This window comes from Capricornis sumatraensis, chromosome 6 (assembly GCF_032405125.1).
Source record: "Capricornis sumatraensis isolate serow.1 chromosome 6, serow.2, whole genome shotgun sequence".
NCBI classification, from domain to species: Eukaryota; Metazoa; Chordata; class Mammalia; order Artiodactyla; family Bovidae; genus Capricornis; species Capricornis sumatraensis.
In genome coordinates, this window is record NC_091074.1 from 31,374,115 (window position 1) to 31,445,888 (window position 71,774).

A 71,774-nucleotide genomic window follows, 5' to 3' on the forward strand; every position below is an offset into this window, starting at 1 on the left:
CACCCATTCCTATTTAATAATACCACATACAAAGTACCCCGAAGACACCCCGCTGGCCCACCCAGCACAGCTCTGCCGGACCCAAACCCCGCCTGCTCGAGGAACGGCCTACATCCTCCCATCCCCCACAAGCCCGCCTACTGGCGAGGTCGGGCGGCTGCGCAGCCGCAGTAGCTGCCACGGCCGCTCCTAGCCCGGGGGATCCTGGGACTAGGCCTTTCCGGAAGGACCGGCTCGGCGTTGGGAGCTCTGCCCGTGTTCCAGGCCCACGCTCGTGTTCCAGGTCCTTGCTCCAGGACGGGCCGGTAGCCGCGGCGACGCTCAAAAGGCGGCGGAGGGCGCGGCGGGCCGCTCTCTGAGGTGTCGGCCCTCGCCGTCGAGCGAGACGCCGGGCCGCAGGACGTGGCGGCACCTCCCCCTTAGCCCGGAGCAGAACTGCGGGAAGAGCGGCGCAGGCCGGACCAGGTGAACCGGGTCACTTAACTGCCTCAGGTGATGAATCATCTACATAGTAGTCAGATTTGAGGTCCACAGCCCTCTGTGGGCCAGCTGCAGAACAATTTTCAATGTGGGACTATTGTGTTCTGAGGCGTGCTGCAGTGACAGTTTGCCCTTGATAAGGAAAGCGAGCTCTCTTGCTCTTGGGACATCCTCGTTTCCTTTAAAGCTTTCCGGTCGTAACCTCTTTGTCCGGCATACATCTTTGTGCAAGAGGAAGGCGTTCACATGAAAGTGTCTCTTGGTAACGGTGAAATGGGCGTCTCCGCCCATTTACAGCCTTGCAAGGCAGGAACCACACGTTTTTTTACCAGCAATACTCACAGTTCGGTGGTATTGCAAGGTTTTGATCAACTTAGAATAGAAGGATTGCTTTGTGATGTGACTCTGGTGCCAGGTGATGGAGATGAAATCTTCCCTGTTCATAGAGCTATGATGGCGTCCGCTAGTGATTACTTCAAGGCTATGTTCACAGGTGGAATGAAAGAACAGGATTTAATGTGCATTAAGCTTCACGGAGTGAACAAAGTTGGTCTGAAGAAAATTATTGATTTTATTTATACTGCAAAGCTTTCTCTTAATATGGACAATCTTCAGGACACTCTTGAAGCTGCCAGCTTTTTGCAAATCTTGCCTGTTTTAGACTTCTGTAAAGTGTTTCTTATTTCAGGAGTCTCTTTAGATAACTGTGTTGAAGTTGGACGAATTGCTAACACCTACAATCTTATAGAAGTAGATAAATATGTCAGTAATTTCATTCTGAAGAATTTTCCTGCCTTACTGAGTACTGGAGAGTTTCTAAAACTCCCTTTTGAACGGCTTGCCTTTGTGCTTTCTAGCAATAGCCTTAAGCACTGTACTGAACTTGAGCTCTTTAAGGCTGCCTGTCGCTGGCTAAGGTTGGAAGATCCTCGGATGGATTATGCTGCAAAATTAATGAAGAATATTCGATTTCCACTGATGACACCACAGGATCTCATCAATTATGTGCAGACAGTAGATTTTATGAGAACAGACAATACGTGTGTGAATTTGCTTTTGGAAGCTAGCAATTACCAAATGATGCCATATATGCAGCCAGTGATGCAGTCAGATAGAACCGCCATTCGATCTGATTCGACACACTTGGTTACATTAGGAGGAGTTTTGAGGCAGCAGCTGGTTGTCAGTAAAGAATTGCGGATGTATGATGAGAGGGCTCAAGAGTGGAGATCTTTAGCCCCCATGGATGCTCCTCGTTACCAGCATGGCATTGCTGTCATTGGAAACTTTCTTTATGTAGTTGGTGGTCAAAGTAATTATGATACAAAAGGAAAAACTGCTGTTGATACAGTTTTCAGATTTGATCCTCGATATAATAAATGGATGCAGGTTGCATCATTAAATGAAAAGCGCACATTTTTCCACTTGAGCGCCCTCAAAGGACATTTGTATGCTGTTGGTGGGCGAAGTGCAGCTGGTGAGCTGGCCACTGTAGAATGTTACAATCCAAGAATGAATGAGTGGAGCTATGTTGCGAAAATGAGTGAACCCCACTATGGCCATGCTGGAACAGTGTATGGAGGCTTAATGTATATTTCAGGAGGAATTACTCATGACACTTTCCAAAATGAGCTCATGTGTTTTGACCCTGATACAGACAAATGGACACAGAAGGCTCCAATGACAACAGTCAGAGGTCTGCATTGCATGTGTACAGTTGGAGACAAGCTCTATGTCATTGGTGGCAATCACTTCAGAGGAACAAGTGATTATGATGATGTTCTAAGCTGTGAATACTATTCGCCAACTCTTGACCAGTGGACACCAATTGCTGCCATGTTAAGAGGTCAAAGTGATGTTGGAGTTGCTGTCTTTGAAAATAAAATCTATGTCGTAGGTGGATATTCTTGGAATAATCGTTGTATGGTAGAAATTGTCCAGAAATATGACCCAGAAAAGGATGAGTGGCATAAAGTTTTTGACCTTCCAGAGTCACTTGGTGGCATTCGAGCTTGTACTCTCACAGTTTTTCCACCTGAAGAAAATCCTGGGTCACCTTCCAGAGAATCACCTCTTTCAGCACCTTCAGATCATTCTTAGGACCAAGGTGTAAAACCTTTGCAGTGCATCAAGGATGATCCCATAATTCCCCTTCAGTTGTATCTTCTTACAATGATTGGTACAGTTATTAGATTAAAAAGGTAATTGATGTTATTTGTATTGTTTGGCTTAGTATGTTTATCAAATGGTTAACAACTGTATTCTGCAAATGTATGTGGTCAACATAGCTATTTTAACAAATGTAAAAAGCAGAAAAATTGTTAGATATCTTTTTGTGGTGTTGTGTAAGGCAGAGTGTAGGTGATTGAAGTAAATGTATAATTATGTTCATTATGCTTCAAAGTTGAAAGTTTTCATCTTTGACTATAAGACATCAAAGGGAGGATGCCTACTATAACCTAAAATAATAAACAAAAAAGGTCGTCAAGCCTTATTAGCTGCTTCCCTTTTTTCATGGTTTGTGACATAGCTGCTGACTCACCAAATTGTGTGGGTACATTCAGAATATGTGACAATTCTTCAGCTAACTGGAGGAATATTAACTCAAAAACTAGTATAACCCCAAGTCAGTGTTTCATATCTCTTTCTGGGGAGAGGAAGAGAGAAAATACATTACCACACACATACATATGTATATACATGCATCTACATATATAATTTTTAAATTGATTGGCACTTCAGCTATAGTAAAATTGTAAATTTAAACTCTTCTACATAGCAGCTATTTCTATTCAAATGGGAATTCACTACTAGAGAATAAATGTCTATGTAGTCTTACTGCAGTGATGTAGATAAGGACTTGAACATTAAATTATTAATAACCACATATGTCATTTGACTGAATCATTACTATAGATGAAACTTAACTTTTCCTGCTTGTATATTGTTTTCTGTAGAGTTGCCTTTATACAGATTATTTAACAGAGTTCAAGTCTCAGAGAATTGCTTTTGCTCAGTAAATTTAGGCTCTGCTACTTTCCACATTTGTGTTCAGTAAAACTTAAGAAAAAGACAAAAGCATGCTCAACAAAGCTGTAGGTTTTTAAGTTCGGTCTCTCAACTTAGTCATTCTGACATAACTATTTGATTTGAGGTGGTTGCTGTGGTGCTGCTCCAGCTTTGTGTGATCCATCTTGAGGCTGTGATCTGAGCAAGTGGAAGATGTACTTTTGGCATCACATTAGAAAATGTCCTTTTGGCTATGTCTGAAGGACAGGACCAACTTCAGATTCCCTAAGAAGCCAGCTATAGAAAGCCTAGGACACTGTTGTCTTGCAGGCAGTACTAAAGTATATCTTCAGCCTCTTCAATACCAGAGGTGTCCCTACCGGTTGAGAACCACAAGGGGAGACCTTAATGGGACCTTATCAGCAAATGGAATCATATGCGTCCTCTGAAGTGAGTGATTCTGAAGAATCTGAAGAGGTACTTCCCTGGAATAATTGCCTGCCTGAAGAAAAAATTTATATATATACATTTACATGTATATTAATGTTTATATCCCTGTAGTTGGGAGATTGTCATAGTGTAAATCAGAAACAACCTTGTTATTGACAGTCTCAGGAACCAAAACGAAAGGAATTGGCTTCAAGGGATCTGAGCCTCACTGCCCTTTTCATTTTAATGATTTCTGCATTGGCAGAAAATTTCATACTTCCTATTTTTTTAAATGACTCAATTTTTTATTACTAAATATAGCACATGTGAGTACATTTAGAAAATAGAAAAAGTAGAAATTGTAATAACTTCATGCATCAAATAAGCAAGAAAGAACATCTCAGTTATTTCCTTAATTATTAATTAGGTTAAATATTTGCATTTTTTCAGTAGCTGTGTTCCTCTTTAACCAAATGTTAATATCCTTTGCTCTTGTAATACCTATTGGAGTTGCTTTCTTTTTCATATCAAGTTATAGCATCTTTATATAATAAATATAATTTAACTGGCATTTGCTTGCATTGACTTTTTTTCTCAGTCTGTTAGAAGTTTACAAGACAGGGCATTCAGGTAATTTTTGAGATCAAATTTGTCCATCTTTTGCATTTTGACCTTTTGGGTATAAATTTGCTAAGTTTCCTTAATTTTTTAATGTCATTTTTGATGCTAATTCTGACATGCTGAAATGGTACTGTTCTGCATAAGCTTTTTTCTTTTCCTTGTTGAGAAAAGGTTTCTGCCTTCTATTACATTTGACCCTGTTGTTTTGTAATTAAATATTATTTATCCAGGTAAGTTAACTGCTCCACCTATACCCCCTGCCTCCAGCCTCACACATCCCACCTCTCATCCTTTTACGTTATAATTTTCTGCAGTTTACAAGTCTCTTGATAATCATAAAACAACTCACTGGTGCTTTGCTAATTAAATATATTAAATCTGGCATTCCTTCCTTACAGATATGGAAATTTTAGGTGACTGAAATGATTGGGATGATACCTGTTTTAACAAGCTGATAGTTTTGGTTTTTTTTTTTTTACAGAAAATTTAGACTGTAGAAAAATATTTAAAAGAGGATAAAAACTGTAAGCATATAAAACATTTTGTTAAATTTTAATTTCTTGTTTTAGTTTTTCTGATAGGGTCAAAAGTTGACTTTTGTTAAGTCTTCTGATTATAAAAATAATTTGTCTGTTACGTAAGTTATTGTTTAGTCGCTAAGTTGTGTTCGATTCTTTGCGACCCTATGGACTGTAGCCCACCAGGCTCCTCTACCCATGGGATTTCCCAGGCAAGAATACTGGGATGGATGGCCGTTTTCTTCTCCAGAGGATCTTCCTAATCCAGGGATCAAACCCGCATGTACTGCTCTGGTAGGTGGATTCTTTACCGCTGAGCCACCAGGGAAGCCCTGTGGTAAGTACAGGAAAATAAAAATGAACAGAAGGAATAAATTATCAATGATTCCACATTCAAAGGTAAAATGTTAATACAAGGTATACTGTATTTACCTACGTACAAAGTGAAAGTCTCTCAGTTGTGTCTGACTCTTTGCAACCCCATGGACTGTACAGTCCATGGACTTCTCCAGGCCAGAATACTGGAATGTGTAGCCGTTCCCTTTTCCAGGCGATCTTCCCAACCCAAGGGTCAAATCCAGGTCTCCCGCATTGTGGGTAGATTCCTTACCAGCTGAGCCACCAGGTAAGCCCAGGAATACCGGAGTGAGTAGCCTATCCCTTCTCCAGCAGATTTCCCCGATCCAGGAATCGAATCAGGGTCTCCTGCCTGCATTGCAGAGACTCTACAGACATTTGTCAGATATATTGCAAATACACCAAACCTTAAGCTAAAATCTGGATGATGAAGTAAGTTCAACTTCCAGAGACACACACTGCTATTATTATGGCTTTCTCCAAGTTTTCTAAAATCTATATGTATTAGAAAGTAGTATATGGGATGTTTCTTCCTTAATTATCAAATGCATGTGCATTAAGAAAAACATTACATTTATAAACCAGATTAATATCCATACTTAATTTTTTACCATTTGCCTAGAGTAGTATTTCTGTGCTTTACCTGCAAAGTAAACATATTTAATCATGTTGCAATTTTTCTGGTTTCTAATTAAAATTATCTTGTTCTGATTATAAAGACAAAATATACACCTTCAGAAAATTTCACTCAAAACTACCAAAACATACTATTGAGAATTCAAAGCAACATTCTGTCCGCAGCTCAACTGAAAGAACTTAGGGTAAGTTAACCTCTCCAAGGTTCATTTTCCAGTTTGTCCGTGGGGTGGATGGGTGTTCATAAATGTATCTATATTAGAATTATAAGGAGATAATATAAAGTGATCAGCATAAAACATATACAGAGAAGCGTTAGGATAGTTGTTACTAATTGGCCTTGTACTACATCATGTTTTACTTTAATTTTGTCTTAATGATTTTCAGATTCTTTTCTTTGAAAGTGTTAAATATACCATATTTTATCCATGAATATGCTCCATATTTTTTCCATTTCCTTATGGGTTATATTTAAATATCTAACCCTAATTTTTTATCATAAATTAAGCAAGATTTAAAGCTCTTTCATAAAACTTTTTCCATCTGTATTGCCCTGTGATAAATTCTAAGTAAAATCTGAGTGAAATAGTGTAAGTTCTTTTATGCTTTTGAAAAATATTTCCAGGAGTATGTGAATATGTGTTTTCGCCAGAATGTGTTTAGTGACTATTTCAAAGGAAATTTTTGCCGTTCTGATTATTTACTGTTTGTACTTGTATTTAATTATTGAAAACTGTGAATTTTTTGGTTTTTGAGCCTGTGCATTTTTTTCATATGTAAATTATTTATTCCTTTGTATTGTTTTAAATGTTCTATTAGCTACAAATACTTTTTTCCTCAGTGTCATTTTTATGGGGACAGGGCTGTTCAGTTTTTTAAAATTCAGTTATAACTGGCATTTTATTATATTAGTTTCAGGAATGCAACATAATGATTCGATGGAAGTGAAAGTGTTAGTCTCTTAGCCGTTTCGTACTCTTTACAACCCCTTGGACTTTGGCCCTATCCATGGAATTCTCCAGGCAAGAACACTGGAGCCATTTCCTTCTCTAGGGGATCTTCTGGACCCAGGGATTGAACCCAGGTCTCCTGCATTGCAGGCAGATTCTTTACCATCTGAGCCATGAGGGAAGCCCAAAACACCGCAGCTAGCAGAGGATGGTTTTATATAGTATATATTATGAAATGATCACAAGCCTAATTAACTTCCATTACCACACATGCTGCTGCTGCTGCTAAGTCGCTTCAGTCGTGTCTGACTCTGTGCGACCACATAGACAGCAGCCCACTAGGCTCCCCCGTCCCTGGGATTCTCCAGGCAAGAACACTGGAGTGGGATGCCATTTCCTTCTCCAATGCATGAAAGTGAAAAGTCAAGTGAAGTCGCTCAGCCGTGTCCAACTCTTAGCGACCCCATGGACTGCAGCCTGCCGGGCTCCTCCATCTGTGGGATTTGCCAGGCAAGAGTAAGTTACACACTTTTTTCTTGTAATGAGAACTTTTAACATCTGTGCTCTTAGCAACTTTGAAATATTCAGTACAGTATTACTAATAGCCACCATGCTGAACATTATACCCCTGGGACTTATTTGTACCTTTTGATCGCCATCTTCAATTTAATAGTCAAATATGTCTGTCTTTTTTGCATTTTGACCTTTTAGTGATAATATTGTAGTTTTTGTCCATAGTTCTCATGTCACATTCCTTGTCCTTTATTTTATTGCTTTGTCAGTGCTTATTTTTAATGTGCTCAGGTAGCATTTACTGCTTGTCACTTGTTCAGATAGCTTTTCTTTTTTCTGGTTGAAATGAAGATGAATTTTGAAAATTCCTTTTATATTAAGAATATTATCTTATTCCCATCTTTTTTCTCTGAGTATATGTCTTACACAAGGTATTTCTTATACTGTAGTGAAATTAGTTTTTCCTCTGTCATTTTTTAATGCCTTCTTTGCATAATTTTCCTCATCATGTGATGATATAATTACCCTGGTATTTGATGTAGTTGTTATGGATATGGCTTTTCAGCTTTTCACTAGTTTTCTGTTTCCAAGTTGTTATGCAGTTGTTTCACAACAACTTTTTGAATAATCTTTACTTTCTCACTGAATTTTTATGCTTTTTAAAATCATGTAGTAGAATCTTATTTATAATATGGGCACACTGGGGTCTTTTTCTTCAGTTATAGTGATCTTTTATTCAAGTTGTCTTTGGTATGTAGATTGCTCTTTTGAATGGAATTTTGTTTTTATTGTATTTGTTTCATAATTTAAAGCATTGGTTAATACTTTCAGCAGATTTTAGGTGTAATACAAGGCATTGTGCCTTGTAGGTAATTTTAATAGGGATAACTCTAGAATTAGAATTTAGAATTCCTTTGTTAAAGAGAGATATTCTTGGTCTTGTTCTTGAAATATCTATCTATTCTGCATTAATTGGGAGTCTTTAAAATGAGGGAATAATATTTGCATCACAAATACCAAAATTTATTGAGGGGGGCAACTTAATTGTTTTCATATCAGATACTGAAACAGACTTTTTTGTTTTCCACTGTTGGATTAGAAATTCCTCTCCTCTATCACTGAGTATATTATCAATTGGCATAGTTTAGAAAGCAATTTGGCACAAGTAGTAAGATTGTCTTCCAACTTTCTCATACCTTTTGAACATTAAATGTATTTACAAATTAGTAATAATAAGCCCCCAAATGATAATCTCAGCATGATACTATTATTATTGATATTTCCTTTCTAATGTGACCCCCCCTCAGACCTTCCATAAATACTTTTAAAGATGAATTTTTGGGAGTTTATATTCCCTGATTTTGTTACATTATATCTGTTGCTAGTATTCGCTGTTAAGCATATATTTGAATGGTGGCGTGATGCTTAAAAAAGACTTAGATATTCACTAAAGATGATTGCATATTGCAGAACTGTTGATGTTGTGGTCCTTAAACAAATGTACTAATAATAGATAGTTCCTCTATTTTCTTGGTAACAGTTTTGAACAACTATTTTCCAGGGGTTTTGATGTTATTCTGCCATCTACTGGTTGAAATTTTAAATCCTTATGTAGATAGATGACAGAAAATGTAGGCTTTTTTAAAGAACAGTAATGACAGAACTCATGGCACCCCACTCCAGTACTCTTGCCTGGAAAATCCCATGGACGGAGGAGCCTGCTAGGCTGCAGTCCATGGGGTTACGAAGAGCTGGACACGACTGAGCGACTTCCCTTTCACTTTTCACTTTCATGCATTGGAGAAGGAAATGGCAACCCACTCCAGTGTTCTTGCCTGGAGAATCCCAGGGACAGGAGAGCCTGGTGGGCTGCTGTCTATGGGGTCGCAAAGAGTCGGACACGACTGAAGCGACTTAGCAGCAGCAGCAGCAATGACAGAACTCAGCAGATGTTTCTATAATGTATACAAAAGTTTAGAGTCTTCAGGTCATACTTAAATAAATGAATACGAAATCCCTGTGGTTACTCTTGGTGTACAGAGAGGGTCAGATAATCAGAGAATACATATTTTCCTGCCCAATGTGGTTTCATTAAAAATTTTTTTGATTGAAATATAGTTGATGCTATTATATAAGGGGTACACAATTACATAGTGACTCACAATTTTAAAGGTTCAGTTCAGTTCAGTCGCTCAGTCGTGTCTGACTCTTTGCAACCCCATGAATAGCAGCATGCCAGGCATCCCTGTCCATCACTAACTCCCGGAGTTCACTCAAACTCATGTCCATCGAGTCGGTGATGCCATCCAGCCATCTCATCCTCTGTCATCCCCTTCTCCTCCTGCCCCCAATCCCTCTCAGCATCAGAGTCTTTTCCAATGAGTCAACTCTTCACATGAGGTGGCCAAAGTATTGGAGTTTCAGCTTTAGCATCATTCCTTCCAACCAACACCCAGGACTGATCTCCTTTTTTTAAATTTTTCTTTTATTTTTTATTTTTCCTTTATTTTGCTTTACAATACTGTATTGGTTTTGCCATACATTGACATGAATCAGCCATGAGTGTACATGAGTTCCCAATCCTGAACTCCCCTCCCACCTCCCATCCCATATCATCTCTCTGGATCATCCCGGTGCACCAGCCCCAAGCATCCTGTATCCTGTATCGAACATAGACTGGCGATTCGTTTCTTACATGATAGTATCCATGTTTCAATGCCATTGTCCCAAATCATCCCACCCTCTCCCTCTCCCTCAGAGTCCAAAAGTCCATTCTATAACATCTGTGTCTCTTTTGCTGTCTCGCATACAGGGTTATCATTACCATCTTTCTAAATTCCATATATATGTGTTAGTATACTGTATTGGTGTTTTTCTTTCTGCCTTACTTCACTCTGTATAATCAGCTCCAGTTTCATCCACCTCATTAGAACTGATTCAAATGTATTCTTTTTAATAGCTGAGTAATACTCCATTGTGTATATGTACCACAGCTTTCTTATCCATTCATCTGCTGATGGACATCTAGGTTGTTTCCATGTCCTGGCTATTACAAACAGTGCTGTGATAAACATTGGGGTACACGTGTCTCTTTCAATTCTGGTTTCCTCGGTGTGTATGCCCAGCAGTGGGATTGCTGGGTCATAAGGCAGTTCTGTTTTCAGTTTTTTAAGGAATCTCCACACTGTTCTCCATAGTGGCTGTACTAGTTTGCATTCCCACCAACAGTGTAAGAGGGTTCCCTTTTCTCCACACCCTCTCCAGCATTTATTGCTTGTAGACTTTTGGATCACTGCCATTTTGACTGGTGTGAAATGGTACCTCATTGTGGTTTTGATTTGCATTTCTCTAATGAGTGATGTTGAGCATCTTTTCATGTGTTTGTTAGCCATCCGTATGTCTTCTTTGGAGAAATGTCTATTTAGTTCTTTGGCCCATTTTTTGATTGGGTTGTTTATTTTTCTGGAATTGAGCTGCATAAGTTGCTTGTATATTTTTGAGATTAGTTGTTTGTCAGTTGCTTCATTTGCTATTGTTTTCTCCCATTCCGAAGACCGTCTTTTCACCTTGCTTATAGTTTCCTTTGTTGTGCAGAAGCTTTTAATTTTAATTAGATTCCATTTGTTTATTTTTGCTTTGATTTCCAGTATTCTGGGAGGTGTATCATAGAGGATCCTGCTGTGATTTATGTCGGAGAGTGTTTTGCCTATGTTCTCCTCTAGGAGTTTTATAGTTTCTGGTCTTACATTTAGATCTTTAATCCATTTTGAGTTTATTTTTGTGTATGGTGTTAGAAAGTGATCTAGTTTCATTCTTTTACAAGTGGCTGACCAGTTTTCCCAGCACCACTTGTTAAAGAAATTGTCTTTACTCCATTGTATATTCTTGCCTCCTTTGTCGAAGATAAGGTGTCCATATGTGTGTGGATTTATCTCTGGGCTTTCTATTTTGTTCTATTGATGTATATTTCTGTCTTTGTGCCTGTACCATACTGTCTTGATGACTGTGGCTTTGTAGTAGAGCCTGAAATCAGGCAGGTTGATTCCTCCAGTTCCATTCTTCTTTCTGAAGATTGCTTTGGCTATTCGAGGTTTTTTGTATTTCCATACGAATTGTGAAATTATTTGTTCTAGCTCTGTGAAAAATACCGCTGGTAGTTTGATAGGGATTGCATTGAATCTGTAGATTATTTGGGTAGTATATTCATTTTCACTATATTGATTCTTCCAATCCATGAACATGGTATATTTCTCCATCTATTAGTCACCTCTTTGATTTCTTTCATCAGTGTTTTATAGTTTTCTATATATAGGTCTTTAGTTTCTTTAGGTAGATATATTCCAAGTATTTTATTCTTTTCGTTGCAATGGTGAATGGAATTGTTTCCTTAATTTCTTTTTCTACTTTCTCATTATTAGTGTATAGGAATGCAAGGGATTTCTGTGTGTTGATTTTATATCCTGCAACTTTACTATATTCATTGATTAGCTCTAGTAATTTTCTGGTGAAGTCTTTAGGGTTTTCTATGTAGAGGATCATGTCATCTGCAAACAGTGAGAGTTTTACTTCTTCTTTTCCAATTTGGATTCCTTTTATTTCTTTTTCTGCTCTGATTGCTGTGGCCAAAACTTCCAGAACTCTGTTGAATAGTAGCGGTGAAAGTGGGCACCCTTGTCTTGTTCCTGACTTTAGAGGAAATGCTTTCAATTTTTCACCATTGAGGATAATGTTTGCTGTGGGTTTGTCATATATAGCTTTTATTATGTTGAGGTATGTTCCTCCTATTCCTGCTTTCTGGAGAGTTTTTATCATAAATGGATGTTGAATTTTGTCAAAGGCTTTATCTGCATCTATTGAGATAATCATATGGCTTTTATTTTTCAATTTGTTCATGTGGTGAATTACATTGATTTATTTGTGGATATTGAAGAATCCTTGCATCCCTGGGATAAAAGCCCACTTGGTCATGGTGTATGATCTTTTTAATGTGTTGTTGGATTCTGATTGCTAGAATTTTGTTGAGGATTTTTGCATCTATGTTCATCCGTGATATTGGCCTGTAGTTTTCTTTTTTTGTGACATCTTTGTCAGGTTTTGGTATTAGGGTGATGGTGGCCTCATAGAATGAGTTTGGAAGTTTACCTTCCTCTGCAATTTTCTGGAAGAGTTTGAGTAGGATAGGTGTTAGCTCTTCTCGAAATTTTTGGTAGAATTCAGCTGTGAAGCCATCTGGACCTGGGCTTTTGTTTGCTGGAAGAGATCTGATTACAGTTTCAATTTCCGTGCTTGTGATGGGTCTGTTAAGATTTTCTATTTCTTCCTGGTTTAGTTTTGGAAAGTTGTACTTTTCTAAGAATTTGTCTGTTTCTTCCACGTTGTCCATTTTATTGGCATAGAATTGCTGATAGTAGTCTCTTATGATCCTTTGTATTTCTGTGTTGTCTGTTGTGATCTCTCCATTTTCATTTCTAATTTTATTGATTTGATTTTTCTCCCTTTGTTTCTTGATGAGTCTGGCTAATGGTTTGTCGATTTTATTTATCCTTTCAAAGAACCAGCTTTTGGCTTTGTTGATTTTTGCTATGGTCTCTTTTGTTTCTTTTGCATTTATTTCTGCCCTAATTTTTAAGATTTCTTTCCTTCTACTAACTCTGGGGGTCTCCATTTCTTCCTTTTCTAGTTGCTTTAGGTGTAGTTAGGTTATTTATTTGACTTTTTTCTTGTTTCTTGAGGTATGCCTGTATTGCTATGAACTTTCATCTTAGCACTGCTTTTTTTATAGTGTCCCACAGGTTTTGGGTTGTTGTGTTTTCATTTTCATTCGTTTCTATGCATATTTTGATTTATTTTTTGATTTCTTCTGTGATTTGTTGATTATTCAGAAGCATGTTGTTCAGCCTCCATATGTTAGAATTTTTAATAGTTTTTCTCCTGTAATGGAGATCTAATCTTAATGCCTTATGGTCAGAAAAGATGCTTGGAATGATTTCGATTTTTTTGAATTTATCAAGGTTAGATTTATGGCCCAGGATGTGATCTAACTGGAGAAGGTTCCATGAGCACTTGAGAAAAAGGTGAAATTCATTGTTCTGGGGTGAAATGTCCTATAGATATCAATTAGGTCTAACTGGTCTATTGTATCATTTAAAGTTTGCGTTTCTTAGTTAATTTTCTGTTTAGTTGATCTGTCCATAGATGTGAGTGGGATATTAAAGTCTCCCACTATTATTGTGTTATTGTTAATTTCCCCTTTCATATTTGTTATCATTTGTCTTACATATTGCAGTGCTCCTATGTTGGATGCATATATATTTATAATTGTTATATCTTCTTGGATTGATCCTTTAATCATTATGTAGTGGTCTTCTTTGTCTCTTTTCATAGCCTTTGTTTTAAAGTCTATTTTATCAGATATGAGTATTGCTACTCCTGCTTTCTTTTGGTCTCTATTTGCACGGAATATCTTTTTCCAGCCCTTCACTTTCAGTCTGTATGTGTCCCTTGTTTTGAGGTGGGTCTCTTGTAGGCAGCATATATAGAGGTCTTGTTTTTGTATCCATTCAGCCAGTCTTTGCCTTTTGGTTGGGGCATTCAACCCATTCACGTTTAAGGTAATTATTGATAAGTATGATCCCATTGCCGTTTACTTTATTGTTTTGGGTTCGGGTTTATACACCCTTTTTGTGTTTCCTGTCTAGAGAATATCCTTTAGCATTAGTTGGATCACTGGTTTGGTGGTGCTGAATTCTCTCAGCTTTTGCTTGTCTGTAAAGCTTTTGATTTCTCCTTCATATTTGAATGAGATCCTTGCTGGGTACAGTAATCTGGGCTGTAGGTTATTTTCCTTCATCATTTTAAGTATGTCTTGCCATTCCCTCTATTGAAAGATCTGGAGTTATCCTTATGGGAATCCCCTGGTGTGTTGTTATTTTTCCCTTGCTGCTTTTAATATTTGTTCTTTGCGTTTGCATTTGATCTTTGTTAATTTGAATAATATGTCTCTTGGGGTGTTTCGCCTTGGGTTCATCCTGTTTGGAACTCTCTGGGTTTCTTGGACTTGGGTGATTATTTCCTTTCCCATTTTAGGGAAGTTTTCAACTATTATCTCCTCAAGGATTTTCTCATGGTCTTTCTTCTTGTCTTCTTCTTCTGGGACTCCTTTAATTTGAATGTTGGAGCATTTCATATTTTCCTGGAGGTCTCAGAGATTGTCCTCATTTCTTTTAATTCATTTTTCTTTTTTCCTCTCTGATTCATTTATTTCTACCATTCTATCTTCTGTTTCACTAATCCTATCTTCTGCCTCCATTATTCTACTATTTGTTGCCTCCACAGTGTTTCTGATCTCATTTATTGCCTTATTCATTATATATTGACTCTTTTTTATTTCTTCTAGGTCCTTGTTAAACCTTTCTTGCATCTTTTCAATCCTTGTCTCCAGGCTATTTATCTGTGATTCCATTTTGATTTCAAGATTTTGGATCATTTTCACTATCATTATTCGGAATTCTTTATCAGGTTGATTCCCTATCTCTTCCTCTTTTGTTTGGTTTGGTGGGCATTTCTCCTGTTCCTTTACCTGCTGGATATTCCTCTGTCTCTTCATCTTGGTTATATTGCTGAGTTTGGGGTGGCCTTTGTATACTCTGGGAATTTGTGGAGTTCTCTTTATTATGGAGTTTCCTCACTGTGGGTGGTGTTGTATCCGTGGCTTGTCAAGGTTTCTTGGTTAGGGTAGCTTGTGTCGGAGTTCTGGTGGGTGGAGCTGGATTTCTTCTCCCTGGAGTGCAATGAAGTGTCCAGTAATGAGTTATGAGATGTCTATGGTTTTGGAGTAACTTTGAGCTGCCTGTATGTTGAAGCTCAGGGGTGTGTTCCTGTGTTGCTGGAGAATTTGTGTGGTATGTCTTGCTCTGGAACTTGTTGGCCCTTGGGTGGTGCTTGGCTTCAGTGTAGGTTTGGAGGTGTTTGATGAGCTCCTATCGATTAATGTTCCCTGGATTCAGGAGTTCTCTGATGTTCTCAGGATTTGGACTTGAGCCTCCTGCTTCTGGTTTTCAGTTTTATTTTTACAGTAGCCTCAAGACTTCTCCATCTATACAGCACCAATGATAAAACATTTAGGTTAAAGATGAAAGGTTTCTCCACATTGAGGGACACCCAGAGAGGTTCACTGAGTTACATGGAGAAGAGAAGAGGGAGAGGGGTGTTAGAGGTGACTGGAATGAGATGAGGTGGGATCAAAAGAGGAGAGAGCAAGCTAGCCAGTAATCACTTCCTTATGTGTGCTCCACAGTCTGGACTGCTCAGAGTACTTCACAGGAGTCATACAGGGAAGAAGAGAGGGAAGAAGTAGACAGAGGTGGCCAGGAGGATAAAAGAGGGAAATGAAAAGGAGAGACACAGATCCAGCCAGTGGAACACACAGAGATTCACAGAGTTGGGTAGAGACGAGAAGGGGGAGGGCTGAGACAGAGACAACCTGGTGGAGAAAAAGGAGAGTCCAAAGGAGGAGAGAGTGGTCAAGCCAGTAATCTCGCTCTCAGGTACAATTGGGTACTGAAGATTGGGTTCATAAATGTACAAAATTGACAACAAATACTGAAAAGCAAAGATTCAAAATCTAGAGTACAGTTTGGATTTTCAAAATTTCAATATTAAAGAAAAGAAGAAAAAAGTCACGAGAATTATTAAAAAACAACAACAACAAAAGATATATATGGCGTTTGCTTTAAAAATAGGGTTTTTTTTTTGAAAAGTTATAGTAGGTTATTAAAATTAAAAGAAATAGAGGACTTAAAATTTTTTTAAAGTTAAAAAAAAGGAGAAGAAAAAACAATCAAACAACAACATCAACAACAACAACAAAAGAGAATGGTTGTAAAAATAGTAAAGATATACCTGGGACTTCCTCTGGTGTGGGCAGTGTGGGGTCACTTCCAAGGTGGTTCCCTCTGTTTAGCTTCTTCTGTTTGCTGGTCTCTTCAGTGTCTGATTTCCACCCTGACACAGTGGGGCGGTGGTGGACACTTTTTTTTTTTTTAGGCTCACTTGTTCAGTTGCGCTGTGGGGAGGGAGGGATGCTGCAAACAAATAACACTGGCGTGTGCTTGCAGTGTCTCAGCCCCGCTGGGCCTGCCCCTGCTCGCGGTGCACAAACTGCTCAGGCTCTAGGTTGCTCCGCCGGGAACCGTCTGAGGCCGACCCTAGGCTGCGTGCACCTCCCCGGTCTAAGTTGCTCAGGCTCGGCTCTCAGGTAGCCCTCAGAGGCGCATATTTGGTTGGGCCTGCGTTTTGTGCCCTTCCCAGGACCGAGTAGCTCAGGTGTTTGGCGAGCGCGGTCACTGCAACTTATCGCCTTTCCTGTCCCTGCTTCTCTGTTTTCTGGGTGTACTGCTGGCTCCCCTTGTCAGGCGGATGGTGACTGTCAGGACCCCAAGAAGTCTTAGCAAAGAAGCCTGCTTGCAGTTTGGTAGGTAAAGTCTCTCTGGGGCTGCGATTGCCCCCTTCCAGCCCTTCCGGCTCTGGCTGCCTGTCTCCGGAGGGGGATGGCCGGTAGCCGGCTATTTCTGTTTTGTCCTTTGTTCTGTGCGCGGTCCTGGCGGTGTCTTATGTTAGAGCTTTTCCCGTGGTAGCTATCCCACAGTTTGGTATGCTAGTCCAAGTTAGTTCGCTCTGGTTACACTCGGGGCATTCCGGCCCGATTCTTAAAAAGCACTGCAGCCCGCACCTCCCTGCCCAGCCCCCGCTTGCTAGTGGCGCATGCAGGCGCCTGCGCTGCTTCTCTGCTGGGGGAGTTACCGTTGGGCTCGTAATCTGTTGGTTTTAGTTATTTATTTATTTTTCTTCCCTGTTATGTTGCCCTCTGTGCTTCCAAGGCTCGCCACAGACTTGGCTGCGAGAGTGTTTCCTGGTGTTTGGAAACTTCTCTCTTTTTAAGACTCCCTTCCTGGGACGGGACTCCCTTCCCGGGACGGAGCTCCCTCCCTACCTCCTTTGTCTCTTTTTTCATCTTTTATATTTTTTCCTACCCGTTTTTGAAGACAATGATCTGCTTTTCTGGGTGCCTGATGTCCTCTGCCAGCATTGAGAAGTTGTTTTGTAGAATTTACTCAGGGTTGAAATGTTCTTTTAATGAATTTTCAGGGGAGAAAGTGGTCTCCCCATCCTATTCCTCCACCATCTTTCAAAATGCTCCTGATCTCCTTCAGAATGGACTGGTTGGATCTCCTTGCAGTCCAAGGGACTCAAGAGTCTTCTCCAACACCACAGTTCAAAAGCATCAATTCTTTGGCACTCAGCTTTCTTCACAGTCCAACTCTCACATCCATACATGACTACTGGAAAAACCATAGCCTTGATTAGACAGACGTTTGTTGGCAAAGTAATGTCTCTGCTTTTGAATATGCTGTCTAGGTTGGTCATAACTTTCCTTCCAAGGAGTAAGCATCTTTTAATTTCATGGCTGCAATCATCATTGCCTATATTCCCTGTATTGTATATCCTTGTGGCTTCTTTATACATAATAGTTTGTACCTATCCCTTAATCCCCTATCCCTTGTATTACCCCTTCCCTCTTCCCACTGGTAACCACTAGTTTGTTTTCAGTATCTGTGAGGCTGCTTTTTTTGTGTTATATTCTCTAGTTTGTTGTGTTTGTTAGATTCCACATATAAGTGATATTGTACACTATTTGTCTGACTTACTTCACTTAGCATAATACCATCCAAGTCCATCCATGTTGCTGTAAGTGGCAACATTTTCATTCTTTTTATTGGCTGAGCGGTATTCCATTATATATAGATATCACATCTTTATCCATTCAACCCTTGATGGACTTAGGTTGTTTCCATATCTTGTCAGTCATAATGCTGCTATGTACATTGGGATGCATATATTATCTTTTTGAATTGATATTTTTGTTTTTTCTGGATATGTAATGCTGGGTCATATGATAATCTTATTCGTAGTTTCTTGCATTTTGTCGTATTTTGAGAAACCGCCATATTTTTTCCTGTGGCTGCACCCATTTACATTCCCACCAACAGTGTACAAGGATTCCATTTTTTTCCACATCCTCGCCAACATTTGTTTGTATTCTTTTTAATGATAGCCATTCTGACAGGGGTGAGGTGACATTTCATTTTGGCTTTGATTTCCTTTTCCCTGATGATTAGCAATGTTGAATATCTTTTCTTGTGCCTGTTAGCCATCTGCATTTCCTACTTAGGAAAAATATCTGTTCAGTTCTGCCCATTTTTTAATCAGGTTGTTTTTTGATGCCAAGTTTTATGAACTGTTTATGTATGTTGGATATTAACCCTTTATAGGCCTTAAGGGGTTAAGGAATTAACCCCATATCATTTGTAAATATCTTCTGCCAATCAGTGAAAGTGAAAGCGCTCAGTAGTGTCCGACTCTTTGCGACCCCATGGACTGTAGCCTACCAGGCTCCTCCATCCATAGGATTTTCCAGGCAAGAGTACTGGAGTGGGTTGCCATTTCCTTCTCCAGGGGATCTTCCCAACCCAGGGATGGAACGGGGTCTCCCGCATTCCAGGCAGACGCTCTAACCTCTTGAACCACCAGGGAAGCCCCAATCAGTAGGTTATCTTTTCATTTTGTTGGTGGTTTCCTTTGCTTTGCCAAATCTTTTAAGTTTTATTAGATCACATTTGTTTATTTTTCCTTTTATTTACTTTGTTTTAGGAGACAGATAAAATACTGCTACAATTTATGTCAAAGGGTATTCTGCCAGTGTTTTCCTCTAGGAACTTTATACATTTTGGTCTTTAATCCACTTTGAGTTTATTTTTGTAAATGGTGTTAGAGAATGTTCTAATTTTGTTTTTTTACACATAACTGTCCAGTTTTCCCCACTCCACTTATTGAAAAGACTTTTTGCTAATGTATATTCTTGCCTCTTTTGTCAGATTAATTGACTGTAAGTACTTCAGTTTGTTTCTTGGCTCTCTATACTTTTCCATTGATCTATGTGTCTTGTTTTTGTGCCAGTACCATTCTGTTTTGATTACTATAGGTTTCTAATACACTGTGAAGTCAGGAAACATAATTCCTCTAACTCCATTCTTCTTTCTCAAGATTGTTTTGGCTGTTTGAGGTCTTTTGTTTCCATACAAGTTTTAAAATTATTTGTTGTAGTTCTGAAAAATGCCCTTGGTATTTTGATAGCAATCACACTGAATTGTAGATTCCCTTGGATAGTTTGGTCATTCCAATAGTATTAAATCATCCTGTCCAAGAACATGGTACCATCTTTCCATCTGTGGTGTCTTCAGTTTCTTTCACCAGTGTCTTATTAATAAGTTTCTGAGTACAGATCTTTTACCTCCTTAGATAGGTTTATTCCTAGGTATTTTATTTGTTTTGATATGGTAAATGGGATTGTTCCCTAAGTTTCTTGTTCTGATAGTTCATTGTTAGTATATATACAGAAATGCAAGCGGTTTCTGGATATTAATTTTGTATCCTACAGCTTTACCAAATTCATTGATTAGCTCTAATAGTTTTCAATGGCATCTTTAGGATCTATGAATAGTATTGTGTCATCTGCCAACAGTGACAATTTCAGTTCTTTTCCAATTCAGGTTCCTTTTATTTCTTTTTCTTTTGCTGTGGCTAGGACTTCCAAGACTGTTAAATAAAAACAGTAAGAGTGAGCATCCTTGTTTTGTTTCTTCTGACCTTAGAGGAAATTCTTTTTGCTTCTCACCATTGAGTATGATGTTAGGCGTCAGTTTGGCATATATGGCTTCTATTATCTTATGTTCCCTCTATGCCCATTTTCTGGAGAGTTGTTTTTTTTTTTTTTTTTTTCCATAAATGGATGTGAATTTTGTCAGAAGCTTTTACTGCCTCTACTAAGATGATCATATGGTTTTGATTTTTCAGTTTTTTTTAATGTGGTATATCACATCGATTGATTTGTGGGTATCGGAAAGTCCTTGCAGCTCTGAGATAAAATCCTACTTGATCATGGTGAATGATCCTTTTAATGTATTGGATTCAGTTTGCTAATATTTTTTGAATAGTTTTGCAACTATGTTCATCAGTAATACTGGCCTGTAATTTTATTTTTTTGTGGTGTCTGTTTGGTTTTGGTATCAGGGTAATGCTGGCCCCATAGAATGAATATGGAAGTGTTCCTCTGAAATTGTTGAGAATAGTTTGAGAAGGATAGGTGTTAACTCTTCAAATGTTTGGTAAAATTCACCTGTGAAGCCACCTGGTCCTGGACTTTTGTTTGTTGTGAATTCTTAAAATTATTAGTTTAATTTCACTACTGGTGATTGGTCCATTCATATTTTCTCTTTCTTTCTTCCTAATTTGGTCTTGGGATATGGTACTCTTATAAGAATTTGTCCATTTCTTCTCGGTTGTCCATTTTACTGGCATATAGTTTGTAGCTGTCTCTTAGGATACTTTGTATTTCTGTGGTCTGGGTTGTAACATCTCCTTTTTCATTTCTCAGTTTATTGATTTAACCGCTCCCCCACCCTTTTCTTAATGAGGGTGGCTAAAGTTTTTCAATCTTGTTTATCTATTCAAAGAACCAACTCAGTTTCATTGGTCTTTCCTTTGTTTTTTAGTCTTTATTTCTACTCTGATCTTTTGCTTCTACTAACATTGGGTTTTGTTCTTTCTCTAGTTCCTTTAGGTGTAAAGTTAGGTTGTTAAGATTTTTCTAGTTTCCTGAGGTAAGTTTGTATTGCTGTAAACTACCCTGTTAAAACTGCTCTTACTCCATCTCATAGATTTTGGATTATTATGGTTTCATTTTCATTTACCTTTAAGTATTTTTTTTTTAATTTCCTCTGATTTCTTCAATGATCCACTGGTTGTTCAGCAGTGTATTGTTTAGCTTCCACATGTTTGTGTGTTTGTGCTTTTTTGCAGTTGACCTCTAGTCTCATTTTGTCTAATAAGTATTGTTACTCTAGCTTTCTTCTGACTTCCACTTGCATAGGATAACTTTATCCATCCCCCCACTTTCACTGTGTGTCTCTAGATCTGAATGAAGTCTCTTATAGACAGCATATTTGTACAGGTCTTATTGTGTCCATTCAGCCACTGTATGTCTTTTGATTGAAGCGTTTAGTCCATTTGCATTTAAAATTATTATCAACATGATATCCTTATTGCCATTTTGTTAATTGTTCGGGAGTTTTGTAGGTCTTTTTTTCCCTTTTGTTTTCATGATTTGATGATGATCTTAAATGTTGTTTGGGTTTCTTTTTTGTGAATGCATTATAGATGTTTAATTTTGTGGTTCCCATGAGGTTTTTATATAGCAATCTATATATTATAGCAGTCGCCAGGTGACTCAGCAGTAAAGAGCCCGCCTGCCAAGGCCAGAGACACAAGAGACCCAGGTTTGATCCCTGGGTCAGAAAGACCCCCTGGAGGAGGAAATGGCAACCCCCTCCAGTATTCTTGCCTGGAGAATCCCATGGACAGAGGAGCCTGGAGGGCTACAGTTCATGGGATCCCAAAGAGTCAGACATGACTCTTTTATATAGCAATCTATATATTATATACATACACGATTGTTTTAAGTTGCTGGTCTCTTTACTTCAAATGCATTGTACTTTCCTCCCCTCGGTTACTGTTTTTGGTATGTTTTATATAGTTATTTTGTGTACCCCTTAACTGCTTATTGTGGATATAGATGATTTGACTACTTTTGTCTTTTAATATTCCTACTAGCTTTGTGCTTGGATGATTTTCTACCTTTACTGCATGCCTGCCTTTACTAGTGAGCTTTTTCATTGCATAATTTTGTTTCTAGTTGTGGCTTTTGTTATGTTTTTTTTTTTCTCTTTTTTGGCGTAGAACAGTTCCTTGATCGTTTGTAAAGCTGGTTTGGTAGTGCTGTATTCTTTTAGCTTTTGCTCATCCATGATGCTTCACCAAATCTGAAGGAGAGCCTTGCTGTGTATTCTTGTTTGGAGGTTGTTTGCTTTCATCACTTTAAATATATTGTGCCACTCCCTTCTGGCCTGCAGAATTTCTGCTGAAAAACTACCTGATAGTCTTATGGGGATTCCCTTGTATGTTTATTGTTTTTCTCTTGCTGCTTTTAATATTCTCTTTAATTTTTCTCATTTAAATTACAGTGTCTTGGTGTTTTCCTCTTGGGGTTAATCCTCTCTGGGACTCTGCTTCCTGGACTTACACGACTGTTTCCATTCCCAGGTTACGGAAGTTTTCAATTAGTATATCTTCAGATATGTTCTCAGCTCCTTTTCCCCCTCTCCTCATTCTGGGACCCCTATAATGCAAATAATTAGTGTGCTTATTGTAATCCCAGAGGTGTCCAGCTCACTGGTTCATTTCTCTGTGTCTCTTAGTCTGTTTTTGATTCCTTCATGTATATTTTCCATTTCAGTTATTGTGTTCTTTATATTTATTCTTACTGTTAAAAATTTTCTAACTTCTCTGTGCATTCATTCTTTTCCCAAGTTCTTTCATTATTACCCTGAACTCTTCTTGGTTAAGCTGTATATCTACTTCATTCTTCCTTCATCTGGAACATGTTTCTCATTTTGTGTGTTCTTGCAGAAGTAGCCTTCTCTAGGAAACATCTTATGCATTCTAGCAGTGCAGGCCCCTCTCATTTCCTATGCCAAATGCTCTAGGCATTCCTCTCCCCCCCAACAAGGGTGGTGTGGGTCCTTGATTGTGGCAGGTGGGCTATGTGGGGAGTCTGGTAAGCTTAGTTAGCTCCTATTATGGTTGGTTGCCATGCCTTGCCTGGTTCACAGGCTGCCACCTGCTGGTTGGTGGGGCCTTGTCTCTCTTCAGGACCCCAGGGGCTGCAGGGCTAGTGCTGGCTCACTGGTAAGCGGAGCCAAGGTCCAGAAGACTGGGGCTGTTGCCTGCCCACTGGTGATGGGCTTCATGCCAGGTCCCAGGGTAGCTCCTCAAATTAGTTCCAGACTACTGGCAGGCAAAGCTAGATCCTAGAGTCAGGCTGCAGGGCCCAGAGATCCCAGAGCTGGTATCAGTGGGGGGTGGGGGTGGGGTTCCGGACACAGCTGGGTATGGGGTGTCCCTAAGCTTGTTTTGGCATGCTAGTGGGCAGGGCCAGGGCCAGCTTGTCCCAGTGCATGGTGTGGTTAGCTGTGGGTAGGCTGGGTCCACTGGCTGCAAGATTGTGGTTTTGAGTCTGAGGTCTGGTACCCCTCTCCCCCACCTCCCCTTATACAACCTGTCCACTGTTATCCTACCCAGTAAGTTGTGTGGCCTGAGGTGTCCCAGCACTGGCCCCTAACAGCTGTTGGGTGGGGCCAGGTCTTGGCACTGATGAGCTAGAGGGAGGATCCCACAACAGTGCCTGCCCATCCAGTGTCCATGTGGCTGAAGGGTCTGCTGCTGATGGCTGTGTCCCTGGGGTCAGCTGCAGCCACCCATCCTGCTACCTCTCCGAGAGACTCCCCAAGACCAGCAGGTAGGTCTGGCCTGAGGTCCTGTCAATTTTCTGCTTTTACCCTGGGTCTCATTGCAGAGAGATTGTGTGCCCTTTAAAAGAGGAGTCAATTTTGTGAGTCCCAAAGGACTGGGAGAAATAAGCCCCACTGACCTTCAAAGCCAAATGCTCTGGGGACTCAACTTCTTGGTGCAGGACCCTCAGGCTGAGGAGCCCAATGTGGGGCTCAAAACTTACTTCTATGAGAAAACTTCTGCAATAGAACTATACCAGTTTGTGGGTCTCCCATCCCAGGAGGGGTGGTATGGAACATGACTATATCCAAGTCTGCCCCTCCTTCCCAGTCTCACTGTAGTTTCTTTTTTCATGTCTTTAGTTGTAGAAGATCTCTTCTGGTTGGTTCTGGTCTGCTTCATTGATGTTGTTCTGCAGGTTTTGGCATGCTCGTAAGACAAGGTCTGTCTACTCCACTTTATTTGGTGTAGCACAAAAATACAGATTTAAATTGCTTTGGCTTTTATCTTATTGATAAATTCATATAATCTGAGTTTGATACAAATCTGAAACATATCATCTGGATTTTGAGTATTCACACCCATTACTATGTGGCTTTTTTAAAAAATGGATTGTAAACTGAAAGCTTCAGCTTACAAAGTATCACACTAAGAGTAAATCTTATAATTGCAGAAAGGTTTTAATGTGCAAATACGCAGGTATAAGTAAACTTGGTAAACTTATACTATCATAAGGGCTTTTTATATTGCTTTGCCCATGCAGATGCTAGGATCAGGTCACTGCTCTAGCCACAAAGCTTTCATCCATCCCAGAGAGCAACATGTACGTAAGCACTCATGTGTCATAGACAGTGGCTTCTGGACCAGCCGATCCAAATTCTTTTTAGTACCATCCCTGGGCTCCAAGAAAGCCTATTTTGGGGCTAGGGAACTACCCATTTCCCAGGTGGCGCTAGTGGTAAAGAACTCACCTGCCAATGCAGGAGAGGAGTGTTTGATCAGTGTTTGATCTTCCTGGGTCAGGAAGATCCCCTGGAGGAGGGTGTGCCAGTCCACTCCAGAACTCTTGCCTGGGGAATCCCATGGACAGAGGGAGTCTGGCGGTCTACAGTCCATAGGGTCCCAAAGAGTTGGACATGGAACAACAGACTGGTTCCAAATTGGGAAAGCAGTACGTCAAGGCTGTATATTGTCACCCTGCTTATTTAAACTATGCAGAGTACATCATGTGAAATGCTGGGCTGGATGAAGCACAGATTGCCGAAAGAAATATCAATAACCTCAGATATGCGGATGACACCACCCTTACAGCAGAAAGTGAAGAGGAACTAAAAAGCCTCTTGAAAGTGAAAGAAGAGGGTGAAAAGTTGACTTAAAACTCAACATTCAGAAACTAAGCTCATGGCATCTGGTCCCATCACTTCATAGCACATAGATAGGGAAACAGTGGCAGACTTTATTTTTGGGGCTCCAAAATCACTGCAGATGGTGACTGCAGCCCAAAAGACACTTGCTCCTTGGAAGAAAAGCTACGACCAACCTAGACAGCATATTAAAAAGTAGACACATTACTTTGCCAACAAAGGTCTGTATGGTCAAAGCTGTGGTTTTTCCAGTAGTCATTTGTGGATGTGAGAATTGGACTATAAAGAAAGTTGAGCACCAAAGAATTGATGTTTTTGAACTGTGGTGCTGGAGAAGACTCTTGAGAGTCCCTTGGACTGCAAGGAGATCCAACTAGTCCATCCTAAAGGAAATCAGTTCTGAATAGTCATTGGAGGGACTGATGCTGAAGCTGAAACTCCAATACTTTGGCCACCTGATGTAAAGAACTGACTCATTGGAAAAGACCCTGGTACAGGGAAAGATTGAAGGCGGGAGGAAAAGGGGGATGACAGAGGATGGTTGGCATGGTATCACTGACTCAATGGACATGAGTTTGAGTAGGCTCCGGGAATTGGTGATGGACAAGGAAGCCTGGCGTGCTGCTGTCCATAGGGTTGCAGAGTCAGACATGACTGAATGACTGAAGTGACTTAGCACACACACAGGGAACTACCCATTTCATCTGTCTCCAAAACATTGTCTCAGAGCGAAATGTTCGTGTACTGAGCATTCTCTCCCTCAGGTGACCTCTTAATTGTGCCTCCTGAAGGCTGTCAAGAATGCACTTACGCCCATAGATCTTTTCTAGATATAAGCTTGTCCTCCTGTTCTATTTAATACAGTATTAGAACAAGATGAATATAAAGCTGCTGATGGCAGTTAATGTCTGTTACCTGAGCTCAGTTGTTTCACTGTATATATAGGCCCTTCTCAGTTTTAAGTTCATGTAGTATTTCTAGCTCTTTACTAGTCCATCTTCCAGAAGGCTCTGACTATAGTGGTAGAGGTTTCTCATTCTTTGTGTTATTTCACCCAACAGCCTATCAGCAGACTCTATATGTGTGAGTGAGGGACAGGTCTAATTTCTACTGACTGAACTTTTATGTTATTTGAGAAGGATAGTTTATCACTTAGAAGCCAACACATTCCAGACAGGGATTAGTGATCAATAAAACTCATTTCTTCATAGTAGGCAGAGTGTTTGGTTATTGAGCTCTCCATCCTTCTCCTGATAACACTGTTCACAAACCTTCCATGTATGCTGTGTACCCAGACACACTCAAAGGCATCACTTACACTTAGAGAATGGGAAAAAAAGCGCTGTCTGACCTTCCAGGCTGACTTTCCATTAGTGAACTAACCTGTGCCCTCAACTTTTCCTCCTTTACCTGTAAGGGGAGTGGGTTATGGACTCCACTTAAAGTGTCCACTTAGTTTACTTCTCCAGTATTGGTATCTGCACTTCTCATTCACCCTCACCACTTACCTGGTAGTACAACCACTTACCAGCCACATGCAACAGCTTCTTTATGTATAGACTGAGCTGAGAGGTGTTCTCTTGGCCCCCAAACTGAGTTCCAGAAATGTGTTTTTACATATCCTCCTGGGCACTTGCATCTGGTCAGAGCTCCCAGTAGACAACCTGCCTATGTGGAGTGTCTACTGGGACACCATAGAGAATCCCTATCAAGACCTAAGCAGCAACCAGGACTGTAACTTTGAGAATGACCTACGTCTGCTGATGCCTTGGTCCTGTGCAGAGGTGTTAGCAGCAAGGGGACTTTGTTCAGGACAGTGACAGAGCTAGAATCATCTTACTGTTGTTTAGTTGCCAAGTCATGTCTGACTCTTTTGTGACCCCCATGGACCGTAGCCCAGCACGCTTCTCTGTCCATGGGTTTTCCCAAGCAACAATACTGGAGTGGCTTGCTCTTTCCTTCTCCAGGGCATTACTGCACTAACCAGTCTTGAACTACAAACAAGTCACTAGCTGGATGTTTTCTTTTTAAAAGTAAAACTGACCATTCTTCTGTCCATAATCTCACTTCCTTGGGGTAGTTAATACTTCACAGATATTGCTGGACCAAAACCATTCTGTTTAGAGAGATGTACAGATGACTGCAGAAGGAGGTGGTATCAGGCACAAGAAAAATGCACAACCTGCTACTCCTGTGCACCATCCCTGCCAAAAGTGATTAGCTTCCCTCTAGCATCCTTTACTGTCGGCTTCCCTGGTGGCTCAGCGAGAAGGAATCTGCCTGTGAAGTAAGAGACGCAGGTTTGATTCCTGGGTTGGGAAGACCCCTGGAGAAAGAAATGGCAACCCACTCCGGTATTCTTTGCCTAGGAAACCCCACAGACAGAGGAGTCTGGCCAGCTGTAGTTCCCAGGGTCACAAAAGAGTTGGACATGACTTAGCGACTAAACAGCAGCAGCAATCTTACTGTTTCGCCATCCGACTTCTGTCTTTCAGAAGAGCAGGGTCAAAAGAAAAATCTCCACACTACTCCCACTTAACTCTTAGTATTAGCCTTCGTCCATCCCTGAGGAATGACTACACTCTAGACCTCATCTCTACTACACTGTCCACAGTTCTCTTCTACTCAAGCTGACTTATAAAAACTGCTTTTATTAATATGAAGAATATAATGCTGAGAAACACTGTTCCTCTCACATCATAGATTTATTATCTGTTTGTCCCATACATCTCTAATCATCTTGAAGGATCTGAGCCACTTTGATACAACAGAGAAACATCCTGATTCCCAAATCAGATGCAAAGCTTCATATAGTGAGTGGGTTTTCATACACTCTCTTCCTTATCTATCCATTATATTTTCCAGGGAAAAACAGAAACAGGATTCTCTTTAATCCCCTTCCATCGGGGGACAAAAGGTGATCTTCCTAACATTTCTAAAGATATGTGGCAAACAACACAACCCTCTCAGCGTTAGAGTGACCGTAAGAAAGCAGCAAGAACTCCCCAAGCTCCACTGTGTTCCTAGGACCTCCGGAAAAATAGCTCAGGTGAGCTCAAACATCTTAACCCTGAACTGTCACCCTCCTCCCTGACTTCCTTAGAATCATGTCATCCAAGCTCAAACCCTGGACAGATCCCCTTTCCACTTCTTCCTCCTGAGCCGCCTCATGTTTCTTCACGGAGATATCTCTCACTGCAAAAAAAAAAAAAAAAAGAAACCCTGACTTGGTTTAACTATAGAGCTGTTTCTGGGGGTCTGTAGCTGCTGGGCTTCATTACAACATCAGGAAAGGAGAGCGTTCAGAACTAGCAGTCTTCCAGCCCCATCTGTTCCCTGAGCGGTCAGAGAGAAGAAATTTGGTGCTAATATTTTCTGACGGCGCAGGGTGGATGGGGAGGGTGGAACATGGCCTCTTCTATTTTATGCATATAAGTAACATTTTCAACTATGCAAGAAAATATCTGAAGAATTTGAGAAAAGCTCTATTTCCTTCAACTAATAGGTTAAGAAAAAAGGTTTAGATGTGTCCTTAACATTCTCCTAGCCATAGTGTAGTTAGATTGTATATTAAACATTCAGCATTGTGAACACATCTTTACCCAAGTCCCTTGAAATAATATCAAAAGCACTGGTTTTGAAACTTTCAGAAGATAAAAGATTTCATAGTCTCCACTTCAAAGAGCAAAGTTGCAAAACCACAGGGCAAAAGACTGACAGATTTAATCTTCCAAGGATACCAACAGTGCTAATTGCCATCCCACAGGTGCCTCAGAAACCTTGCCATTTCTCACCAAATTGAATCTACTTCACTCTTTAAATGTGAGAATGCTTCTGTTCCATTGTACCTCCTTCATGTTCAGTTGCTTCTATCGTGTTCAACTCTTACTGGCCACCAATTCTTGTATGTGCACAAACACAGAATAATCAATGGCTAAATGGAAAGGAAATCTTAAGCAAAATACTGCAGCAACACCCAGTGGAATGCAGGCAATCTCACCTATTTGAGGGAAGAAGATACTACTATTCTGAGAATTTCCATCAGATTTGGCTCATCAGTTACTAAGGAAACCAGCAGCATGGGGCTCTTCCTTTAAACTACTCAAGTTACCCGCCATCACAAGGGCTAATATTTACCTTTTCTGTTCAGTTCATTTGCTCAGTCGTGTCCAACTCTTTGCGACCCCATGAATTGCAGCACACCAGGCCTCCCTGTCCATCACCAACTCCCAGAGTTCACTCAGACTCAACGTCCATCAAGTCGGTGATGCCATCCGGCCATCTCATCCTCTGTCATCCCCTTCTCCTCCTGCCCCCAATCCCTCCCAGCATCAGTCTTTTCCAATGAGTCAACTCTTCGCATGAGGTGGCCAAAGTACTGGAGTGTCAGCTTCAGCAGCATTCCTTCCAGAGAAATTTACCTTTTAGGAACTAGCAGATGAGCCCTTTGGGCGTAAGTATTAGAACAGCCACTAGGTGGGGCAAGGGCAAGCACATTGCTGTGAGTGGAGTGTAGGTCTGCAGGGACCTGTCTAGTAGGAGATGTAGAAAGAGCAAGAGAAGTCATCTTGAAGGGCCTGACCATACACCTCACCTCCCTACATACCCTGCACAGCCCTTACAATCATGGTCTGCCCATATTCTAAGACATCCTCTGGGTCAGTCCAGTATGTAGCGGTTCAGTTCAGTTGCTCAGTCATGTGCGATTCTTTGCAACCCCATGGACTGCAGCACGCCAGGCTTCCCTGTCCATCACTAACTCCTGGAGCTTCCTCAAACTCATGTCCACTGAGTTAGTGATGCCATCCAACCATTTCATCCTCTCTCATCCCCTTTTCCCCACCTTCAATCTTTCCCAGCATCAGGGTCTTTTCCAGTGAGTCAGCTCTTCTCATCAGGTGGCCAAAGTATTGGAGTTTCAGCTTCAGCATCAGTCCTTTCAATGACTATTCAGAACTGGTTTCATTTAGGATGGAGTGGTTGGATCTCCTTGCAGTCCAAGGGACTCTCAAGAGTCTTTTCCAACACCACAGTTCAAAAGCATCAATTCTTTGGCACTCAGCTTTCTTTATAGTCCAACTCTCACATCCATACATGACCACAGGAAAAACTAGACAGATCTTTGTTGACAAAGTAATGTCTCTGCTTTTTAATATGCTTTCTAGGTTGGTCATCACTTTTCTTCCAAGGATCAAGCATCTTTTAACTTCATGGCTGCAGTCACCATCTGCAGTGATTTTGGAGCCCCCCCAAAATAAAAGTTTCCACTGTTTCCCCATCTATTTGCCATGAAGTGATAGGACCAGGTGCCATGATCTAAGTTTTCTGAATGTTGAGTTTTAAGCCAGCTTTTTTCAGTCTCAAGAGTATGTAGCAGCGTCTACAACCAAATATCAATGCATTAAATACAAAGGACAGCAGCTAAGAAGTGTCAAGAGTAAGCAAGGCCCTTGGCAATTGGGACAGGAAGAAGGCAAGAGTCTTCATTGGCCCCACGTGGCTGCATTAGCCAGGCTGATTTCCCTTGGCATCCTGCTGCACACCAGCCAGCAGATTCACTTTGCAGAGAGACCACCACTGTCACCCAGTCCTCCAGCTGATTCCCTGCCCTCAAGCTAAGGAGGAAATCTAGCAGGACAATACAGAGAGGTCCTGACCAGTAAGAAAAAGATAAGCCTTAAGAGCACTCTCAGATAATGCCACCCAGGCCTGTGTTTCCTGTCCTGGCTGCAGTACCACATGGTCTGTCCACCCCTAGACCCCACAGCTGGTGCCACAACTAGCCTGCAGCAGCAAGGTTATAAGGTAGGTGGAAACACCAGAACTTGGCCAGTAAACTGGGATTCCTTGGTCACTATCAATGTCTATGGTGAGATAGGACGATAAGAGTACAACCATTGTGAAAAAAGATCAGACAGTAGTCTGGGGTCCAATTCACAAGTCTGTCCTCAGTTAATATTCCTAAAACCGGTAGCTTTTAACAGTTTAGGGGTGGTGAGTACGATCAATTACCCAACCAAGTAACTCCCAAAGCATTTGATAAAGGAAGAAACCAGGTCCTTGCGTTTTGCCTGCATGCACCAGCCATCCCCGTGCAGTCAGATCGACCAGGGGCAAGGATGTCTACTTTATAACTAACTGGAAAGAGACCCTGAGATTAACAGGCTATCATCAGTGTAAGGGTCTGGAAAGACATGCCTCTCAGTAGACAGCAGCCATAGGGTCTCCTCTAGTGGAGGGCCACTTTGGGATTAGCAACCCCACCCTTTCTCCCCAAACCCCACCCTAGTCTGTTTCCCAGTTTTATTTCCCTACATCTCAGCACTCACCAGAGCTTCTTTGCTGGCTCACCAGTGGTTGAGCTGCATCCGGCAGGCCTGCAAGTTTTAGAGTTGCCCAGCCTAGAGGTTGAGGAAAGAGCCCAGAGTAAGTGGCAGAGACATTAGTGGTTTATTGAACTAGGGATCTTACATGTCTGAAGCCAGAGGTCTTCCAAGAACATCCAGCTGGGAACAGCAAACGACAGACCCGTCATCTTTGCTACTCTAGTTGGGGGGAGGGGGGGGGGCGGATACAGACTAGTATTTCTAGGCAAAACTGACCTGAGGTTGGTTCATCGGTTACTAAAGAAACCAGCAGCTGGGGCCAGTCCCTCACAGCCCCTCAGGTTAATGTCCATCACCAGGGCTGATATTTCTCCTTAATGAACTAGCAGTGGAGCCCTTTTGGCCATTAGGAAGGACGGGCAAGCATGGTCCTTGAGTGGGGTATACCTGTAGCAGGGACGGGTCTAGCAGGGGATGGAGAAGAGCCATCTTCAGCGACCTGACCATACATTCTGCCCTGAACATACCCTGCACAACTTATTATCCTGGTGTCCCTCTTCAGAGACATCCGTGGGGCCAGTCTAGTGTGTAGAGGTACCCTGCAACCAAATAACAAATAAACAAAGGAGAGCAGCTAAGAAGTGTCATAGTAAACTAGGCCCAGGACAGGAAGAAGGCAAGGGTCTTCGCTGGCCCAACGTGGCTGCACTAGCCAGACTAATTTCCCACCCAGTCCTGCTGCACACCCTGCCAGCACACTCATTTGCAGTGAGGCCACCATGGTCACCCAGTCCTCCAGCTGATTCCCCACCCTCGTCAGGGAGAAAATCCAGAAGGATGATACAGGGAGGTTCTGACCAGTAAGAAAAAGACAAGCCTTGACACCATCTCAGATAATGTCACCCCTGTCTGTGTTTCCTGCCTTGGCCTGCAGTACCACACAGTCTGTTCACCCTCAGTCCTCACAACAGATGCCACATAGTAAGACTTCCAATTAGCCTGCCAGCAGCAAGGTTGTCAGTCAGGTAGAAATACCAGTGCTTACCATCCTTATCAGCTCATGAGACAAAGTCTCTTTTCTTAAACAGGTAACTCGCTGTTCTACTCGTGGAGGCTGCTTTGGTTTTCCTTTTTCTTTTTTTGCCCCTTCTCCCTTGGGCACAAGTCCTCTGTTGTAATAAAAAGCTTTGCTTGCCTAAGAGTCTTCTGGAAGTGGTATCATTCCTATGATTTTGCTGCCCAAGGATCTAGAAAGGGCTTGGGAACAACGGCAGTCCTGTTTATTGCTCACAGCTGTTCTAGATTCCCCAGAAGTGATTTTTGCCATTGCTTGATGACTCATAGAAGCATGTGGTTATGGTTCCCACTGCTTCTAAGACACTGTGGACAGCAGAGAGCTATGGTTTCATCACACTGCGTCCTTGCTCCATCCTCTTCCAGAGCTGGGCCCAGGAGCTCCATGGTATCTTAATATGTTGGGTTCACAACAGGTTCCAGTGAAACCCTTTAAGGGAACCAGTCACACCCAATTCACAAGCCTGTCCTCAGTTATTATCCCCAAAGCCTGTGGCTCTGGGGATGGGGTGGTAGGTTGCTGGTACAATCGATTACCTGATCAGGTTACTCCCAAAGTATTTGACAGGACACCTCAGCCCTTGCATTTTGCCTGCATTCACCAGCCATCCCAAGACAGATTGGCCTCGAGCACAGGGCTGCTACTTTTAAACAAAACTGAGGTTAACAGGGTATCACCAATAAAAGGATTAAGAAAGACATGCCCCATGGTGGACAGCAGCCACAGGGTCGCTCTTGCTAGTGGAAGGCCACCTTGAGATTAGTGCCCCTGCCCATTCCCCCCACTTTCCCTACCCCTGACCCCAGTCTGCTTCCCATTTTTATTTCCCTGCATCTCAGCACTCAAAACTTCTTTGGCTTCTTGGCTGGTTCACCTGTGGTTGAGCCCAAGGTTGGTGGCAGAGACATCAGTGGTTTATTGGACTGAGGATGCTACATAGCCAAACGTTCTCAAAGAACACCCAACTGTCAACAGCAAACAGCAGGTAAGAAAGGCCAGGCATCCTTGATACTTGGTGCCCAGGGGTAGGTGGAGATTAGCATTTCTATGGGAAACAGACTTCAGGTTGGGTCATCATTTATCAAGGAAACCAACAGCAGGTTCCACTCCCTCAGAACACCTCAGGCTGATGACCATCACCAGGATTGGTATTTCCCTTTCAGGAACTAGCAGGTGGAGCTACTTCTCTCCCTAAGCATTGGATCAACCACTAGGTGGGGCTGGGGCAAGCAGGTTCCTGCGAGTGGGGTGTAAGTGCAGCAGAGATGCTCTAGCAGGGAGCATAGAAAGGGCAGAACAGCCTTCTTGGGGGCATGAACATACACCCCGACCCCCTACATAACCTTCCTTGCACAACTCTTACAATGCTGCCCCACCCTAGACATCCTTAGGGTCAGTCAGTGCGTTGCTGTGTCAGCCCAGCAACCAAATACCACAAATACAAGGGAAAGCAGCTAAGAAGTGTCACAGTAAGCTAGGCTCTGGGCACCCAGGACAGGAAGATAAGACTTTGTTGGCCCCACATGGCTGCATTAGCCAGGCTGATTTCCCACAGCGTCCTGCTGCACACCAGCCAGCAGACTCACTTTACAGAGAGGCCACCCCTGGCGCCGGAGCTCCAGCTGATCCCCTGCCCTCAGGCCAGGGAGGAAATCCAGCAGGACAATACAGGGAGATCCTGACCAGTAAGCGAAAGACAAGCCTTAAGAGCACTCTCAGATAATGCCACCCAGGCCTGTGTTTCCTGTCCTGGCTGCAGTACCACACAGTCTGTCCACCCCCAGTCCCCACAGCAGGTGCCATGTGATAACCCTTCCAATGAGCCCTGTAGCAGCACAGTTGTAAGGAAAAGTGGAAACACCAGTGCTTACCGGCCTCATCAGCCATTCCTGAAATCCATGGTCAGTAAAGTGGGATTCCTTGTCGCTATCAATGTCCATGGTGAGATAGGAAGACAAGAGCCCATCCATTTTGAAAAAAGACCAGACAATGTTTTGGGGTCCTGAGTCTGGGTACCTGGGTGGCAGCGGTCTCCCAGAAATAAAAGAACTTTCTCTCTGCTACACTAAAGCGTATACCTAGTTCGCAAGGCAAGAAGGTCCATCCATTGTAACCTTTAACCGTGCCTGTTTTTGTGCTTTCTTTCAGAAAATCTCACACACTCCTTTCCCCACACTGAAGCCCACCATTCCTGATAGCCACCATGGGCCTCCTGCTGCTGAACCAAGAAGTGTGATGATTTCTGGACATTATCAGTCCCCAGAGACAAATCTTCCCATTTGTTGGAAATGCAACTCGCCCCCCTCTACTCAGGGAGCTGGCTTTTTCTTGCCCCTTCTCCTTTGTGCACATGCTCTTTGAATAAAAAGCTTTGCTTCCCCAAGAGTCTTGTGGAAATGATATCATTCCTATGCTATTGCAGCCCAAGGAACGTGCCCGGGAACTTTGGGAATCCCATTTATCCCACACAGCTGTTCTAGATTCCCCATCAGTGGCTTTTCACGTTGCTCTGTGCCTCATTGAAGGCTGTGGTTATGGCTTCCATTGCTTCTAAGACATTGCAGATGGCAGAGAGCTGTTGTTCCATCACACTGAACCATTGCTCTGCCCCCTTCCAATGCCCCAAAGCTCCAGGGTATCCTTAGTACACTACCTTCGCCAGAGGCCTGGATAAAACCTTTCTGGGGAACTGGCCATGCCCAATTTACGCCCTGTCCTCAGTTACATATCCCTAAATCTTGTGACTGTTAACTGTTTAGCAGTGTTGGGTTGGGGGTCTGCTTGATTACCCAACCAGGTTAACTCCCAAAGTATCTGATAGGAAACCCAGGTCCTTGCATTTTGCCTGCATTCACCAGCCTTCCCTGTCCAGTCAGATAGACCATGAGCTCAGGGCTGCTGCTTGTTACCTGGAAACAGACCCTGAGGTTAAGAGGATATCAGCAGTAGAAGGATCTAGAAAGACAAACCTTACAGTGGACAGTGGCCTCAGGGTCCCCCTTGCTAGTGGACGGCCACCTTGGGATTAGCACCCCTCCGCAACACCCTTCCAGTCTGTTTCCCATTTTTATTTCCCTACATCTCAGCACTCACCAGAGTTTCCGTGGCCTCTTGGCTGGCTCACCAGTGGTTGAGCGGCATTCCCCCACATCTTCAGGCCTAAGAGCTGCCCACTCTGGAGACTGAGGAAAGAGCCCGGAGTTGGTGGCAGAGACACGAGTGGTTTATTGGACTGGGGATCTTACTGGTCTTAGCAGAAGGTCCTCAAAGAACACCCCACTGTAAACAGCAAACAGCAGGCAGGATGCACCAGTCATCCTTGCTACTCAGTGCCTGGGGAGGACTGAGGTTGCCTTTCCAGGGGGAACTGACCTCAGGTTGGCTCATCAGTTACCAAGGAAACCAGGAGCCTGGCCATCCCTCACAACCCCTCGGGTTAATGACCAACACCAGGGCTGATATTACCCTTTAGTGAAGTAGCAAGTGTAGCTGCTTTAGCCCAAGCAGTAGAATGCCCGCCCCCCCCCCCCCGCCAAACTGGGTGGGGCACTCATGTTCCCGTGAGTGGGGTCTAAGTCTGCAGGGACCCGTCTAGCAGGGGATGTAGAAAGGATGTTCTCCTTTCTACATCCAGGTTGAATTGCCTAAGCATACAGCGTGTGCACTGTTTACAGAGTAATTTGTTGGAAACATATTCTGTGACTTCCAATGGTAGGTTAGGGTTTATCAACCTTGGCTCTACGACATTGAGGGCAGATCACTCTTTGTTGTGCTGTCTATCCTGTGTGGACTGTAGGGCATTGAAGAGCATCCCTCACCTCTATCCATTAGATGCCAGTGTCAGCCCTCATCACCAGTTTTAGTGACTGGAAATGTCTCCAGACATCGCCAACATCCCCTCAGGGACAAAATTCCCCTCACTGAGAATCAGTGGATTATGTCATAATAGCTTGCTCACTGGACCACTCACTTTTGAGCTCAAGCTCCCCATGTAAAAAGTACAACTACACTGAGTGCACCATGCTCACAGGAAAACCAGGCCACAGGAGAGGTCATGGAGAGGTGCGTCGCTGCCCAGGGCCAGTTGAGGTCTCAGCTGAGGCTTATTAGCATCAGATCTATAAGTGAGAGCGCCCACCAGCTGCCAGGTCACCCCCAGTTACCCAGTGATCTGTGCATCTGAGGCCCTAAAATATTGTGAAACAGGGACAAGCTATTCCTTCTGTGCCCTGTGGAAATAAATCCCTGACTTACAGAATCTGTGAGCTGAGACAATTATTATCTAGGGTGACTGATCTTAGAGTAAGTTATTTCAAAGCTATAGTGACAGGGACATTGTTTGTATTGTGTGCAGAAAATGTTTTAAGCTACTAAATTTTATGATAACTTGCAATGCAGCAATATTTGCCATAACGTGCTCTATGCTCGGAGTCAACTAATACAGGGAGCACAAACAAATTATAATAATTCCTTCAGCAATTTCACTTGGAGTACCGGGGCAAATTGCTTCCTTTCCTCTCCCTGCAGTCAGAAGGGGAAATGGCAGAGCTGTGGCCTCAAAATAAAGCCGCACGACTCCTATCTTTTATTATTATTGTTGTTGTTTATTTATTTTTGGCTGTGCTTGGTCTCCTTTGCTGCACTCAGGCTTTCTATAGCTGCAGAAGGCAGGGCTACTCTCTAGGGGTGGTGCACAGGCTTCTCATTGCAGTGGCTTCTCCTGTTGCAGAGTATGGGCCCTAGGACTCAGGAGTTATGGGCTCAGGAGTGTGTAGGGGTTAGTTGCCCTGCAGCATGTGGGATCTTCCTGGATGATGGATCGAACCTGTGTCCCTTGCATTGGCAGGTGGATTCTTAGCCACTAGACCAACAGGGAAGTGCCGATGTCATACCTAACCGTGTTTCAACACAAAGAAAAAGTAGAGCATGTCCATTCTCTATGTATAAGGACACACATGGAGTATAAAAATGGACCCACAGTATGTCTGTGATATCAAAACTTCATAGTACGGGCAAATTAGAAAAAATATCTCAAAAGACTCTGGATGGGGGGAAAGGGAGGCAATAATGAAGAAAAAAAATTAACAGTTGACAAATGCTGTCAGAACACATTTGGAGAGTGCAAAATGAAAAGCAAAAACAAAAGTAGAAAGTAAGAAGGAACTTTCAGAAAATGGAAACCATGGGCTCCTACTTAAGACACAGGCCTGAAGGAAGGTCTTCAGAGAACCTAGAGAGCAGGTTCACAGAGTCACCCACCTCCCCAGGCCAGAAGCATCGGCAAGGTCCCTGATGGTCCCAGCCTAGTCCTTACTCCTGGCCCTGCTGCTGCTCAGCTGCAACGCCATCTGCTCTCTGGGCTGCCATGTGCCTCAAACCCACAGCCTGGCCAACAGGAGGGTCCTGATGCTCCTGCAACAACTGAAGAGGGTCTCCCCTTCCTCCTGCCTGCAGGACAGGAGGCGCTGGGTGGCAGCCAGTTGCAGAAGGCTCAAGCCATCTCTGTGCTCCACGAGGTGACCCAGCACACCTTCCAGCTCTTCAGCACAGAGGGCTCGGCCGCCACGTGGGACCAGAGCCTCCTGGACAAGCTCCGCACCACACTGGATCAGCAGCTCACTGACCTGCAAGCCTGTCTCAGGCAGGAGGAGGGGCTGCGAGGGGCTCCCCTGCTCAAGGAGGACTCCAGCCTGGCTGTGAGGAAATTCTTCCACAGAGTCACTCTCTATCTGCAAGAGAAGGGACACAGCCCTTGTGCCTGGGAGGTTGTCAGAGCAGAAGTCATGAGAGCCTTCTCTTCCTCAACAAACCTGCAGGAGAGATTCAGGAGCAAGGACTGACACACACCTGGTTCAACACGGAAATGATTCTCATGGACCAACAGACCACACTTCCCCCTGTGCTGCCACGTGGAAGACTCATTTCTGCTGTCATCATGGCCTGAATTGATTCAATTTGTCAAAGGTTTTCAGGAAGATTAAAGGAAAACATGCTCTACTCTACAGGAACTGCTCCCTCACAGATACTCAAGCTGATCCATCTGCTTACTTATCTACATGGACATCTACCTACTTTAATATTTATTTATCTATTTATATTTACTTAAATTGTTTTGTTCATATAATATTATGTATGTATACTTAAGGGAAAATACATATTTTGTATTTAGTCAGCTTATAATTTTTCTTATCATTAAATTTTTACTATTAAAAAACATCCTTTGCTTTTTTCTTTAAAAAAGAAACACCAAGCTGAATTGCACAACTTGATTAAAGAATTTATTTTACAAGTCCTTGACCCATTTTTTTAATATGCAGATTAGAATGAAGAATACACTTCCTTTAGCCAGGTTGCGTGTTGCCCTCAAGACCTAGATATAAACATAACTAATTCAATCATTTTTGTAACTTTGATTTTTTTTAAGGAAATTATATCAAATCAATAATCAGTTAATTCATATTAAAATGTTAATTATTTTAAAAATAGTACTAATTAGTAGCAGAAATGAATATCGGTTAGGTTGAGTTCTACAATAAAAGGGAGAAAATTGGAATACTGCCAGTAGAATATGGACCAAGCTGTGGAGGATATAAAAAGTTAACTACTATAGGTAATTAGTAAACAAATCAGTGCAAATGTCTATTGGATATTGGAGATGGCAATTTACAAGCAATTCCATTAAATATAAAGTATGGAACAGAAAAACTGATCAAATCGGAAAAGAGTATAAAATGAGAAAAGGACTTAAAATTGAGTCCTATGACCTCAACCTTAAAAGGGAGGGAACACCACAAAGGATTCTTGTCAACTGAAAGAATACTGGCAACATGACTGCCGGGAGTTCAGTTTTTTGGGTGGACTTACTGAGGATTCTAGCCAAGAGGACAGAGTCTACGCAGCTCTGAGGAACTGCTTCAAGGTTTTAGAGGGGTCAGTATATAAATGTGATTGTGGTAAAGGGGTTACATGCCATCACTTGGTAGAAGGTGGCTGAGAGTCAGCAGGAACAGGCATCTCCATGAATGATTGCAGTGCTCTTCTACCTATGAGAAGTTGCAAAAACGGTTCATAACTTTTTCTCAGGAAAATTATCTAACTCTCTGCTGGTCTGTTGCGTTAGTTTCCCAGAGCACAGAGTGCCTCTTTCCTGATCTCCACCCTGAACTTCTATCAGAGCCTGCTGGAGGCCAGGGAACACAGTGGGTATAGAAGACAATGGGTATGGAACAAGATGCCAAGTGACGTTTTAGCTGTCATCTTAAAGGAGAAAAGTCAGGGTTCATGTGGCTGGAAATTGATGCTCTTCCTTTGTTCTTAAACTCACGAGAAAAGTCAAGAATTTAAAATACAAAGATCCCAGGGGTCAGCTCTTATAGGGTTAATAAAGTGATTTTACTATATCTCATTGAAGAAATCACTCATAAAATCTTAGATTTACCGCCTCATGGCCTGTGGGACATCATTTTCCATACCAGGGACTGAATCCAGGTCACAGTGTGAAAGGGCCAGATTCTCACCTGTAGGGAAGTCCCTCATTTATTTTTTTTTTCAAATAGCAGAAAAATCTATTCCCCTCTAACTACTCAACAGCAATTTTGTCTGTTTTGATTAGACCTTAAAGAGATTTCTCCTGACTTAAGACCACCTCCCTTACTGCCCCACAAAGCCATTTAGCATTTGCAGGGGATTAAGGGCTTTTGTCATCTCATTCTCCTCCTTCAACTTATTTTGTTGGTTTCCCAGTATCATATTCATGTGAACCCTTCACTCTTTTAATGGGCTTGTTCAGACAAATCATTGTAAAGCTCCTTAGGTGTACCTTTGTATTTGGTACATTGGGAATAGTTCAATGCTCCAGATTGATATTTCTCTCCAGTTGTATAAATGGTGTGATCCAAATAGGGTTAATGAGAGAACTGAGTTAATATTTTAAAGAGCTTAAAATGGCAAGTCCATCAGTAGCAAACAAACTTCAGTTATTACTTTTTAATATTATGATTACTATTACCCAAATTAACATAATGATCTTTGGAATTATCTGATTCCCTTTTATTTAATTCTAGCTTTCACAAAGCATCTTCTCATTGTTGAGCGGATCTATCACCAGGACAGATGCTCAGCAAGGCTGGTCCCCATGATTCTGCCAGAGAGGGTTAGTGTTCACCAGCTGAGGCTCTGCTTCTCAGTTCCTTGTGAGCTGATGGCTGTGACTTCTTCCTTCTCTCCTGAAACTGATCTTACATGGATTAAATGAAAGAAAAATGAGGCCACTGATCTTGCAAAGCAAAGGGCAGTCAACTGACCCAGAACTTTTCCTTCATTGAGTTTCTGGCAGACCCAGCCCTGTCCCAGCCTTTCTGCTGTTCATACAGGCCTCATCCTTCCCCTCTGCCTCAGCATGTCCCCCGCTGTGCTGCACTGAAGTTTGCTAACTCAGAATACGTCACTGTGTCAGGGGAAAGCCACTTCCCTTTTTTCATATTCATGACATTCAGATTGACATTGGTTTTCTTTTGGTCTACATTTGTTTTCTCATCTCGAATTTTACTTTCTAGGAAAGGTGCAAAGAAAAACAAAAAAAGTCTTGAAAATGATAGAGTACAGCCCCTCTGGCTTTCTTTATTTCCTTTTATTCTTCTCACCTCATCATGAATTAGGACTAGAGCAGGCGCAGTGAGACTCATCTTGTCCAGTATGTCAATATAAATTAAAACAACTTCAACTGAAGAATCACCCACAAGCAAAGAAAGAAGGCTATTTCCCCTGACTGAGTAGTGTGAGTCTCACTGTCCTGCATTCTCAGAGGAAGACAGAGACACAGGAACAAAGGAGCCCAGTGGAATCAACTGACTGAAGGAGCAACTGAAGCTCACTGGGTTCTGTGACATAAACTTCTGATGAGAGACAGCAACACCACTGAATCTCATTCCTCCAACTCAGAAACTCTGAACATCACACGTGTTCAAAAAATTAAGAGAGTAGAATGATAAAATCTATCCTTGGTAAAATAAAAATTATCTCTCTACTAAAGGTCAAATAATGGCAGTTGGATAATTTCTCTGTCTACTTGCACAAATGCACCCTACTCTCAGCATGTGGTCAATACTGACACTTAGGACACTTGGGGATATGGGCCAGGAGAAGAGGGGTCACCACTGGGAACTTGGGTCCTTCACAAAAACATTCCAGAGGAGAAGGTGGGGGTTTAGGAAGACCATCTATTTTCCCAACAAGTAAACAAGCCCTCCACAGAAAGGAGATTTTTCGCATCCTCAGGCTGTGGTGAGCCTGTCTGCAGGGAGGGAGTCCAACAGGTGAGCAAGGGGACTCTGTCACCCAGAGGACAGGGGGTGGCGCCATGTGATCTCTCCCTGTGAGTGAGGTGCTGCTGGGGAAACACAATCATCCTGGAGTTAGTCTCCTCACCCATGTTCCCTGAGAAGAACCAGGATTCTGGTGGGGGTATTGGCCCAGCCAGTGAAGGACAATAGGTCTCCAGTATGAAAATGGTGGAAACAAAGCGTGATGTCTGCAATAGTCCTGACTCCATGGTTCCCTGAAGCACAACCACATGGACCTGCAGGAACGTGTTCTAGAAGGAAGAGAAACATGGTGGGAGCTCATGGACTCATAATATTCAGAATCTTCTCTAAATCAAACACTAAAGACAAACATCATTTATTTCAAAGAGCTTAATTACCAGAGTGAACTGGTAAATACTTTATAAATACAGAAATACAGAGCTGAGGGAGCCTGGTTTCCCATGTAATGTAAGAGGGAAAAGTGGAGCCTAAGATCAGGGCTACAGATGTGTTCATAGACAAGAGGAGAGCAACATTTACGCATGAGAGACAAAAAGCAATAATGTGTGTAATTACACACATACATCACTCCTGAGTTAAGAAAAAGACCTTTCTCACTTGATTGATTAATATCCATTTGGATGGGCACATAGGAAGTTATTGGGAAATACACAAAATTAATAGTTTAGATTGATGACATTTTATTGGATCATATTGTGAATACATAAATGAAAATCAAAAAAGGAGCTAAAAGTGTAGAGAAATGACTAGAAAATGAAAACTACCATGTTCCCTATTTAATGGCCTCACTTAGAAAGCACGGCATCAGAGAACCTACCTCAAGGTTCCCCCAGACGCCGTCTCAGCCAGCCCAGCAGCAGCCACATCTTCCCCATGGCCTTCGTGCTCTCTCTACTCATGGCCCTGGTGCTGGTCAGCTACGGCCCGGGAGGATCCCTGGGCTGTGACCTGCCTCAGAACCACCTGCTGATTGGCAGGAAGAACCTCAGGCTCCTGGGCCAAATGGGGAAACTCTCCCCTCGCTTCTGTCTGCAGGACAGAAAAGACTTCGCTTTTCCCCAGGAGATGGTGGAGGGCAGCCAGCTGCAGGAGGCCCAGGCCATCTCTGTGCTCCACGAGATGCTCCAGCAGAGCTTCAACCTCTTCCACACAGAGCGCTCCTCTGCTGCCTGGGACACCACCCTCCTGGAGCAGCTCCGCACTGGACTCCATCAGCAGCTGGACGACCTGGACGCCTGCCTGGGGCAGGTGATGGGAGAGGAAGACTCTGCCCTGGGAAGGACGGGCCCCACCCTGGCCGTGAAGAGGTACTTCCAGGGCATCCGTGTCTACCTGCAAGAGAAGGGATACAGTGACTGCGCCTGGGAAACCGTCAGAGTGGAGATGATGAAAGCCCTCTCATCGTCAACCAGCTTGCAAGAAAGGTTAAGAAAGATGGGTGGAGATCTGAACTCACCTTGAAAGGACTCTCATTCACTAAGATCTCACATCAGCCTTGCACACTCACCTGTGGTCATTTCAGAAGATTCTGATTTCTGCTTTAGCCACAAAATTTACTGAATTACTTAAGCATATATTTTGTAGTATTAAGCAAGGATGTTAAAAACTCAGCTCTAGGGTCATCAGTCCTTAAGTGATTATTTCCCTGATTTATTTATTATTTATTTATACTTGTCATATTTATATTTTCAGATAAGGATATTTGCCTTCACATTGTATTAAGATTTAGGAAATATGTTCAGCTTTCCATTTCATTAAATATGATTTTTTATTTATTAAATTCTTATCAAACTCTTTTAGTTTTCTCTTTGTGTGTGTGAGATCAAATTTATTCTGCTCTCTTTTAGTGGATGGCATTTCCAAACATATTTTTACTGAATGATTGAATAAACACAAAATGAACTAATCCAGCAATGAGCATTTACGTAGAAAATCCTGTGTTTTGATGAAAGAAATCTCCACAGGTGAAGATCTCCACTGCCTCACTGGAAACATATTTGTGAAGTGGTCTTTGTGTAGAAATCCAGACACTGAGTCTGTTTATTCTTAACAACTAAATTCAATCTTCAGTATTCTAAACAAAAGTGAGTAACTGATGGTAACACTTATCTACTCATTCATTCTTTCAGTTCATGTCACATGTATTAATTGAGTATCAAAGTGGCAGATGGCGGAATTGCCGTTAAGAAACACTGGTAAATAAATCTAATTGAGTATCTTCTATGTTGAAACTTTCAGTCTCATAGAGAACGATACATAAAAATAATGTATTTTTTAAAAATTTCAATTATATTAAAAAATACAAAAAGAAGTAATGGAAAACTGGGTTCTCACATCAGAAGATACTTGTAGGTAATTTTTACAGGTAATTTTCAGGGGAAAAAAGAGGGAGACCTTTGCTATGGTACCTGCTGCTGCTGCTAAGTCGCTTCAGTCGTGTCCGACTCTGTATGACCCCAGAGACGGCAGCCCACCAGGCTCCGCCATCCCTGGGATTCTCCAGGCAAGAACACTGGAGTGGGTTGCCATTTCCATCTCCAAAGCATGAAAGTGAAAAGTGAAAATGAAGTCATTCAGTCATGTCAGACCCTCAGCGACACCATGGACTGCAGCATTCCAGGCTCCTCCATACATTAGATTTTCCAGGCACAAGTACTGGAGGGGGTGCCATTGCCTTCTCCAACCATCATGCTAAGCACATTCAAAATTAACATGTTTTTATTTTCTTAAATAAACCGTCAATTTATTTTCACTAGTCTTTTAGAACCTCTTGTCTGTTTATCAGTTCAGTTCAGTCCAGTCACTCAGTCGTGTCCAGCTCTTTGCGACCCCATGAATCGCAGCACGCCAGGCCTCCCTGTCCATCACCAACTCCCGGAGTTCACTCAGATTCACGTCCATCGAGTCAGTGACGCCATCCAGCCATCTCATCCTCTGTCGTCCCCTTCTCCTCCTGTCCCCAATCCCTCCCAGCATCAGAGTCTTTTCCAATGAGTCAACTCTTTGAAACAGGTGGCCAAAGTATTGGAGTTTCAGTTTCAACATCAGGCCTTCTAATGAACACCCAGGACTGATCTCCTTTAGGATGGACTGGTTGGATCTCCTTGCAGTCCAAGGGACTCTCAAAAGTCTTCTCCAACACCACAGTTCAAAAGCATCAGTTCTTCGGCACTCAGCTTTCTTCACAGTCCAACTCTCTCATCCATACATGACCAAGGGAAAAACCATAGCCTTAACTAGATGGACCTTTGTTGACAAAGTAATGTCTCTGCTTTTGAATATGCTGTCTAGGTTGGTCATAAGTTTCCTTCCAAGGAGTAAGCCTCTTTTAATTTCATGGCTGCAATCACCATCTGCAGTGATTTTGGACCACCAGGGAACTCCCCCAATAGGTTAATTTTTGCAGTTTTAATTTTGCAATTTTTCATTCAAAACTTAAGAGAAACTCTAAATTGCTTTCAAGAGTATACTGGGTTTAAATCAATGGCAATGGAGAATTGAAAGGAGTATGACAAGTGTCAAAAAAAATATGTAAAAGGGCTTCCCTGGTGGTCCAGTGGTTAAGAATCTGCCTTGTAATGCAAGGGACACCGGTTTGATCCCTGGTCCAAGAAGATCTCATATGCCTCAGAGCCACTAAGCACGTAAGCCACAACTATTGAGCCTGTGTCTAGAGTCTGGGAGTCGCAACTACTCAGCCCATGAGCCGCAACTACTGAAGCCTGAGCACCTGAAGCCCCTGCTCCTCAATTAGAGAAGCTGCTGCAATGAGAAGCCCAAGCACCACAACTAGAGAAAGCCCGCACAGCAACAGAGACCCAGCACAGCCAGATAAATACTAAAACAAATTAATTCAGTAGCTTTAAGAAAACGTAAAAGCAATATTAACAGTAAAGCAGAAATCAATGCACTTAAGACCCAAATATACAGCACTCAAGATAATAAATACAAGCTACTTATGAACGAAAAAATCTGTTGATTGCTTTAAACATAAACCCCATTATTATCTTGAAGAGGAAGAGAAGCCTAAATTCAAATAATACTAAATACTTATTAATACTAAAACTACAACAACAAAAAAGATGGGCAAATACAGAGCAAGAAAATATAATGAAGGATGTAATTAGAGGTGGCAATGTTACCATCAATGAGATCTTGATAAATAATCAATATCAATATTAACGTCATTAACATCCAGGACAATTCAATAAAAACATGTTACATTTGAGAAACAAGGTCAATATACATGGAAATACAGTTGGATCTATAATTAAAGTTTAAGAGCATGGAACTAAATTTCAAATATTATAGGAGATTTAGTGGGGAAAATGCAGCAATATGTAGTAATGCAAACAGAAACATGGTAGCACTGAAATTTAGTCCAGTGCTGTACGTTGGTAAAAAATACAGAAAAATAATAGAGAAAAGAAGGCCTGAAATATGATGTAAAAGACTATAAACCAGATGTTTACATACAGGGCCACTATCACCTAGACTAGGAAATACAACTTCTATCAAACATTTATAAATCACCCATGAAAGTTATCATATATTAGAGCACCCAGAAAATATCTATAATTCCTCAGGAGCAAACATGTTATAAGTTGCAAGCTCACATCACAATGCCTGCAATTAATATGAAAATAGGTGGCGCTAGTGGTAAAGAACCTGCGTACCAATGCAGATAGACATAAAAGACCTGGATTCCATCCCTAGGTTGGGAAGATCCCCTGGAGGAGGGCACAGCAACCCACTCCAGTATTCTTGCCTGGACAATCCCTTGGACAAAGGAGCCTGGCAGTCCATAGGGTTGCAAAGAGTCAGACACAACTGAAGCAACTTAGCACAAAAGCAATCATTTAGAGATTTTAAATTGTCCTGATAAATTATGGTCAAGTCAGAATTAAAAAATGAAATGAGAAATTTAGTAAGTAATGGAAATTCAATCACTATTCTTCAAATTTGCAGAAGCAAAGTTGCATACTGAGGTAAATTCACAGCCTTGAGTGTGTGCATGCTAAGTTTCTTCAGCTGTGTCTGACTCTTTGCGATCCCATGGACTATAGCCTGCCAGTCTAGCTAGTCCTTGCCACTAGCACCATCTGGGAAGCCCAAATTAACAGCTTTAGGAAACATGAACTGAAAATAGATTGGCCTCACTCAGTAAAGGGCTTCCCACGTGACTCATCAGTAAAGAACTAGCCTGACAATACAGGAGATACAGGAGATGCCAGTTCCATCCCTGGGTCGGGAAAAGTCCCTGGAGGAGGAAATGGCAACCCATTTCAGTATTCTTGCCTGGACAATTCCATGGACAGAGGGGCCTGGCAAACTACAGTCCATGGGGCTGCAAAGAGTAGGACACTACTGAGCAACTGAGCAGGCATGCACACACTCGTTCAAGTCAGTAAGACAATTCAAAAAACAGTAAAATAAATAGGAAAAGGTAACATTCATTAAACGTTCCCTCTGCACCTGGGACTGTGCTAAACACTTTACAGGAAGTATTTCTATCTTCTGAACAACCCTCCCAAGCCATTAAACAATAACTGGTTCTCTTCAGCGTGTCCTTTGATACCCTCATTTACTGAGTACCTACTACGTGCAAGAACAACAGACCATAGGTGCTATGAATTAGCAGAAATATGATTCAATTACAGTCAGAACTTTCCCAAATCTATACACATTCCAGTGTGACCAAATTCAAAATCAGATTAATAAACTAATTCATCATGATTAAAAGCAAGAGAGTTCCAGAAAAACATCTATTTCTGCTCTATTGACTATGCCAAAGCCTTTGACCTCTTCCCACATTCGAGTTGCGGCCTCGCTCTGGCCCTCTCTCAGCACCTGAGGCTGACTGTGCCCAGGTTGGCATTGCCCTGTGCTCACAGCCAACAGCTGGTGGGCCCAGAGCCCCTCCTCAGGCCTCCCACCTGGTGTGGAGAGGGACAATGTGCAGAGAGATCTAAGTGCCCTGGGTTGCAGTCTTCTCTCTTGCCCTTTCTCACAGCCTGGACATCTTGTCACAGGCCTTGGATAGACTCATTGTGCCATTTTTTTCTACCTCACTTCAGGATGCAGCTGGAACTGGGTACTTGGCTGAAGGCCTCTCTGCCTACCTCTTCTAACTCCTCCAGAACATACCCAACCAGAGGATCCCACACTCTGCACCCCAGTCACTCTCAGAATGGTCCCATCAGAGGGTGGATGGCCCAGGTTATTTGTCTCCTGACCACCGCTGACTTCTCCTCTGCCTGCGCACTCCCAGGGTCCCATAGCCAGTCTCATCACCTTGGCTGTTTCTCAGGTTATCCAAAATGGCTCTAAGCCTATATATAGTCTCACTGACTCCCCCTGGCTCTGTTTTGTGCTCAAGGTCCTCCCATCGTCCCATCTCTCACAGTCTCACCCCCACCGCCGGGTTTAACTCTGTCCACACCGCGGTGCCACCGCCCCAAGCCAATTATCTCATCACCTGTGCTCGCTTTCACTTTGTCCGCAAAGCCGTCCCATCAACTCAAAGCCAAAAGCCTCAGGCGCTGCCACCGTGTTTCATTTTATGCCCAACGCCTTTCCATCTTTGCACAGCGAATAGTCTCATTGCCACTTCCAGGTTCCCCTGTGTGGACCACACGCATCCAACGTCCGGTAGTCTCATCCCTCCGCAGGGTTTAACTGTGTCTCAAAGCTGTCCAATCGTCCCACCACCAGCAGTTTTTCGCCACCTTCCCGTTTCACTTTGTCGGCAACGCGGACTCCTCCTCTCAAAGCCAAGCAGGGTTCCCTGTGTGAGAACGCCCTCCCATCACCCCATAGCCAATAGTCTGCGATGTTTTGACAAGGTCGTCCCAAAGCCAATAGCGTCAAAGCTGTCTATCTCAACGCCCATGCTGGCTTTCATTTTGGCCGCAACGCTATCTATGCTCTGAAAACCAAGACTCCTTGCCACCGCTGACTTCCCCTTTTTGCCCAACGACCTCCCATGGTCCCAGTGCCTATAGGCTCATAGGCAAAGCGGTGTTTCACTTCAGCTCCAAGGACATCGCCCAAGGTCTCATCCCACCGCCCTGTTTCACTTTGTGCAACACGCCCTCCCATTGTGAAATACGGAATAGTCTCCTGGCCAGCGCCAGGCTCCCCTACACGAGCAATGCCCTCGCATAGTCACCCGTAGACAAATGTCTCATCGCCGATGCTGGCTTTCACTTTGTCCTCAACGCTGTCCCTCTTCTCAGAGCCACCACCACTTTCCCCTTTATGCCCAACGTCCGCCCGTGGTCCCATCGCCTATAGGCTCACGGCCGCCTCCGGTTTCCCCTTTGTGCACCACATCGCTGTCCACCCTTCCCATCGCCAAGAATCCCATCTCCTCCGGGGTGTTTCACTTTTCCTCAAAGCTGCCCGGTACTCAGATCACCCAAGGCCTCATCCCCACCGCCGGGTTTAAATTGGACCTCAACTCTTGACACTGTCCCATAGCAAATGGGCTCATCGCCACCGCCGGGTATCGCCCCATAGCCGATACTGTCATTGCCGCGACTGTGTTTCATTTTGTTCCGAACTCCTTCCCATAGTCCCACAGCGAATAGTCTCCGCTCCACCGCGGGATTCGACCCTCCATCCCGACCCCTACTCCGCCCCCCAGTCGTGGTAAAGCCAATAGTCTCATCGTGGCCACTGCGTTCCCCTTTGTGCCGAACGCTTTCCATCATCGCACAGCAAAGCGCCTCCTAGCCACCGCGGGATTCGACCGTGTGAGCAACGCCCCAGCAGGTCCCACAGCGAATAGTCTCTGAGCCGCCGCGCTCCGTGTGCGCAACGCCCACTCCCCCGTGTTTCACCTGGTGCACGACCCCCTCCCATCCTTCCACAGCTTATCCTCTTTAAGCCAACGTGGGATTCATGCGTGATCGCCACGCTCCCCTCCCACCCCCCATCAATGCGGCACAGCTGGTTGTCTCATCCCAGACACTGTGTTTCACTAGCTCAGCAACGGCCCATATGAGCCGGCACCAGTAGTGTCTTGCTCACCCTCTAGTTTCACTTTAGGGCACAGCGCTGTCCATCCTCGCATGGCCAATAATCTCATCATTGCTGCTGGTCCCTTTGAGCTGTGGGTTCCCTCGCGCCGGAAGTGAGCGCCAATCTATAAAATCAGCCTCAACTCGCTCGAACCCCTGCCTTGGGGGTTCTATTCCTCAAACATGGCCAGTTCGAGTTGACATGTGGAAAGTAAGCCCACTACTCAGGCGATCTTTCCGAGAATGCAATATTCTGGCTCTCGACTCAGGACAGCGGAAACCAGGCCTTTCCCACAAAAGAGCTAATGATATGCGCACCCTTGAATCAGTGCTCCTATAAAAAGCTCTGTGGAACCTTGCGTCCTGTGTCTCCAGCAGCCCCACGAGAGTCAGCTGCAAACTCTCCCAAGACTGCGATTCGAAAGCCAAAACGATCGAACCACAGCATCCATGCTCTCGCGGTCGCCTGGAGAAGCAGGCGGTCTGCGGGTCCATCTCAGCGCTTTCTCACTGTTCGCGGTGCTCGCGCGCCCCCTGCCGGCCGTCTGCAGAAGCACTGACACTCTCTATGGCCCACATCCACTTGCTGGTGGAAGGAGCTGCTGCATCTCTGCTTGCTCTCTTTGCTGGAACGAGCCAGGGATCCACCGCCAGAAACACAGGGAAATCTTCAAACACCTGAAACAGATGCAAAGGATCCGCTCTCAGTCGCGCCTAAAGGACAGAGCCACTTCAGATTTCCTCGGAAAAGAGAGATGATCACTCCAGTGCAGATGACTCAGGGCCCCTGCAACCACTATCTGATGCTCCAGCAGAGCTTTCAACTCTTCACCACGGAGGACAGCCGTGCTACTCTGCAGCCGGGATCAGAGCCTGAAACAACTGGAGCCGAGACAGTCTGTGCTGTTCTCATTGGGACTTCCTGCCCGGAAGTATTTCCAGGGCATCCATCTCTACCTCAGGGAGCTGGAGTACAGCCACTTTGCCTGAGAGGCTGTCAGAGTGGAAATGAAAAGTGCCTTTCCCTTATGTAGGAATCTTCAAAGAAATGGCAACAATAAGGGTGTTTATATTTGTAACACTCGCTAATGAATTCTATTATTGTTTGCTTCCTGTTCCAAAGCGATTGCAGCTCATACTTCCTCAGTCACAGAACACCGAAATGAAAATCATGATTTTTCAGAAGCAGGTGAGGACAGCAGGGCAGAATGTCTTTTCTTGTATGAAGATCTTGTGATCATCATTGAAAAGATCTCTTGATGTCTGCCGGGCTGGTATTTTCTTTCTTTTTTTGGGGGGGGGGGCTGGTATTTTCTATACTCAGCGTTCAGAGTTTCTTTCTCATGGACAGGTTTTCACGATCCTCTTTTCTTAAATATCTTTCTCAGTTAAGTCTAGGTGCTATAGAGATAAAGAATAAACTGTGTGGATTTTCATCATCATAGAAATGTATCTTTCCTTCTCTGAAGAGCACAATGCAGGCCTTCCAGATCAAGAGAATCTTCTGGTTTGCTCTCATTCAAAGGGTGATTCAGGGACATGGGTACCCTCTGTTCTGTGGCTTTTTCCATCATCAATATGTGACTCCAAGTTTGTCTGTGGTACTTGGATCTAGTACAGGTGGCAGTAAAGGGATGAAGTCTGGTGGCTCACAGGGGATGCTTCTATGCACCAGGACTGTACAGGGTGAGAGCACTTCCTCTCGCGTTCCATGGCCTGGGTTTATCCTCATGGGAATCTCACTGCAAGCAAGTTGGGAAACTTGGGTGATGAATGGATGAAGAGATAAGTTCAGGGTGCTGACTTTTAAAAATGCACAACACGAAAGTTGAAAGTTCAGTGTTTGGGGGGCAAAATTAGGACTGCAGTCCAGGAGACAGCACCTCAGTTAGCTCTGAGAAGCTGTTCCAAAGACACACAGAGGGATATATGTGATTTTGGTGAAGGGGCAATACATGCAATCAGGTGCCTATTTTTCATGGAAGTTTTCTGCCACTGTCGTGAAGGTTTCTTGGAGTCACAAGACCAGTCGTCACCATGAAGGGTTTCTATGCTTTTCTAGATATGAGGAGATAGAAGAACCATTGAGTTAAAATGGGCTCCTGAAAACAGCTCACCTTCTGAAGACTTGTTCTGCCAGTTTTCCCTGCACACAGCCTCCCTCACTTCTGCTTTCCACCCGAGATTCCTTTCCAGGGGTGTTGAAAATCAGCAGCTGCAAGAGCATCTGATTTAATCCTTGTAGGTAGATGGCAAGCGCCAATGGCACGTGCTAGTTTGTACTTGACAGGGCATGAGGCCAGGTTTCACGTTTGTACTATTTGTTCAAATGAAGTTCTGGTAAGGGTTGAGGGGAACAAGGATTGTTCTTGCTTGCACACACTTCCTTAAAATACAGTCTGACCCAAATGCTTTTCTCCAAGTTCAGCTTTGGGGAGAATGACAAGAATGCCTGTCATAGTTCACAGTATCTTCGGCTGTTTGAAAGAAACGTCCAAGCTGATTCCCAAAGGCATTGCCTGCAGGGAAATATCCACAGTGTAGACACATTACAGGCTGTTTCCTTACTACCTGAAGGAGACAAGAGAAGAATAATCAGGCAGTTCCTTGCAACTAGGTGAGGATGACTGAAGAAAAAGTGATGAGTGAGTCTTCCATTTGGGTCCAGGCCCAAGAGCCTCATCCTGATCCTCTACATATTGCAAATGGGAAGCTGAAGACAGTCTTCCTAATAATGATCTTCAAAAAACAACTCACACATGCTGTGTGCGAGGACAAAAAAACAAAAACAAGTTTTTGTATCCACAAAAAGTTAAGTGATAAATTTAATCGCAATTGATGAAACACTATATAAAATACTTGACACATTACTCTGCTTAGTCTATTAATACCACTAACAGTCATTTAATTCGCCTTGCTGTTATTCTGCTGATGAGGTAACATTTATGGTTCAGGAAAATAAATAGTACAAGATAAGATAGTAATTCAATAAACATTTGCTGTTCACCCTATTATGTTAAAGTAGCAAAACACATATGTATACTTATTTAATATATAGTGTACAAGTGTGTGTGTTTATATGTGTGTATATATTTTTGTTCAGTTGCTTAGTTATATCTGACTGTTTGTGACCCCATGAACTGTAGCATGCCAGGCGTCCCCGTACTTCACTATCTCCCAAGTTTGCTCAAACTCATGTCCGTTGAGTCAGTAATGCCAACCAACCATCTCATCCTCTGTTGCCCCCTTCTCCTCCTGCCTTCAATCTTCCACAGCATCAGGGTCATTTTCAAAGGGTCGGTTTTTTCTCAGAACGTGGCCAAAGTATTAGAGCTTCAGTTTCAGCATCAGTCCTTTCAATGCGTATTCAGGGTTGATGTCCTTTAGGATTGACTGGTTTGAGCTCCCTGCAGTCCAAGGGACTCTCAAAGACTCTTCTTCAGGACCACAATTCAAAAACATCAATTCTTCGGCACGCACTTTCTTAATGATGCAAATCACATCCATATATGACCACTGGAAAAATCATAGCCTTGACTAGACAGCCCTTTGTTGGCAACATGGTATCTCTGCTGTTTAACATGCTGTCTAGGTTTCTCATATAATTTCTTCCAAGGAGAAAGAGTCTTTTAATTTTGTGGCTGCAGTCACCATCTGTAGTAACTTTGGACCCCAAGAAAATGAAATCTGACAGTGTTGCCACTTTTTCCCCATTTATTTGCCATGAAGTGATTGCACTGTTATGCCATGATCTTTGTTTTTTGAATGTTGATGCAACTATATACGTATATGTATATGTATTTTTTTGTGGGGTCTGGTTTAGCTGTGCCTCAAATTGGTTCTCTAAAAAGGTGGTTAATTTAGGTCAGGGAAACAATAGTTGATACAGAGATTCTGTTTTACATGATGGCTGAAGATTTTCAAAATTTGAATTTTTGAAATTGCCATTAAAATGGAAAATTTATTTATTGAGATTGGCATATTCATTCCAAAGAATCCTCTCTGTTTTGTTTTCCATGCATACAATCTGAATTGTGATACACAGAATGAAATATTCTAAATACAAAAGAAATGTTTCAACAATTAGAACATTTAAACAGAATTTGGGACTACAACATTTCCATCTTAAATCCTGATGCTTTTCTAAGTTCAAATTAATAAAATAAAGTTTAACCACCACTCCTGTCCAAGTGTTCAAGTGATTAGAATCTGCCTTTCTTAGCCCAGACCATTGTCCTTGCCATGTCCAAGCAACCCACTTTTTCTTAGGTACTTTTATGCAGTTTTCGTATTGCTGCCTCTTCTTCATCATTTGTATCTCAGTTTGTAAAAGCTGTGCTAATGCTCCTGCAATCTTTTCTGTTTCCACTTTGAGGTTTATTGCAAAAACAGGAACAGAGAACGGAAATGAATAGAACAGTTAATGTATTTCCTCGGTGATTTTTCAAGAGATCAAAACTTTCAACTCATTGAACATTCCTAGAAAATAAAAGTAAGCCGTGAAAGAAGAAGTAATGCACCTAGGTAAAGAGAAATAAATGATGTAGTTGAAAAACATACAGTGACATCTCTGCCAAGTGACAAAATGTCACTTAACTACACAAACAGGGATGCAGAGCTCTACAGACGACAGATTTCAGAGCAGCTTATGTGACACTGTTTAGCTGCAGACAGAGCCAAGGAGGGTGGCAGGCTCTTAGGCACAGTGTTACCTGAAAGGATAGTGGACCGCTCTGCTAACTCCCAGTATCTATTTATTTATCTTTATTTGTATCTTTATTTGTCTGTTCACATTTCTCACTCTTTGTGGAGGTTATTGGATTCTGAGGATATAGACCTATTAACTCACCCTGAAGAGAGACTGGGATACCGAGTGCACAGTCACCCTATTCATGTGTGAGAGGTCAGCTGTTCCCTGGAAGCTACTAGATGTAGTGTTTGGACAGCACATCATGTTCACCAGAGATGAGATTAGATGTGATAATGTTGACCAGTGAGCTGAGCATTAAGGGAAGGAAGCAGGTCATCTCAGGGAAATTCTATCCAGTTTCCATAGATGGATGTGTGAATTTTCTGCCTTGTGGGAAAAGTTAACAGATACTGAAAGCTTATATGTCCAAGCATTGTCAGAAGTACGTTACATCCTACAATCTTCAGAAAAACCCAGTGAAACTTCTGTGATGATCAGTTCCATTTAAGAGGAGAAACCGTAGTGCCTCAGGTCACACAGGCAGTGCAGGCTGGAGCTGTGACATCAACCCAGGGATCTTGCCCCATGTCCACTGTCTCATGCACTGGACCGAGCTGTCTGCTCTGACAACGTGCTTCCTATTTTAGAGGAACACTTAGTAAGGTCTTCCTTTCCAACTCCTATTCTTCATTGTCACAAAAGTGCCATTCTCTCGTTCCAGGGATGATACAATCATCAGATGACAGCTGAGTACACAGTTCCCTTTGCACCTGATAAGTTCCAATCGTTAAGTGGTGTTTTGTTGAGCTCTACAGAGGAGCCTGGCAGATTATGGCAACTAAACAACAACTCTGAGAGTCTCGGTCTCCACCTGAGATAATATTTTGAGAAATCATCCAGAAAGTTAAAAAATCCATTTAAATTTCTCTTACTATCTTTGTTTTCAGAAGATTCTCATTTTCTGAAACAGTCTTCAGATACTAGGTCTACTCAAACTTTGGTGTGGATAGTTCTCTTAGAACTACTTCTGGGACAGATCTGAAGCTCCAATACTTCGGCCGCCTGATGGGAAGAGCCCAGACCCTGATGCTGGGAAAGAGTGAGGGCAGGACGAGAAGGCATCAACAGAGGATAAGATGATTCGATCGCTTTGGATCAACTCAATGAACATGAATTTTAATGAACTCTGAGAGATACAGAAGGACAGGGAAGCGTGGCGTGCTGTAGTCCATGGGATCAAAGAGAGTTGGACATGCCTTAGTGACGAACAACAATGGGACAGAGACCCCTCTGTGCACTTCCTCTGGGACAGACACCTTCCTGGATTCTCCACATGTGCCATTACTGCCTTTAGGGGGCTTACAATCTCTCAGGGCAGTCAAATGTTACATAATTAGAGGGATTCTATAGTTCACTTTCCAGTGAAATATTTAAGGGGATGAGATTATCTGCACTATCACACAGAGACTGGAGCAAAGTATCCTGCGAAATATTGCAGTGGTAGAGGAGAAAGAGAAATAAACACAGGCAAACATGAGTTGTTTAGGACAACCAGCACCTTAAAAAGTGCCTTGTGGTTTATAGTTGCAAAATAACTCACTTTTAACAAATGATATCAGTGATATTGTTCCCTATAATGTCTCCAGGGAGCTTAAGGCCTACTCAGGTGATATCGTAAAGGTACATACACAACCGAAACTTTTTAAAGAAGGGAGAAAAGAGTCAATGAGGGAAAAATGAGAAAAATCAAAAGCTTCTCTCATAAGCTCTTTTCAGATTGAACATTTCTTGGTGACCTGGAAAAGCCACATTTGTATGAATATTTCTTCCTTCTCTGACTTTGACCAGGTTATTCTCCCAGGAACAAATAAGGAGGTGTGAAAAGCATAATATACGGCTGTGTAGATATCAACCACAGAGGCACGCACGATTTGATGTTCCCCACCTAGGCACTCATGGCAAAAATTAGCACTTTTATTGATTTCATTAGAAAGAGTAGAAAAAGAAAGGAAAGGGCAAACTGGAAAAACCCAGGAAATGAAAGTTTCTCGACTCACTCTTTAAGAGCCACCCATCACCCCAAGCCCTCAGAACTTGCCTAGACCTCCCCTGCAGGCGGTCCTGCAAGCCCCCAGGGTCCCAGTGGCCCCCCCCCCCCCCCCCCCCCGTCTCTGTGCTGCTGGCCCTGGTGATGCTCTGCTCCAGCCCCACGTGCTCCCTGGGCTGTGAGCTGCCTGCCAGCCACGGCAATCTGGAAAGCTTCACACGTTGGAGTCAGATGGAGAGAGTGCCCACTGTGTCCTGTCTGAGGGACAGGACTGACTTCAGATTTCCTCAGACCCTGGTGCACGGGACCAGGCTTAAGAAGACAGAAGCCACAGCTGTTGTGCACGAGTTGCTCCAGCAGACCTTCCAGCTCTTCAGCACCATGGGCTCTTCTGCAGGTCGGGACCAGAGCCTCCTGGACAGATTCCTCGTGGGACTTGATCAGCAGCTGGAGGACCTGGACACGTATGTGAGGGAGGGAAGGAGCCAGAACAGTCACCCCTAGCAGTTAGAACTCCAGATTGGCTGTGAAGAGTTACCTCCAGCGAATCAGTGTGTATTTCAAAGAGAAGGAATACAGCCGCTGTGCCTGGGAGGTTGTCAGCGTGGAAATCAGAAGGTGCTTGGTCTTTGCCAACAAGCTCATCAGAAAACTCAGGATATAAAAATGACATTGATTCTGAAAACAGTGCATCTGGTCAGCGAAATGGCTATTTTCTAAGCCGCAAAGTGCAACCTTTAACTCTATTTTTGTGTCAGATGAAACATAAATAATAGCTAATATATGGGATTATTTAAATGTATGTTAAATGTTTTGTTACCATAACTGTGCAAAACAGATTTAAGAATCCATTTTTCATGTCTTAAAAACCTGTAATCTTTATTTATTTAAATTATAGGAAATATTTAGGCTGTTCATAGCATTTAAACATTTATCTTTCATAAGATATTTGCTTTGTACTCTATTTTGTATAAGGCTACTCTTGTTTTTCAGTAGAGAAAATAAAAGTAATTTGAAAAAAACAAATTGACTTGCACACACCATTGAATAAAATCTAACCCAAAGCCTGATCCTAGAAGATAAACCTGTACTGAAGTCACCTGAATAAAGAGGGAATGGGGTCACCCACCCTGGGTCATAGAAGGAACAAGGGACAGTTTGAGGAGGGACTGAATGTGATTCTTGAGACATAGACTAGAGGAGGGAGGGAGATGGGTGGAGAAAAGCCCAGGTCATGGACTCAGGTGCCTGCTTGGGGCCTGTGAGAACTGGAGCACCTTCAAGGGTTAGTGGAGAGCCACATACATCATGCGGAGAAGGAAATGGCGACCCACTCCAGTGTTCTTGCCTGGAGAATCCCAGCGACGGTGGAGACTAGTGGGCCGCCGTCTATGGAGTAGCACAGACTGGACACGACTGAAGCGACTTAGCAGCAGCAGCAGCAGCACATCCATCATGGGAGGTCAATCTGCATCTGTGGAGTCTAGGATCCTGGAGTAGGATGAGGAAGGGAGAGGAAGTTTTCTACACTTGGCCATTCCTGAGAAAAGAGTCTTCCTGAACTGTTCAAATGGAGGCAAGAAGAACAAGGCAGGCTGGGGACTGCAGACACAGCTAAGAGAGGCCATGCAGAACCAGTAGCTGCCATGAGAAATGTGACTCTAAGGAAGTAAAAGGGTTTCTTGAGCTTATTTATATATATTAAACACACATGTCATCGCTAAACTTTTAAATAAATCATACAAAGGAATGCCTACCCTTGACTTCTAGGAAGATGCACTCGAATCCTATACTGTTAACAATTGAATGGGTATCCTTCTAGACATTTTCATATGTAGTTAATAAATCTATACATATGGACATGCTAATGCATATCACATAAATATCGATTTTTCCTATATTTCACTTTCTCATTTATTTATATTCTTAGCAAATAGGTCTTTGGGATTTTTCTTCATTAGTACATAAAAATAGATTGCCTAGGTATAAATTGCTGCATTATGTCTTAACTGGAAAACTAAGATAATCATAAAAGCTTATCTTGAAAGTGTGCTAAGAGTAATTGCCTTAATTTATAGCACATGCTCAGCATGGTACCAGACACTTCCCAAGTGCTCCTTACGTATTAACTCTTTTATTTGAATCTGGTTAGAAGATTATTTCCTGAGGTTCTGGGTCGGTGCTCAGGAAGATGAGGCAGTTCCCAGAGAGCTATTCAGAGACAGATTCCTGCAGCTCACCCACCACACAGTGAGGGGAGAAATAGCCATTCACTGGGATGAGGAGGCCAAGCCTGTTGCAACAATCCCCAGAGTTCTAGACGGAAACATTCCTATGTGGCACACAGGCCAGCTGTCTACAAGGACTCACCCCCACCCTCACTGGATTCTTGGTTCTCCTGGACTTTAGGAGCTCAGAGAATCAGTCAGGAAGACACAGGCATCTGGCAGGCAGTCAGGAGGATCCTCTGCTCTGAGCACTCAACTCAGCCAGGAGGCCAGGCCAGAGGGGATCCCCAGGCTGGATCCTGAAATCCCTTTTGGCAGCTTGCATTTATTTAGTTTCCTTTTCACTTGTTGCATCAACTTCCTTGCTATTTTTGCCTTCTGGGGTTCATGACGCAATCTCTGAGGATGTACCAAAACTCAAGGCACTTGTCGGTTTTGAGTATGTAGATGGCTTTGCTTTAGGCTGTTTCACTTTAAGGAAGGTTCAGAAACTGCCTCAGAGACAGGAAACTAACCCAGAACCCACACAGTGGGACTTGCTCACATGTCAGCAGAGGGGGGCCTCTAAGGCTTGTTCAGCAGCTGCAGCCAATGTGTTGTCCCTTTTAACCATTTTCTCAACCTTGGGGGGCCTGACTCACTGCACCCCTGATAGTGATTCTGAGAATTAAAGTCCGGCTCAGAGAACGGTCTGGGATCTGAAGTAAATGCAGGCTTGATGCAGACGGGCATGTTCTGAAAGGGCCAGTCTCAGTGTCCAGCAGCAGCGGGTCCTGGCAGGAAACAGTGAAAACAAGGCCTGCACTGCTCCTGCCTGTTCCTGGGCCATCGACCCTCTGATGGGAGCATTCTGAGAGTGACAGGGGTGCAGAGTGTGGGATCTTCTGGCTGGGTATGTTCTGGAGGAGGTAGGAGAGCTAGGCAGAGAGGCCTTCAGCCAAGTACCCAGTTCCAGCTGCATCCTGATTGAGCTAGAAAAAAATCGCACAATGAGTCTATCCAAGGCCTGTCACAAGATGTCCAGGGTGTGAGAAAGGGCAAGAGAGAAGACTGCAACCAGGAGCACTTAGATCTCTCTGCACATTGTCCCTCTCCACACCAGGTGGGAGGCCTGAGGAGGGGCTCTGGGCCCACCAGCTGTTGGCTGTGAGCACAGGGCAACGCCAACCTGGGCACAGTCAGCCTCAGGTGCTGAGAGAACGCCAGAGCGAGGCCACAGCTGGAAGGTGGGAAGACACGCTCTTCCCTCAAGCTGGAGACAGACTTTCCATTGTGGTCCTGAAGCTTCACAGGAGCTCTCTAGGTTGCTGAGCAAAATGTCTCCAGTTTAGGTTGGCCTATCTTTAAATGCTGTATATATTTATACAAATGGTTTGTGTTTTCTTTTGGACTGAGTTTCTCTTACTCACTACTATGTTTGTGCATTTATTGTGCTTCTTATATCTTGTTATTAACAACCCTATCATAAGCATAGATAACAACTTATCTATTTATGCCATTTTAAGGGATTTTATGTCATTTGGTGTTAGTACTGTTATAAATAGTGCTGGTATAAATGTTCTTTACTTACATCCTGATGCATATTCACTTGATTTTTTTTCCCAGTGTGATTGCTGGAGTTACTAGATCATAGGCTATGCATATTTCAACTATGCTACAAAATGTTTTGTAAAGTACAAATGTATACAACAGATAACAGGTGCTCTATATGATCATCACCACTGACACATTCAGTCCTTTAAAATTTTTATTTGCAGACAATATACTGCTGCTGCTGCTAAGTCACTTCAGTCGTGTCCGACTTTGTGTGACCCCAGAGACGGCAGCCCACCAGGCTCCCCCACCCCTGGGATTCTCCAGGCAAGAACACTAGAGTGGGTTGCCATTTCCTTCTCCAATGCATGAAAGTGAAAAGTGAAAGTGAAGTCACTCAGTCCTGTCTGACTCTTCAGGACCCCATGGACTGCAGCCTACCAGGCTCCTCTATCCATGGGATTTTGCACACAATATACATTTATTTAAAAATTTGAAAATCCAACCAAATACTTTTAGATATAGTGTTTGTAAAGTTAGCCAGATTAAAAAACCAAAATTATTTCAATACGTTTGTGTATGAAAATGCAAGGAAAACCTAGTCCATTAAAAAGTAAAAATGTAATGAAAAAACTGTTTCATTCATTCTTGCAAGAACAGTAAATAATAAATATTTTGGAAAAACACCCTCAGAAAGAATGTGAAAAATATGTAATCAAGCCAGTAGCAAAACTTTATTGAGAGCCGTTTTAAAAATAGTCCAATAAATTGGCAGCATTTGCTTCTTCTGTTTATGAAGTGGTTAGGAAACATTTGCTAAATATTTGCTCACTAAGTGACAGTGTGTGTCTCAGTAGGAGGTGACCTTGGCAGTCTCCTATTATAGACTCTGTATTCCCTTCTCAAGGATGCTGACCACCTCAACACATGTTCACATGTCTTTCGCTCACTCAGAAGAATTAGTTGGGAAAGTTGCTTAATCCTTATTGATGATCAAGATGAAGAAAAAGACAATCTCAATGTAACAGAGAAAGCTTCAATTCTTCATTAGTTTCTGGCCATCTAATTTGAATCAAATTTCAATTATAGACTTGTCCTTAGAGGCCAAAAGGGAAGGTAATTGGACCTGTCAATGCTACATTGAAAAGGATTAAAGTCTAGGGCTTCCCTGGTGGGCCAGTGGTTAAGAACCACCTGCCAGTGCAGGGGACCTGGGTTCCAGCCCTGCTCAGGGAGGATGACCTGTGCTGTGAGGCCCCTGCGCCTGTGCCCCACAACTACTGAGCTGGGCCCTGGAGTCTGTGCTCTGCAGCAGGAGAGAGCTCCGCAGGGAGAAGCCCGAGCAGCTCAGCCAGAGAGAAGCCCACGCTTGCTCCAACTGGAGAAAGCCCGCCTGCTGCCACAAAGAGCCAGTCCAGTCACAAACTATTATTAAAAATTACCTAGTCTACACTTTATGAAGAGCTCCCAATGCCTCTCCCTCCCCCGGTCCCCTCCCACACACACTCTGGTTGTAGCAACTTTTTATTGAGTTTCTTATCTTTGGTTCTGAGACTTGTGGGATCTTAGTTCTCTGACCAGGGGTGGAACTCGGGCCTCCTGCCCTGAAAGCATGGAGTCCCACCCACTAGCTCTCCGGGGAATTCCCAGGTCTCCTTCGTTTTTTACCTAATGTTCTTTTTCTCCTCTGGGATGTCACTTAGGATGCCCCATTACCTTTAATTGCCACGTCTTCTTAGCCACCTCTGGTATGACAGTTTCTCAGTAGTAGACACTTTACGTTATTGTCAATGGTATCATTTTTAAATGTCATTTTCCAAGTTTTAATTGCTCATATAAAAAGAAGTGGTTGAGTTTTAGTGTTGATCTTGTTTTCCTACTGCTCCCTCCATCTTGAGCTGTGTTGGTCACCGTAGAGCCGACAGCCCCATGTGGCCAGCTGAGCACTTGACTAGTCCAGCCTGAGCTGTACTGTGACTAACAGCATGTACTGTCTTTTGAAGGCACTATGAAAAAGAAGAATGTACCTATCTCACTACTAATATTGTATTGCTTTATGTTGAAATGATAGCATTTAGATATATCGTTAAATAAAATATACTGTTAAAATTAACCTTTCCTTTTACTCTTTTGATGTGGCCTCCAGAAAAATTTAAATTGCACATTCATATAAAAAGAAGTGGTCATTTTTAATTTTCTAGCTGCAGTTACCATCTGCACTGATTTTGGAGCCCAAGCAAAGAAAGTCTGTCACTCTTTCCATTGTTTCCCCATCTATTTACCATGAAGTGATAATGAGTTTGAACAAACCCCAGGAGGTACTGAAGGACAGGGAAGCCTGGCATTCTGCATCCCATGGGGTCGCAAAAAGTTGGACCCGATTTAGTGACTGATAGACAACAAAAAGGTTGATAAAGTTATGTGATGTCTTGCTCCTTATGGCTAAGGCCTCCAAAACAATTCAGAACAACTTAGTTTAACAACATTCTATTTTGTTTTTTATATACATTATTATTTCTTTTTATTTAAATATATTTAGTTTTAAGTGAATGATAATTGCTTTACAATATTGTGTTGGTTTCTGCCATACAGCAACATGAATCAGCCACAGGTATACATATCTCCCCTCCCTCTGGAACCTCTCCCACCCCTCTAGGAACATCACTCTATTTTAGAGAGAAAAAAATAGGTGCCTTTTAAAAAATCATAAACTGCATGTATTATATTTAAATCATACATATATCATGTGTTTATTGTTCATCAACTTAGTTTAATATTATTCTCTTTCAGAGAGAAAAAAATTGGTATCTTTTTAAAAATCATAAACTGCAAGTATTATTGTTTGGTAATAGCAGATTTGAGAATTAAACCTAATTCTTATGAAAAAGAAAACTGTTACAAACAAGGCCTCCTCTCCACAAATCTCATAATATGAAAAGAAAAAAAGAAGAGAAATCTTTTCAAAATGAAAGAATCCTATAACAATCTAGTTCAAAATATTTGGCTTATATTTTTCTTTAACATTCAGCAATTCAGAGAAACTTTAAATAACGTTAGAAATTCTCAGGTTCTATATCTTTTTTCCCCATGGTATATATAAATTAAAATAGCAAGGAGCTTAAAGAAAAAGAGTTTTAGAGGCAACTAATAATTCAAATGACATGAGAAAACTGAAAGGGAGACCTGAAAGTGGGAAATTCCTCTCAGATAGAAAGAATGGACAGCCACCCTGTATAAGTAGCCCACACTCAAGGAGGAAGGACATTCACTCTGCAAACTCTTGAAGACTCAGCTTCAGCACCTACTAGCAGAACAGGCAGCCCTGGGCCTGATTTCACCATGACCTACCGGTGCCTCCTCCAGATGGTTCTCCTGCTGTGTCTCTCCACCACAGCTCTTTGCAGGAGCTACAGCTTGCTTCGATTCCAACAAGGGCGGAGCCTTGAGGTGTGCCAGAAACTCCTGTGGCAGTTACCTTCAACTCCTCAACATTGCCTCGAGTTCAGGATGGACTTCCAGATGCCTGAGGAGATGAAGCAAGCACAGCAGTTCCAGAAGGAAGATGCCGTATTGGTCATGTATGAGATGCTCCAGCAGATCTTCAATATTCTCACCAGAGATTTCTCCAGCACTGGCTGGTCTGACACCATCATTGAGCACCTCCTTGTGGAACTCTATGGGCAGATGAATCGTCTGGAGCCAATCCAGAAGGAAATAATGCAGAAGCAAACCTCCACTACGGGAGACACGACTGTTCTTCACCTGCAGAAATATTACTTCAACCTCGTGCAGTACCTGAAGTCCAAGGAGTACAACAGGTGTGCCTGGACAGTCGTGCAAGTGCAATTGCTCAGGAACTTCTCTTTCCTGAAGAGCCTAACAGGTTACCTCCGTGATTGAACATCTCCCACCTGTGGCTCTGGGAAGGGACAATGTGACTTTGAGGTGAGACTCTTCAGCAGCAGAGGCTCTTGAGGTAAATGTCGATGCAATGCACTGGATTTCAATGGACAGTTAAAGACTAAGTTGTTTTTAAATTGATTTATGCATTATTTATTTATTTAAACTTTTATATGGGAAATAAATTATTTATGAAACAAAAGTCAATGTGGCAGTTTCAATGTCAACTTGATTTTTGTGACAACACATATTAAAAATTGCAGAGCACCTTGGAGACATTCATTGCAAAACAAGCCTGCAGAGTAGTCGAGTTTCTGGCCCCTGCCTTTGAGGAATTTAAAATACAAGGAAGCTGTGTGGGATGTCCGAGTTATATGCACGCTCTCCATGTATCCACACAGTCTACGTGCTCTTGTCTTGTTCACTCCTTTAAATGTACCATATAGCTCATGCCGGAGGGCCCCTCTATATGATGTGAGGGTTTCTTCCTCTCTTTTTTTTTTCCATTGGGGTAAACTGTACACCACCTTATATTTGAGAGTCTTACAAAGTAAGTCTTCTTTAAACCAACAGAATTTGGGGAAATTTTACTCTATTTATCAAATTCTTAGTAAAGTAAATGAAAAATTCTGACCTTCTAAATGTCCTCAGTTGCTCGTACACTCCAACCCTTATTTCCTACAACGTAGTCCTCAGAAAGAGGTTTCAGGAACATGAGTCGAAAATTACTTAAGACTGTCTTGGGGGTCATCAGAAATTGTCAAACATGCTAATTCACTCAATTAAAAATAAGAGAAAAGTCATCTTGAAAATATTAAGTTTACATTCATGAAAGAGAAAAGTAAAACGATATTAAATACTTGTTTTAGTACACAGAAAATATAGTTTAAATAAAGTTTAATAAAATGCGACTGTTATATACTAAACATATTTTAATATTCTATGCTTAATAGTTAAAATACCTTCTATAAATTTATTATAAAATTGGAAACGTGAGATATTTCTTTTAAATAAGTATACAATTCAATATAAAATTAATTCAAAAAATAAAGTGCTGCGCTTTTAAAAATATTACTAGTTTTCCGCTATTCAACACTTACTCCCCAACTTCAAGGCCGAATCCTTGAGAGACCCTGAAAATTCCAGAGCATTCCAGGGGCGCACACTTCTTTGGTCCCTGACCCAGGTGGTGGCCGCGTTCCTTCTCACCCCCAGAAAGTCCCCCAAACCGTCCCATGCTTATTTGTCTCCTGGCCACCGCTGACTTCTCCTCTGGCTGCAACGCACTCCCAGGGTCCCATAGCCAGTCTCATCGCCTTGGCTGCTTCTCACGTTGTCCAAAAGGGCTCTAAGCCTATAGCCTCACTGACTCCCCCTGGCCCCGCTTTGTGCTCAAGGTCCTCCCATCGTCCCATCTCTCACAGTCTCACCCCCACCGCCGGGTTTAACTCTGTCCACACCGCGGTGCCGCCGCCCCAAGCCGATTGTCTCATCACCTGTGCTCGCTTTCACTTTGTCCGCGAAGCCGTCCCGTCAACTCGAAGCCAAAAGCCTCAGCGCTGCCACCGTGTTTCATTGTGTGCCCAACGCCTTTCCATCCTGCCTCAGCGAATGGTCTCGTCGCCACTTCCAGGGTCCCCTGTGTGGACCACACCCATCCGTCGTCCGGTGGTCTCATCCCTCCGCAGGGTTTAACTGTGTCTCAAACCTGTCCAATCGTCCCACCACCAGCAGTTTTCCGCCACCGTCAGGTTTCACTTTGTCCGCCGAGGACTCCTCGTCTCAGAGCCAAGCAGGGCTCCCTGTGCGAGAAACGCCCTCCCATCCCCCCACAGCCAATAGTCTGCGATGTTCTGACAAGGTCTCATCGCCCATAGGCATCGTCCCAAAGCCAATGGTCTCAAAGCTGTCTGTCTCAACGCCCATGCTGGCTTTCGTTTTGTCCGCAACTGCTATGTATCCTCTGAAAACCAAGACTCCTTGCCACCGCCGACTTCCCGTTTTTGCCCAACGACCTCCCATGGTCCCAGCGCCTATAGGCTCATCGGCAAAGCGGTGTTTCACTTCAACCCCAAGGACATCGCCCAAGGTCTCATCCCACCGCCGTTTCACTTTGTGCATAACGCCTTCCCATCGTGCCATAGGGAATAGTCTCCTGGCCAGCGCCAGGCTCCCCTAAGTGACCAACGCCCTCGCATAGTCCCCGTAGACAAATGTCTCATCGCCGATGCTGGCTTTCACTTTGTCCGCAACGCGTCCCCTCTTCTCAGAGCCACCACCACTTTCCCCTTTATGCCCAACGTCCGCCCGTGGTCCCATCGCCTGTAGGCTCCTGGCCACCGCCGGTTTCCCCTTTGTGCACCACATCGCTGTCCTGCCTTCCCATCGCCAAGAATCCCATCTCCTCCGCGGTGTTTCACTTTTCCTCAAAGCTGTCCCATACTCAGATCACCCAAGGTCTCATCCCCACCGCCGGGTTTAAATTTGACCTCAACTCGACACTGTCCCATAGCAAATGGGCTCATCGCCACCGCCGGGTATCGCCCCGTAGCCGATACTGTCATTGCCGCGACTGTGTTTCATTTTGTTCCGAACTCCCTCCCATAGTCCCACAGCACATAGTCTCGGCTCCACCGCGGGATTCGACCCTCCATCCCGGCCCCCACTCCGCCCCCCAATCGCGGTAAAGCCAATAGTCTCATCGCGGCCACTGCGTTCCACTTGGTGCCAATCGCTCTCCCATCATCGCACAGCAAAGCGCCTCCTAGCCACCGCGGGATTCGACCGTGTGAGCAACGCCCCAGCAGGTCCCACAGCGAATAGTCTCTGAGCCGCCGCGCTCCGTGTGCGCAACGCCCACTGCCCCGTGTTTCACCTGGTGCACGACCCCCTCCCATCCTTCCACAGCTTATCCTCTTTAAGCCAACGCGGGATTCATGCGTGATCGCCACGCTCCCCTCCAATTCCCTATCAATGCGGCACAGCTGGTTGTCTCCTCCCGGTTACCGTGTTTCATTAGGTCAGCAACGGCCCATAAGAGTCGGCAGCCAGTAGTGTCTTTCTCACCCTCTAGTTTCACTTTGGGCACAGCGCTGTCCATCCTCGCATCGCCAATAATCCCACCACCGCTGCGGGTCCCTTTCTCTGAGCTGCGGGTTCCGGAAGTGAGCCCCAATCTGTAAAATCAGCCTCATCTCGCTCAGAAACCCCACCTTGGGGGTTCTTTTCCTCAAACACGGCCAGTTCGAGTTGACATGTGGAAGAAAGGCCACTACTCAGGCGATCGTTCCGAAAAAGCAATATTCTCGCTCCCTACTCAGGACAGCGGAAACCAGGCCTTTTCCACAAAAGAGCTAATGATATGCGCACCCTTGAATCAGTGCTCCTATTAAAAGCTCTGTGGAACCTTTGCGTCCTGTCTCTCCAGCAGCCCCACGAGAGTCAACTGTAAACTCTCCTACGACTGCGATTCGAAAGCAAAAACGATGGATCCACAGCGTGCGCGCTCTGGCGCTCGCCTGGAGAAGCAGGCGGTCTGCGGGTCCATCTCAGCGCTTTCTCACCGTTCGCGGTGCTCGCGTGCCCCCTGCCGGCCGTCTGCAGAAGCACTGACACTCTCTATGGCCCACATCCACTTGCTGGTGGAAGGAGCTGCTGCCATCCCTGCTTGTTCTCTTCGCTGGAAGGAGCCTGGGATCCACCGCCAGAAACACAGGGAAATCAAACACCTGAAACAGATGCAAAGGATCCGCTCTCAGCCGCGCCTAAAGGACAAAGCCGACTTCAGATTTCCTCGGAAAAGAGAGATGATCACTCCAGTGCAGATGACTCAGGGCCCCTGCAACCACTATCTGATGCTCCAGCAGAGCTTTCAACTCTTCACCACGGAGGACAGCCGTGCTACTCTGCAGCCGGGATCAGAGCCTGAAACAACTGGAGCCGAGACAGTCTGTGCTGTTCTCATTGGGACTTCCTGCCCGGAAGTATTTCCAGGGCATCCATCTCTACCTCAGGGAGCTGGAGTACAGCCACTTTGCCTGAGAGGCTGTCAGAGTGGAAATGAAAAGTGCCTTTCCCTCTTGTAAGAATCTTCAAGAAATGGCAACAAAAAGGGTGTTTATATTTGTAACACTCGCTAATGAATTCCATTATTGTTTGCTTCCTGTTCCAAAGCGATTGCAGCTCATACTTCCTCAGGCACTGAAAACTAAAATAAAAATCATGATTTTTCAGAAGCAGGTGTGGACAGCAGAGCAGAATGTCTTTTCTTGTATAAAGATCTTGTGATCATCATTGAAAAGATCTCTTGATGTCTGCGGGGCTGGTATTTTCTATACTCAGCGTTCAGAGTTTCTTTCCCATGGACAGGTTTCCAGGATCCTCTGTTCTTAAATATCTTTCTCAGTTAATTCTAGGTGCTATGGAGATAAAGAATAAACTGTGTGGATTTTCATCATCATAGAAAGTTATCTTTCCTTCTCTGAAGAGCACAATGCAGGCCTTCCGGATGAGGTGAATCTCCTGGTTTGCTTGCATTCAAAGGGTAATTCAGGGACATGGGTACCTTCTGTTCTGTGGCTTTTTCCATCATCAATATGTGACTCCAAGTTTGTGGTACTTCAATCTAGCACACTCGGCAGTAAAGGGAAAAAGTCTGGTGGCTCACAGGGGATGCTTCTATGCACCAGGACTGTACAGGGTGAGAGCACTTCCTCTCGTGTTCCCTGGCCTGGATTTATCCTCTTGGGAATCTCACTGCAAGCAAGTTGGGAAACTATTGGGTGATGAATGGATGAAGAGATAAGTTCAGGGTGCTGACTTTCAAAAATGCGCCACATGAAAGTTGCAGGTTGAGTGTTTGGGGGGCAAAATGAGGACTGCAGCCCAGGAGACAGCACCTCAGATAGCACTGAGAAGCTGTTTCAAAGACACACAGAGGGATATATGTGATTTTGGTGAAGGGGCAATACATGCTTTCATGTGCCTATTTTTTTGTGGAAGTTTTATACCAGCATCGTGGAGGTTTCTTGGAGTCACAAGACCAGTTGTCACCATGAAGGGTTTCCATGCTTTTCTAGATGTGAGGAGATAGAAGAACCATTGAGTTAAAATGGGCTCCTGAAAACAGCTCACCTTCTGAAGACTTGCTCTGCCAGTTTTCCCTGCACACAGAATGCCTCACTTCTGCTTTCCACCCGAGATTCCTTTCCAGGGGTGTTGAAAATCAGCAGCTGCAAGAGCACATGATTTAATCCTTGTAGGGTGATGGCAAGTGCCAATGGCACATGCTAGTTTGTACTTGACAGGGCATGAGGCCAGGTTTCACGTTTGTACTATTTGTTCAAATGAAGTTCTGGTAGGGGTCGAGGGGAACAAGGATTGTTCTTGCTTGCACACACTTCCTTAAAATACAGTCTGACCCAAATGCTTTTTCTCCAAGTTCAGCTTTGGGGTGAATGACAAGAATGTCATAGTTCACAGTATCATTGGCTGTTTGGAAGAAACGTCCAAGCTGATTCCCAAAGGCATTGCCTGCAGGGAAATATCCACAGTGTAGACACATTACAGGCTGTTTCCTTACTACCTGAGGGAGACAAGAGAAGAATAATCAGGCAGTTCCTTGCAACTAGGTGAGGATGACTGAAGAAAAAGTGATGAGTGAGTCTTCCATTTGGGTCCAGGCCCAAGAGCCTCATCCTGATCCTCTACATATTGCAAATGGGAAGCTGAAGACAGTCTTCCTAATAATGATCTTCAAAAAACAACTCACACATGCTGTGTGCGAGGACAAAAAAACAAAAACAAGTTTTTGTATCCACAAAGAGTTAAGTGATAAATTTAATCACAATTGATGAAACACTATATAAAATATTTGACAGATTACTCTGCTTAGTCTATTAATACCACTAACAGTCACTGAATTAGTCTTGCTGTTATCCTGCTGATGAGGTAACATTTATCGTGCAGGAAAATAATATAGGATAAGACAGCAATTCAAGTAAACATTTGCTTTTCACCCTTTTATGTTAAAGTAGCAACACACGTGTGTACTTATTTAACATATATTGTAATACATATTGTGTGTGTTTATATATGTGTATATATTTTTGTTCAGTCGCTTAGTTATATCCGACTGTCTGTGACCCCATGAACTGTAGCATGCCAGGCTTCCCTGTCTTTCACTATCTCCCAAGTTTGCTCAAACTCATGTCCATGGAGTCAGTGATGCCAAGCAACCATCTCATCCTCTGTCGCCCCCTTCTTCACCTGCCCTCAATCTTCCACAGCATCAGGGTCATTTTCAAAGGGTCAGTTTCTTCTCAGAAGGGGGTCAAAGTATTAGAGCTTCAGCTTCAGCACCAGTCCTTTCAATGCATATTCAGGGTTGATGTCCTTTAGGAGTGACTGGTTTGATCTCCTTGCAGTCCAAGGGACTCTCAAGACTCTTCTCAGTACCACAGTTCAAAAACTCAATTCTTCCACGCTCAGCTTTCTTTACGGTCCAAATCACAGCCATACATGACTACTGGAAAAACCATAATTTTGACTACATGAACTTTTGTTGGCAACATGATATCTCTGCTTTTTAACACACTTTATATGTCTCATATAATTTCTTCCAAGGAGAGAGAGTCTTTTAAATTTGTGACTGCAGTCACAGTCCATAGTCATTTTGGGCCCCAAGAAAATGAAATCTAACAGTGTTTCCACTGTTTCCCCATCTATTTGCCATGAAGTGATGGGACTATATGCCATGATCTTTGTTTTCTGAATGTTGGTGCAACTATCTATGTATATGTATTTGGGGGGTGAGGGGGTCTGGTTTAGCTCTGCCTCAAATTGGTTCTCTAGAAAGGTGGTTAATTTTGGTCAGGGAAGCAATAGATGTTATAGAGATTCTGTTTTACATGATGGCTGAAGATTTTCAAAATTTAATTTTTGAAATTGCTATTATAATGGAAAATTTATTTACTGAGATTGGCATATTCATTCCAAAAATCCTCTTTGTTTTGTTTTCCATGCATGCAATCTGAATCATGATACACAGAATGAAATATTCTAAATACAAAAGAAATATTTCAACAATTGGAACATTTCAACAGAATTTGTGACTACAACATTTCCATGTTAAATCCTGATGCTTTCCCAGTTAAAATTAATGAAACTCTATGTGAACTTCCAGCTTAACAGATGAGATGGCACTAGTGGTAAAGAATCTGCCTGCCACTGCAGGAGACAGGTGATGCGGGCTCCATCCCTAGCTTGGGAAGATCCCCTCTACAAGGA

General features: G+C 43.1%; 3 protein-coding genes and 2 pseudogenes across 3 annotated transcripts; all 5 read left to right on the plus strand.

Annotated features, from left to right (window-relative positions):
- The first annotated feature begins 451 nt into the window (after positions 1–451).
- KLHL9 (kelch like family member 9) lies at positions 452–35,075 on the plus strand. The gene is made up of 4 exons (XM_068973808.1): positions 452–2,681; positions 28,207–28,390; positions 33,582–33,727; positions 34,891–35,075. The coding sequence occupies exon 1, from the start codon at positions 727–729 to the stop codon at positions 2,578–2,580; it is 1,854 nt and encodes a 617-aa protein (XP_068829909.1). The 5' UTR covers positions 452–726; the 3' UTR covers positions 2,581–2,681; positions 28,207–28,390; positions 33,582–33,727; positions 34,891–35,075.
- A 2,959-nt stretch (positions 35,076–38,034) lies between these two features.
- Positions 38,035–38,582, plus strand: LOC138080950 (interferon alpha-A-like; annotated as a pseudogene).
- A 4,356-nt stretch (positions 38,583–42,938) lies between these two features.
- On the plus strand, positions 42,939–43,526 carry LOC138080907 (interferon omega-1-like). The gene has a single exon (XM_068973790.1). The coding sequence runs from the start codon at positions 42,939–42,941 to the stop codon at positions 43,524–43,526; it is 588 nt and encodes a 195-aa protein (XP_068829891.1).
- Positions 43,527–50,844: 7,318 nt separating this feature from the next.
- Positions 50,845–57,490, plus strand: LOC138080683 (interferon alpha-2-like; annotated as a pseudogene).
- Positions 57,491–63,926: 6,436 nt separating this feature from the next.
- LOC138081400 (interferon beta-2-like) lies at positions 63,927–64,487 on the plus strand. The gene has a single exon (XM_068974544.1). It carries the CDS (start codon positions 63,927–63,929, stop codon positions 64,485–64,487), a length of 561 nt encoding a protein of 186 aa, XP_068830645.1.
- Positions 64,488–71,774: the final 7,287 nt, after the last annotated feature.

Bases quoted from the DNA above. Each gene is read 5' to 3' on its own strand.
- KLHL9 (XM_068973808.1), top strand. From the start codon at position 727: ATGAAAGTGTCTCTTGGTAACGGTGAAATGGGCGTCTCCGCCCATTTA.
- LOC138080907 (XM_068973790.1), top strand. From the start codon at position 42,939: ATGGCCTTCGTGCTCTCTCTACTCATGGCCCTGGTGCTGGTCAGCTAC.
- LOC138081400 (XM_068974544.1), top strand. From the start codon at position 63,927: ATGACCTACCGGTGCCTCCTCCAGATGGTTCTCCTGCTGTGTCTCTCC.